General features: G+C 38.1%; 1 protein-coding gene and 1 long non-coding RNA gene across 2 annotated transcripts; one reads left to right on the top strand and one right to left on the bottom strand.

Moving 5' to 3' along the window:
- Positions 1 to 4,809: 4,809 nt before the first annotated feature.
- Positions 4,810 to 40,643, top strand: LOC137295907 (serine/threonine-protein kinase PAK 2-like). The gene is made up of 7 exons (XM_067827484.1): positions 4,810 to 4,932; positions 30,802 to 31,011; positions 31,622 to 31,871; positions 33,379 to 33,535; positions 35,385 to 35,448; positions 36,947 to 37,426; positions 38,540 to 40,643. The coding sequence occupies exons 2-7, from the start codon at positions 30,830 to 30,832 to the stop codon at positions 38,856 to 38,858; spliced, it is 1,452 nt and encodes a 483-aa protein (XP_067683585.1). The 5' UTR covers positions 4,810 to 4,932; positions 30,802 to 30,829; the 3' UTR covers positions 38,859 to 40,643.
- An 11,157-nt stretch (positions 40,644 to 51,800) lies between these two features.
- LOC137296716 (uncharacterized) lies at positions 51,801 to 54,813 on the bottom strand. The gene is made up of 4 exons (XR_010957661.1): positions 54,704 to 54,813; positions 53,610 to 53,697; positions 52,630 to 52,700; positions 51,801 to 51,924 (listed from the first exon to the last, which is right to left on the bottom strand). It is a non-coding gene; the product is annotated as an uncharacterized lncRNA (long non-coding RNA).
- Between the last annotated feature and the right edge of the window lie 3,253 nt (positions 54,814 to 58,066).

Below are 58,066 nucleotides of genomic sequence, written 5' to 3'. Positions count from 1 at the left end.
TGATTAACAGCACGTTTGGATACGATGACTTCAACTTAATCAGCAAGCCTGACCACCCGATACCGTTTGATACCACTGACGACAAACATGGGTTACTGAAGACCAATTCTAACATGATCTTCACAGGCTAAAAGATGTGCTATTTGTACATCAAATGGGTCATTTAAATAAGGATGGACTTGAGGCAGTATGGGTCAAAATCAGTTTTAATCGAAGCATCTTATGTCTAATAAAGAACAGTTTTGCCCTGTACTTTCATAGTAAAGTAAATACGCCTGCGCTCAAGGTGTATATCGTTATGATATTCAATGCAAAGGCTAACTGACGTGTCTGACTAGTTAATTGCTGCTCTCAAAGTCAGTGACGTCGGTTACCAAGTTTAATTCAAAGGGAGCAGACCGGAATGGCGTGATGACGTCATTACAATGTGACGTCAATACTGTCATACAGCGTAATACATAGAGGATACCAAACGACCTTCCGTGTAATAAACAAGTAATGACTGGTATCAAACTAGCGAAAGTGACTAAATCTTTCAAGAGTTTAATAAAATTGGTATTTCACGGTAGCGACTTTAGTATTCTGTTTATTACTCTCAACATTAATTGAAACAAATTGCGGAGAAATTGCCTGCAGTGTGACTCTCAGCTTTCCGCGAGTCACGAAAGATCTAGTACCAATGCGACAGCGGCATAAGTGAAGTCATACGTCTAGTGGTATTAACCTAGTATAATATTACCGTAAAGATATTACACTGCTGTATCGCCCACGGGCGAGTAATAAAAAATGTACTGCCAAAGGTATATTGAAGCTGTTACATTTAAGATGTGATATAAATTTAGTAGGTATGTACTCCTCGTGCTGTGTTTTATAACAGATCCAAATCATAACAAAATGGTGACTGAGTTGTATTTGACGTCACGTTTAACAACATTCCCCCTACATCGAATCGAAGAGTGAGGGAGTTGTATTAAAGTCTCTTTAACAGCATTCCAGATACATCGAGGAGAAGATCAGGTGAAGCAGATTTAACAGGTATGATGCTGTCAGAGCAAGAAACAACTATGTCGAAGTGGGATTCGAACCCATAATGGTAGTTTCCTGAGATCCCTAAGGGACGCAACTCTGCAGAGACGCCATAGCTCTACGATGTTGTTGTTGCTGTCTAACGCCGTACTTAGCAAAACCCCACATACATGTTATAGCCCAACTTGCTCTGTACACAATCGAACAAGGCAATCCAGCAGTGATCTGGCATGAGCATCTACGCTATTGGGTCGCGTCGATGGACGTATGATCTACTGTGTTCCAATATATCACTGACAAGAAAACAAACAATGCGAGATGCTCCAACCAAGCGTAATGAGTCAGCTGAGCGTATTCATGTAGCATGAAGCGAATCGAATATTCTCCCCGATTGCGTTGTAAGTATCTTCTACCAGTGAGGTCGTGCTTACAGCTGGTTTTCACCAGTCCGTGCTTGTCGTAAGAGCCGACTAATGAGATCTGGGTTCTCAGATTCGCCATACAACTGCGACAGTTCTGATGAGGGAAGTAAATTAGACCGTTTGAAGTGTTAATAAAATAACACCTTGTGCCTTCGAATTCACGCCTGGGTAATTTTTTCCTCAGGAATAGATAGTTTATACTCTAACTTGACTCGGCGTTGTTTGTTACTCATTCGTGAAAACCTTGATAGAGTGACCTGTTTTGTGCCACTCCTAAATGTAGTTACGTGCAGTAACGATAATGCATTGACTTCGTAAGATGAGACTAGAAAATATATTGCTCGGATAGTATTACTCCAGTCTAGGTTCTAACACATGTACACACAGGTTAGTTATACTGACATGAGCACACATGCCATTTATGCCACATATACACACATGCTGTTTATGCCACATATACACACATGCTGTTTATGCCACATATACACACATGCTGTTTATGCCACATATACACGCAGGCTACTTATACCACATACACAGACAGGCTATTTATACCACATGTACACACAGGCTACTTATACCACATGTACACACAGACTACTTATACCACATGTACACACAGACTACTTATACCACATGCACACACAGACTACTTATACCACATGTACACACAGACTACTTATACCACATGTACACACAGGCTACTTATACCACATGTACACACAGGCTACTTATACCACATGTACACACAGACTACTTATACCACATGTACACACAGACTACTTATACCACATGTACACACAGACTACTTATACCACATGTACACACTGGCTACTTATACCACATGTACACACTGGCTACTTATACCACATGTACACACAGACTACTTATACCACATGTACACGCAGGCTACTTATACCACATGTACACACAGGCTACTTATACCACATGTACACACTGGCTACTTATACCACATGTACACACAGACTACTTATACCACATGTACACGCAGGCTACTTATACCACATGTACACACTGGCTAGTTATACCACATGTACACACAGACTACTTATACCACATGTACACACAGACTACTTATACCACATGTACACACTGGCTACTTATACCACATGTACACACTGGCTACTTATACCACATGTACACACAGACTACTTATACCACATGTACACACAGACTACTTATACCACATGTACACACTGGCTACTTATACCACATGTACACACTGGCTACTTATACCACATGTACACGCAGGCTACTTATACCACATGTACACACTGGCTACTTATACCACATGTACACACAGACTACTTATACCACATATCGCTAATTATAGTTATGGGGAGTACGGTCACTACCAACGTTGAATGAGTGTTATCTGATCCAGGACGTCAGGTTTTTGTTTCTTTAACATTGCGCTCGGGAATATTCAATCTATATGGATGTAGTCCGTATTAACCTAGACCAGGCAATCCAGTGATCAGCATTATGAATATCGTTCTACGCAATTCGGATAGGACATTCTTCCGCCATGTTGTAATTGTTGAATAAATCCAACTAGAAGACTACAACATCGACGTATGTTTGTTGTATGCGATGATACCGTCCAGTTCTCGATTACATTCATTCAGCCTTGCGTACCCCCTTCTCTCTTGTTGTGTGTCCATTTTTGTAGACTGTTTTACTTAACACCTCACTAGCTTTAGCACTAGCTTAACTATTCGACCCTGGCAAGTCCGACGCTGGCCCAAAGTTTGCAAAATCGAGATTCCTAATAGTAGAGGTCCGCTGTAAGGCAGGGTCTTGCCTTCAGTGTTAGAGTGAGTTAGTAAGTGGATTTAGTTTTACACCGCTTTTGGCTATGTCACGACAGGGGACACCAGTAATGGGCTTAACACATTGCACTCATGTAGGTAATCGAACCTGGGGTCTTCGACGTGAGGCTTTTACCTCAGGGCTACCCACCTGCCCTCTATGGCTGGACCTCCTTCAGGGCTAGCAGTATTGGTGTTGTTTCATCGGGGAAAATCTACAACTGTATATAGTGTCCCCGGTTTCATACACCGACAGCGAATCTCAACGAAGGTGTCACAAAGTTGACACCTGTGACTCACAGAAGAATGGTTCTTCACTTGTGTGTTATCACACAGTGTATGGAGGTAATAATTTTGAAAAGGAAAAAAGAAAGTTTTGTCAGCTTCCGCATAACAAAACAAATGGTGCTGCTATTTCGGAATTAACACGTCCGAGAATGTTACCCTCTCGCTTACATACAGTACAAGAAACAAGATCGGATTTTTACTGAAAAGATTGCCCCCTCCTAAATTTGGTGTCCAAAATAAGTGACCCCCTGCGTGTACAAACTCAATTACCAACTAGATTACTGACTAGTGTATTGTACTTTCCACCAGACACCGTGTTAATACCTCCAAATAAACGGTATCGCCTCTGAGATGTTTGGAATTAGATCTACAGCAACAACGTTTCGCTATCTTTACTATACTTCCCATCAAAGGTTTGAGCTCATTATAATGTGCGTGCGTGCGTGCGTGCGTGCGTGCGTGCGTGCGTGCGTGCCTGCCTGCCTGCCTGCCTGCCTGCCTGCCTGCCTGACTGACTGACTGACTGACTGACTGACTGACTGCCTGTCTGACTGCCTGCCTGCTTGCCTACCTGCCCGCGTGTGTGGTTATATCAAAGAATGATTTCTCCATGACCTTGGGGGAACCAACTGCAAACTTTATGCAGATGAATTGTACGTGGAGCATGCGTCAAATTGCTGAAAAGCGTATGCAGATACCGTGCATGTGAAAAACTGCATTTTAGCGTAATGTCTTGGCAGGAATTGGCCACTGTTTTTTGTTGTTGTTATTGTTGTTTGTTTGTTATATATTTTTAAAATAATATACTGAACTCATTACAACAATATTTTCAACCTTTCAAGTATTTGTTTTACAATGCATCACTTCACGTGTAAACGGTATCTTTAAACGGTATGGAATATTTTGCAAACGTTAATTTAGAGCAGTTGCCTGAACTAAGTAACTATATTTACACTAATGAGTCTAAGTTTTTGATAGGATGCATATTTTCTAAAAGTTTAATTGACCCTTTTGACTTTAATCTATGTCCCTTTTGACTTTCCCTTAGCCCTTTTGACGTTTCTTTGGTCCTTTCGAGTTTTCCAGTTTTGGTCCTTTTGTCCTTTGACCCTTTTTGACCCGTTCCCCAAGCAACAAATGCTCGTTGGTTTGGTTAAAAGATCAAACGGATGAATTATTACCCAAATTATAAACATTTTAAACGGTACATCGTTACCGCTATATGGTATTACCTCCCTTGTGTTTGCGTCGTTCAACCAGTGTTACGTGTGAGTTCTAGATAACTGAGTCGAGAGGGGTTGTATTATTTCCTGTTGAAGACGGATAGTACCGAAATACTTATGTTGTCTTAGAGAATACATTCCGTAAGTACTTAATGATTTCACGCCAGATATCATTGCAATTTCACGTATTTACAACTTTTGCAGTGGTTTATTTGTGTTGAGAAACGCCCTCCAATCGCAGGAACATCCACTGTCCAACAGGTGCCCGTCCGACGGACGGAAGTGCAAGTTGTGTTGCAGTACGATAGTTATCATAAGGCTAAATAACTAGGTAGAATTTTTAAAAGCTTATCTGGAATAAATTTCTAATTTACCAGTGACCATGTAAAAATTGAAATTTGGAAATGCTGTCAAATGTTAATGAACATCGTGCATAATTAAAGAAAAGGGGTCTTATTCTTAACACGGAAGTTAAGGTTTTGTGTAGTAGAATCTACTGATGGTTTATAACAGAATCATTATGTGTAATGTTTCTCAATTGGGATGTTTTAATTTTCTCGATTTGTAATTTTGTAGTGGAAAATCTAGCATATTTAATTTCAGGTGTTTGTAATAAAAGTTAAAATGTTCTTCCCCATATGACATAGCATTCATTTGCCTATCAGGCATAACGGCCACCACATGTGTTAACAGAATAATTCTACCTTATAGTGAGTGTTCAGATGTAACGATTCTAAATATATGTAGCATTATACAAAATGTAGATCTTTATAACCTGTCTGTGACTTAAGTCACTGGTCTAAAGCTGAGTTTGAGTGAAATTCTTTGAAGTCTATAAATTATAAATTTGGCTCCTTACATGCAGTTAATCTAACATTTCTCATAATCATAATGGCATTGAATAGTTTTTTGTGCAAGATGACTAAGATATAATTTGTAAAGCCGGCTTTATTACATCAATTTAAGTAAATTTACAAGAACAGGTGAGTGAGTAAGTTTAGTTTTATGCTGCACTCAGCAATATTCCAGCTATATGACGGCGGTCTGTAAATAATCGAGTCTTGACCAGACAATCCAGTGATCAACAGCACTTTTGGATATGATGATTGCAACTAAATCAGCAATCATTGAGTGGCTTCACATTAATTTCAGACTCTCTGTGAGCATGCGCAGCGTGTAAAAAATATCTACTGGCCATTTCCGCTTTGGTCGTACGTTTACCGATAGTGTAGACACGCTAAAGAAAATGAAATATCAAACCAAATACATAGTTTTATGTCTATTACAACTTATTTTTATGCCTGTATGTACAAAAGACCGGGAGTAGAGAAATATATAGCTTGATTTATGTCAGTAGGTTCTTGTATAAACACATCTCGCCACCACCGTTCTTCCCGCACATCCCCTTCTCACAACTATCAAAACACACATTTCTGATGCAGCTGCAACCAAAATAGCACATCAATACATGAAAAGCATATGTAAATTGATATATTTAGTCAGCTATGAACAGTTGTCACTCGTAAATAATTATGATTTAATCACTTTGTTTTGAGTGTATTTACACTATCGGTATGTGTACGTCCAAAGCGGAATTGACCAGTAGATATTTTTACATGCTCTGCGCATGCGCACAGCAAGTCTGAAATAAATGTGAAACCAACAAATGAAAATGTACTGTCAAAGGTATATTGACGTTCGTACATTTAAGATGTGATATAAATTTAGTAGGTATGTACTCCTCATGCAGTGTTTTATAATAGATTCAAATCATAACAAAATGGCGAGTGAATTGTATTTGACATAACGTATAACAACATTCTCCCTATATCGAATAGAAGAGTGAGAGAGTTGTATTAAAGTCTCTTTAAGAGCAACATGAGCATCGATCTGCGCAATTGGGAACTGATGACATATACACCTGGAAATTAATCAAGCAACACCCCAATTTTTTCTATTGGAGCAACTTTGAAGTGTTCTGACAATCAAAATATGCCGGGTTGATATAGTTTGACACTTTTTTATTCAACAGACGATCTCTGACAAACAACTTAAAGGGAAAAAGTATCAAGACTTTGCTTTATTGCAACGAAATCCAAATTCTTAAAACTGTCTTAAATTCATGAAAAAATGGACACAATTTACTATTCATCCACAGACGTTGTTGTCAGGTGTATTAACACAAATGTCACATGGAAAGAAAGAACAGTCATCTGAGAGTCTGCACACCGACTTTCATCAATATCTAGTGTGTCCTCCCTGCGCACGCACCACCGATTCCAGACGCCTCCTCATTCCTTGGATGAGTCTCCGGATCTGATTCTGGGGGATCCTGTTCCACTCCTCATGCAGGGCAGCCGTCAATTCGTTGAGCTTATGGACTGGTGGGTCTCTCTGCCTCACACGACGGCCAATAAAGTCCCACAAATGTTCAATGGGGTTGAGGTCAGGGCTCATGGCAGGCCATGGAATTCTGTCAATTGCATTTTGCCGCAAAAAATCATTTACAGCATGCGCCCTGTGAGGTCTAGCATTGTCGTCCATAAATATGGGTCTCGTTGCCAGAGGATGGTTCTCAAAATGAGGTACCACAGCCCTGTCAAGAACCTCCTGTTGGTAACGAACACCGTTAAGGTTGCCACGGATGGTAATGATATCCAACTTGCAGTTCATGGAAATGCACCCCCATACCATAACGGAACCTCCCCCAAAGGCCACAGTCTCCTGGATGTTCCGTGGAGCCATTGCTGTGTTCCTCTGCCTCCAGACCCGAGTACGACCGTCCACCATGTGCAGCAAGAACCGGCTCTCATCTGAGAAATGGACCTTCCTCCAAGAGGCAATGTTCCAGTGCAAACGGTCATTACACCAGGCCAGTCGGGCTGCCTTATGGGCTGGAGACAGTCTGGGTCGCTTGATTGGCCTCCTTGCCCGGTATCCTGCAGCTTTCAGACGATTCCGAACAGTCCTGTTCGAGATGGGTCTCCCTGGAAGTCACTCCTGTCTCAACCGAGAGCTCGAGTCGAAGGACCTGCGCCGTACAAGTCTCAGTAAAGCTCTGTCCTCCCGGACTGTGGTCTTCCTGGGTCTTCCTGGTCTAGGCAGGTCTTTAACTTCATTAGTGGCCCGGTATTTTTTCAAAAGTTTTGAAATTATGGAATGATGTCGTCCGATTTGAGTCCCGATTTGTCTTAGAGACATACCAGCATTCCTCATGCCGATTATTTGCCAACGAGTGGCCTCTGATAATTTCCTACGTGCCATGACATTGAAATGAATGAAAAACCGAATGCAATCGACAACCTGCGCTTGTAAACACCCCAGGGAAAAAGTGCATTTTTCGAAAGTTGAGGTTAAAGCAATGCACGTGCGCTGTGCAAGCTTCACGCGCGTCATATCAACCCATGAAAAGCTCATGCTGTATGTCAATACATCAAAATTGAATAATCAATCATCAAAATTACTTCGTTAAACTTTGTTAAGTTTTTATGTGTCTTTGAATTTGGTGTTGCTTAATTAATTTCCATATGTATATGTCAACCAAGTCAGCGAGTCTGACCACCCGATCCTGTTAGTCGCCTCTTACGACAAGCATAGTCGCTACAAGAACAGGACGCCAGATAATTTTTCAACATCAGGAGTATGTGCTCCTTATTTTGTCAATACAGGAGTACTGGAAAAACAGTACATATAAAGTACTGAATAGAATTTAATGGCACATCAGTTATCTTGTGTTTTGTTTCAAACAATGCAAAACAACACAAAAACAACATTGCTACTCTTGTGTGTACAGGTGAATAAATATTAAAACAATACTTTCTTCAGATAAATATGTCTGTAAATGATCCTAAGACAGTTCACCATTGCTGTGATGCGTATCTGCTATATTTTCTAAATTATTTCCTTCCGTATTGTGCATATTATCTGAACATACACCCATACAGCCCTTGTCTGGAGCCCTGCAAGAACGTGTATACTTTCAATTTATTTCACAAGTATAGAAAATGACATTTATTAAAATTTCAGATGAAGTCTGCTTTCCACAATCTGGTGCACATTCCTACGGCTGCACATTTTCTGGTCCTGTAATTTGTGAAATTATTGTAGACCATGGTAACTGTTCACATCCAAAAATTATCTGAAGTAGGTACAAATATATGACAGATGTTCATGATGTCAACTGTGGAAGATCATGCTTGTTGCAAGAGATGGCTAACAGGATCAATTGCCAGGCTTGTTTGACACATGTCAGTGTATCCAAGTTACATAAGTCAGTGCTCATGCTGTTGATCACTGGATTGTCTGGTCCAGATCTTATTATTTAGAAACCATAAGGCTGGAATATTGCGGTGTGTGGTGTTCCCAAACAAACAAACAGATGAGATCATAGGCTATTAGGAAACCAGTTTCTGTAATGTTTGCTCTTCCACCTATAAGTATAACATGTCCATCTGTGAATAATCAGACAGGACCAGACAGTCCAATGGTTGATATCATGAGAAATGAGTCAGGATGGCATGCACTGAGTTTGACCACACAGTTCATTTAGTCACTGAAATGGGTAGAAGCAGGTCACTGGAAAATTTCATCCTAAGGTAGGACCTCAATCTCACTCTGATTACTTACCATGCTATTCCAACTCAAGTTGTTAAAAATGAAGTGACCATTTCATATATGCCACCATGTTCAGTTTTAAGAAGATTTTCAGTATGCTTGTCCATCACATACTTCAACACAACATGTCTGCCTCATTAGTGTTGTGGACAGAATGTCTGCCATAAGACTTAGAGTTATACCTCAAGGGTTTCATGCTTTGCTGTGCCCAAGCCAAACGTGTTAATGTTAAATGCCTGGTGCCCGACATTAAAGGCACTATATCACACCACACATCTAACAGTAAACATGGTAAGTAATGCATTTCTCTCAATAATACAAACATTGTAATATTGAATAAACAATTTCAACTCCTCAGACTTATGTCCCTTGGAGCGCTCTTTTTGAATAACCTATATACAACTTGTGACTGAAACCAGTTTGGCAAACACTGACAACGAGCACTTGTTTACGGACCATATGTGGCAAGTGTTATCTTGAGGTTTCATTTATTGATTTCAGGCAAGTCGTAAGCGATAGTAAGTCTGTTTTTGCATCAAAAGGAAGCTAAAATGAGTGCCCATGTTCCGTTATGTGTAATATAGAGCGAAATATGTTGAAAATGTGTGACAACATGCCAGTAAGATTGGTTATCAGTGGTGGTGTCCCGATTATCAAAAATCAATCAAAAGAAAGATTATAAATATTTATTTATTGCAAAGTTTGTTGTTTCAATGCAACACACTTGAATGAAGTAAACTAGTCCTTAAAAATGATGAATATTCATGAACAAACATGTACTGAACTTGTTTACATAGCAAGTTTGCTATCCTCTTACAACTGCTTTTGTGTCATTTGCTGAAAACAACGTTTTGGCCCCTGTTTTGGATACTGGCATTATTTATATTTCTTGGATTTTGTGTACATAATAAATAGACACCTGTGAACAGTTTTCTGCCAGAACTGACTAGTTAATGTTATGTAGGATATATTCCAGTTTGTGTATCCCACCTAAATAAACAAGAAGCTAATACCAAGTGAAAACACTGTCTTGAAAATATTGGAATGTAGTGACCATGAATAATGAACTGAATTCATGAAAGGATGCCATTCGATTCACTAAATATATGAGTGAATTGTAACAGGATAACCAATTTGGTTAAACCGCGGAATAGTGTCTCTGATATATATTACAAGCACTTGTGATGACTAGTACAAGCCCCCATGCTCATACATCATTGCCATGTGAATACAAATAATCTTAAATGGGACATTAAACCTGATTTCACCCCACCTTAGGACAGTTGACCGCTAAATACAGGTAGTTGTTGACTCAAATCAGTCAGCATAGTAATCCCTGTATGAGGCTTGATGTAACCGCGACAGGCTGGCCTTGGGGGTAGTGTCATGTAGAAGATACTTCTTTGACTGACTACTGCTACCCCTAACTTGTTGACAGTTTTATAAATACTTTTCATCGAACACATCATGCTTGTCATATTATTATGTTTATGATGGCCGTCATTCATTATGCTAATTGTATTGATTTTTATGATCATTCAGAGATGTTTTAAAAAAATGCAAATTGAGATAGTTTTGCCTTTTGTACTGTTAATCTTATGTTTATGGCATGACTTTTGAAAATAACTTTTCATCACTTTAAACGTGTTAATGGTACAGACTTCATGGGTATCAGTCATTCCAGTCAAGGCTCAATTTCAACTTTTGGTTTGTGTAAGATGTCACATTTTGCAAGGAAATTATTTGTCTTGCTACATATCTGCTATTCTTGAAAAAAAAACAGGCTAGCTTCTGTGTCTAATCCTGGTTTAGCTTTTATAACTTCTAATAAGACCAGGTACCTAATTAACATAATGTTCATGGTTTGGAAGAGATTTTTGGCCTGTGCCCTCCACCTTGTATTGGTTGAGTACATGTCTGGCTGTGGACAACATATACTGGTCACCAGGTGTGTAGGTAAGAGGATGGTTTGCATTATCCAGACAGGTGTGTCATGGTGTTCTCCTTCGCTACAGGGCTCAATGAGATTTCCAGTGTAACGTTAACTGCCTGTTGATTTGGGTATTTAGATCAAGCTGGTGTACTAGGTGATGTGGCTGTTGTAGGTATTGTAGGGAAGAGTTTCAGTATAGCTTCAGCTACATGATGGTGACAGCCCTGTGATACATTGGTCTTGTAAAAAGAAGTCTGTGTGTGATGTGTTGGTGCCCAAAAGGCAGTCAGTGTAATGTATTGGTCCCCAAAGTGCAGTCACTGTGATGTATTGGTCCCCAAAGAGCAGTCACTGTGATGTATTGGTCTCCAAAAGGGCAGTCTGTGTGATGTATTGGTCCCCAAAGGGCAATCATTGAGATGTATTGGTCTCCCAAGGGCAGTCAGTGTGATGTATTGGTCCCCAAAGTGCAGTCAGTGTGATGTATTGGTCCCCAAAGTGCAGTCACTGTGATGTATTGGTCCCCAAAGAGCAGTCACTGTGATGTATTGGTCTCCAAAAGGGCAGTCTGTGTGATGTATTGGTCCCCAAAGGGCAATCACTGAGATGTATTGGTCTCCCAAGGGCAGTCAGTGTGATGTATTGGACCCCAAAGAGCACTCTTAATTTTTCAAGCAATTGGGTATTTACTCCCATGTCCATTTAAATATGAGTAGCTGCATTTTTTTGAGGAGTAACTAGCATTTTGTGTACTCCCACTAGTTAAGAGTGAGTGAGTGAGTGAGTTGAGTTAGTAGTAACTTTTACGCCGCTTTTTAGCAATATTCCAGCAGTATCACCGGTGGGGTGGGGGGGTGGGGACGCCAGCAGATGGGCTTCACACATTGTACCCATGTGGGGAATCGAACCCGAGCCTTTGGCGTGACGAGCGAACGCAGTAACCACTAGGCTACCCCACCGCCCCCCCACCTAGTTAAGAGAATTGAGTAGTACTACGCCGAGTTTCTTATTCTTACTGGGTACTTAACTCCTCAAAATATATACATAATAATGCATTTCAATAGATTAAAAGTCTTTAGTAATTGTCACATTGCCAATCATTTGGCATCCATTTCTAAATACTCAACATGGAAGTCATGCAACTATTAGAGTAAACCCTGACAGTGTATATAGGCATCGCCTACCGTTAGCTTATAGCGGTAGTAGAGTTTGGGCGCCACAATGAATCATACGCAAGCCAATTTAGTTAATTGAGTAAAGTATGCAAGTTGTTATACTAACTTATGGACCTATTGGGTTTTAAGTGGTTCTTATGCATTTTTTGTACTCCCTGATGTGTAATTAATTAAGTAAATGTGATTTTTATTGAGTGAAATACCCAAATACGTGCCTTATCTGGAGCTCTGGAATGATGGGAGATGTATTGGTCTGCAAAATGACAGTTGGTGTGCTCTCGAGTGTATTTTTCACTGTTGGCTTGTGTAATTGTCATTCAGGTAATGCTCATTTAAACGTAATTTCCAGAATAAGTACAGGTTCAACATGCAACATGGAACAATTATGAATTATTTGGAAATATGTTTATTGTCGAATAACACTGCTTAACATCACCAGTTCAATCATACGTGCGATGTTCTGTCCATCTGGTGACCATATACACATCAATATTCGGTAATCCTGCACATAGCCCATCCTATGTCTACATCAAATTTGACTGTGTCCTTTCTTCTCCCAGTCTTTCTCTCCTTCACCACCCCCTTTCTCTTCCCATCCCCCCTCTCCTTGGCAGACAAGTTTATCTCCTATCTACAGCTTCCTGATCATTGAAGGAGTGATGCTGCAGTGGAAACCAGACTGGATTTGTATTTCAGTAATATTGTCAATCACTCTCTGACAAAACATGATGAAATGTGTGGAATTGTTCTGGCAGGGATTAGTTGCATGTCTTTAATAGAAGGATGGATTAGGATCAAAGGTAAGGATTTGATTGCTTGTGTTGCCAACACTACCTAATGACTGAATGCAGTGTAAATATTCAAACCAAATGTTTGTTTCTATTAAGTGAACATAAGTGAAATATTCAGCTGAATCATAGGATCACGCAGAATGTAATTATCACAGTTATGGTTGTGATGACTTCACCTTTGTAACGGTAATTTCCTGTGATGTGTACTACATAATTTAAGCTTTATATATTTGCGGAGATCATATGATATTTTTGTATGTGAGACACACTGAGCTGTACTTGAATCACAAAGAATACATCTTGTTTTATGCATCCACTGACTCAGCATGACTAACTACAAGAAACTTTTTGTTCCTCTTGTTCTCAAAAATCCATGTTCAGCCTGTTTTCTTTGTGATTATGAAAGATTTATTATCTATCAGGAATATTTATTTCCCTTCCAATGGGGATACATGGTAGTTTATCAAAATCATGTTAACCAATCAGATCGCATCAATCTGAATGGATTTTAGATAATTTTCACATAACCTTTTAAGTGTTTCAGTTTTGTTTAATGGGTTTGTTTCCTTAACAGATTTACATACATCCCTATTGGAAATCTTCTTAAAGGGTTGTAATAGTTGATGTGTCATGTACACTTGATGTGAGTCTTGTGACCCACTATGATATTAAGTGTAAAGGAGCCTTTACTTAAACCACCGCAACATTTACAAACTATGTAAGTGCTGACTGTGCGACTTGAGGGGGAGTACTGACCAAATATGAAAAAGCCTCGCCCATTTTAATTTCAATCTCATCTGCATATTTTGATGTAATGGACCCCTTATCTGGAGCTCTGGATTTAGGATAAGACAGAGATTTAATATCTGTTCAGGAAAATATTGTGTGTTTGTTGATATGTTTGTAATGACAATGTAAGTGATACTGTTTGTCAGTGCATCCTTGTTGCGACCAGAACAACGTATGGCTATCTGAAAGAAACATTATCCTGACTGTGCTGAGTCAAAAAGACAATTTGATACCATGTAAAATGTCTTTTCAGATTGTGAAGCTGTTGGTTTCTAAGCCTTGTTCATAAAGTAGACTTGAGGAAATACATTCATCATTTTGATCATGACTATGACGTCATAATGGTTGTGTCGTGGTGTGGCTGTTTCCTCCACATCTTTCCTGTTTTCTCACATGGAATGCCTGACTAGTCAAACACCAATATGTATTACCCAAATCCCCCAAACTAACAGTGGTTAAATTGTGGACTTCAAAATTGTCAAGTGATTTTACTACACTTTTACCAAAATTCCTGCAATGTCACAGAAGTGGATAACAGAAATGGGGTTCACAGAAATGGGTGTACCCATGTGCCTCTGCCCTTCCTGTATTAGAATCTGGGACTCTGGGACATTTATTTTGATCGTGATTCATGTTATCATGTTTTTATGCATGTTATACTTCTAAGTGGATCCATACATCGTTCTGCCTGTCTGTTGCCAGGTGAGTGTCCCAGATTTTCTGCAACATGTTGTCATGGTAATGTTACAGCATTGATGTGTTACCATGGTTACATTAATTTTCCCCTCTCAAAAAATAAAATCCAGATGTTTTTGTTGGCTAAAAATGTAAACTTACAAAAAAATAACTTTTAGCTTGTTTTTTTACCCATATTCACATCATAAACTGCCAAAAGTAAAATACTTTGACTATCTTGAAGGAATATTACTTTGATTGGAAATTTTATTTTTATTTTTTTCCCTGCCTGCTTTTAGGTTTTCAGAGGACAAAATCTGTGAAACAAGAAATAAAATTGGTCTGGCCTTATTGTTATTATGAAAAAGAGTCTGACTTAAGCTTTATCATGTTGAATGTATGACTTAGGCCTTATCATGTTGAGTGTTTATAATATTTCCTTGTAAGATTCTGTTACTGTCCAGGAGCTCCATAGCGTAGCATCCTTAGTATCATGCTCATGTAACACAATAACAACTCCAGAGATTTTCCTCAAGGAAATCCGTTCAGTGCGGGAAAGAAAGGATTAAATTATGACCTGACAAGTCATGATACCCTGATGTAGATGGACTTACTAAGTTATTGCACATGGAAGGATGGGGTAACCAAGGACTTAAAGTGTTGGTTTGTCATGTTGAGGACCAGAGTTCAATTCTTGCTATGAATAAGTGTGTGATTGTTGGTGGTTGGTGTTCCGTGGCCTGATATTGCAGGCTTATAACTACAAGTGTACAAGAAGCATGAACAATATCAGCTTACTGTCAGCACTACTCCATTATCCTGTAAATCATTGACGCTTTTAACTCAGACAAGTAGTGAGTTCTGATGGACACCTTGTTACTTCAGTGTACGATTCTGGAAATATAGCTGATTATTCTAACAATTAAAAATATAGTTTTCCAATTTCAGCAGGAAAATGTGTTTTTTTAAATTGTAACTTTTACTTCTTACCATATTTTTTGGTAGGCATGTTGAGCTGCCAGAAGTCCCGGAACCAAATTTGAAAAAAATGCCAACTCACATTGTCTGTATCGAAAATGAATACATTATCATAGTTTGATTTGCTCTAAATACATGTCTGACCTACTGAAATACATCTATCAGGAAACTAAGTCGACTGTCCACGTCACTGATCTGTACATTTGAGAATTCAGCGCCCACTGCTATATAAGGTCACTAGCTGTTGTTCAGCCATACTACGTTGAGTAACACAAGTCTCCTATCCAGGAAGTTTGCTTGTTTCTACCCAATAAAGGCTAACAAACATAGTAAAAGGTTGAACTTCACTCAAAAATGAACCACTGTTATATCTGTTGAGTGGATTATCATTTTTATGAGTTTGGTCCCAGATACTGATACAGGTTTTGATGTATGGCCTGATCAACATTGAGGAAGTAATGAATAGTCGTTAAAAGTGCTAAGATATAGTTGTGATTTCATTAAATGCCACATTTTGTTGTGTAGAGCGATGTTCCTTTTCCACACAAGAATTTGATCATGGGTTCAGATTGAGATTCATTCATATTGTGAATCTGGTTTTGTCAGCTTAATACCTCTGTGCTTACCCTTCACGGAAGTGCTAAAGGTTTGTAGTCAGTATCATAGACATGTGTGTACCTTTATCATGGCCACTCTCTCATTGTGACTGCAATAGTGACTGTCTGTGGTTATGTGACAGCCAACTCGCTCACTGATTCAGGCAGTATTTTTATTTCCTGTGTTCCTCATTGCCTGACCGACCCTAATCTTATTGCCAATCCCCCAAAACAACCTTTTTATTTTCATTCCAACACTGCTGACTCGAACCTAGAACATACCGCCTCATCATATTAAATGTTACAACGCAAAAAAAATCAAGTTATGCCCAGTGTCAAGAGACTGGCCATGATGTCTGCTACTGACATAGGGCATGAAAACAAAAATGTCATTATTTAATATTGCATTAATAGTTGTTATCTATGATATTGAGGGTAAGTTTATCATTTAAAACACTTGTTTTATTATCTTGTATTCAGTTGCTGCTACAAGTCCAGAGAATGCGAGAAGTTGTAATAAGATTTACAATACATGAGAATCAAGGACACTATTCAGATCATGTTGTCTTTTATTTATTTAGTTGAATTTTTTAATTTGAATTTTGAATTGTTGTTTGAAGTGGCATAATTATGGATGAGGCTCAAACTCAGTTCATTTTGACTTCACAAAAATGTGTGAAGATATTCAATAAACCGATTATTTAAGAGGCATGGTCGCCTTTTATGGCAAGCATTGGTTGCTGAAGGCCTATTCTACCCCGGGGCCGTCACGGGTCCTGAAATCAGACATCACTTGTACATGAACTCAACTGCAGTGAGTAATGACACCATGTGCAGCATCATGGTTGCTGTGATTTCACCTGTATCACTGTCATGAGGTTGTCACACATGACAGACACATACTTATCATAAATTAGCAGTAAAAACATTAGGAGGAGAAATAGTTTGAGTTCACTGTGCACCAGAAATGGTCAGATCCAAAGTATGTTTGGGATCACACTTTTGCAGTACACACTCAGGTAAGGATATGTCTTGTTGTTCTCGTCATTATCATTATTTATTATTCCACAGTATTTTGTACCAAACATAGCTCCCAACCAAAGCTCAGAATTGCTTAAAAAATTCACCAAGGGGCCCACAGTGCTGAAGTTGATTGCGGATGAATCTCAAACCTAAAGCTCTATTCTCAGTAGCAAAGGACAGATAATTTCAAATTAATTTCAAAACTTCAAATTTTGACAGCAAATATCTCTATTACTAATAGCTCAAAATTTCTTGAACAAATACCCAATTGAATTCCCAACAATTTTGCCTAGATGGGTCATTTTATTTCACTTTTTGGCAATGTTTTTCAACAGTTTTTTGCCCCCCAAAAGTGCAGAGCTTGAAAGATCAACTCCACAGCTTCCAAACTTTCGATGGCTCATGTCCAGTAACCATTGTCCATTTTGGCAGGATCTTCCTTTGATGGCCTCCGTATTGAATGCTACTTCTCTTTTAAAACTTTCCAAGACTTCATGATTTTTTTCGAAAGCTAACATACCATTGAGGTACTGAACAACAGTACTTTTCAGATATGTGCCACAAATATGGGTTCATGGTTGTGGTATTTTTTTCAATTTCTATCTCTCAAATACACTTGAAACACCAGTAATTCTGTTTGCCGCTGCATATGGACTGTGAATGCTGATTTATACCTTTGTCATCAAAATATTTTGCTTACCATAGGTACAATCACCAACAGTTCCCTACTGAGTACAGTAAAGATTCACAGCGTGTATTTAGGTAGTTTGCAGATAGGTTTTTATTCTATGGTGCATTTTAAAAGTATCGCCATTTGTCGATTGTGATTGGATATATATCTAGTTAGCACCTGTTTATCGTTATCCAAACCGTATGCAACCGTTTATATCTAATTTTTTTTCCCCTACCTTTATTCCTGGAAAAAGTACATTTGTTGATTGAACTTGATTCTTTGTGTTTGCATGGCCAGGGTTTCGTTTTCACTCTAGGACGATGATAATACCCATCCAAGATTCAAACCCAGACTGTCAGAGTTAGACCACGTCAGTCTCCATAAGGAACAGGGATGGCAATTTCTGTGAATCTGCAGAAATCTGTGGATTTAAATGCAAATCAGTCAATCTTGGACCCTGTTGGTGACTTGTGGCCCCCATACCCCTAGCTGATTTTTTGCTGAAATCACTTTCACCTGTTACCATTCCTGAAAGAAACTTGACTGAGTAAAAATGTCCTCTTCCTTCATCTACCTACCTTCTAGTATGTCAATCAAAGAAATCATGTGAGCTAGACAGTGTACACAAGGTTCACCTCTGATAAGGTTCAACACCTTAACCCGCAGCTTTAAAGAAAAAGTATTGTCCATGAACTATTTTATGAAATTTCAACTTGTCCATTTTCAAAACCCAGTTGTCTAGTCCCAAAGGAATAAAATATTTTGAAAATCCAAAGAAAATTCCCAATGCCTATAACTAAGAGCATGTGATTAAATACAAAAATATTTCCTGAAGCCAATATATCCTGTGCCTTGTAATTTGGTAATATAGGGAGGTACGGTTTGAATCCCATGATACCTTGCAATGTAAAATATGAATTTTATGAGCCTTGTTAAGATTTAAACATTTTATTAAGGAGGAGAGTTTTATGGATGTCAATTGTCATCTCCTTTATCATGGGGAACATAATGTGTGCAGCATTTAATTACATTTGGGATATGACATGACAAGATATTTATAAGTTAGTTTTCTGGTAATCATCTAGTGATGTAAGTTATTCACACCCAATCTCAATTCCTAAGCATATCTCTATGTGATAAAACCTGAACATTCATGAGCCAATGCAAGAGGTTTGTGAAGTAGTCGTTCTGCGGAGCATCCTGCTGTTGGTCAGGTCACTGTAATGAATGTCATGGAGGGGAAGTGCTGTATCATCTGTACATGTGTAGCCCACCACGGATATCCTCACCATTGTCACGCCAGTTATTTGGGTGGGTACAGGGGACATGCCTCAGTGCCAATGATGGTATTCACTCACCATCAAGGCAGCAGATGCTGAGGTTTGTTATATAATGAGTTATAAATCAAATTTATTATTAAAGTTAAAAATGTGTGTACATTCTGATTGTTCAAAATAAGCCTGTGTCAGTAAATATTTTTGTTTCACAAACCAATCTGTTAACATATTCTTAAAGCAAATCAGGTGATCGCGAAACTACTTTGCTCTTTAATCCGTTTGTGTGTTTTTTTTAAAGTAAGGCTTACAAGTTGATATTTTTCTTTACTTCTTAACATCATGGCTGGCCAAAGTACAGAGAAATGATTTGGTCTTTGCTTACATGTTCAGATATATTTCTAAATCTATTTTCAACTCATAATTTCAACACATGACAGAGCAGATTATCATTTCTGTGTATCATCATGGTAAGTTGCATTCATATTAACATGATATCCTCTGTTGATATATACCAGAATTTTTCAAATCTCAACAGTGATCAACATCAGAATGATTAGTGTTTATTCAAGTTGTGATCCTGGGGATTTGCAGTTTTCACATTATTGAATCTAATATTATCAATGCACATTCACACCATTTTGATGTTTCTTGAAAAATGTCATCCAATAAAAAATACCTTCATTTCTAGGAAAAAGAACATTTGGTGCAGGACACTATTTCATTTGCTCGTCCACTTGCTGTAACTTTGCTGATTTTTAAATTCATGAATGAGAGTGTCTGCCTGTGACTGTTCTAGTTTACCTCCTTGCCTTGTTTTGCTTGTCACAATTAAGACCTGGGTTTGATTCCCCACATGGGTACAATGCATGAAGCCCATTTCTGGTGTCCCGTGCTGTGATGTTGCTGAAATATTGCTAAAAGTGGCGTAAAATAAACTCACTCGCGTCCTGCTTTGTGTGAGTGAAAAATATAATTGCATCTTAAATGCTTGACACTACCCCTGTAATATTGATTTTCCCACATGTGGACAGATAGCTTAACCCATAATGATGTAAGCTAGTCATAAGATTATTTATTAAGGAGCCCATAAGCTGACTCAGATGGTTGTTGTATCATAAATTGATGCAGAAACCATCTATTTTCAGTCCATGTTCCATGTCAGATACTTCAACTAGGTTCCACACAGCATTAGTTCATGGCCAGTGTAGTGTAAGAGTCCAATGAAAGTACATGTATAACAGATTGTAATGGTACTTGGTTTGTGACACTGCACACTGCTCTCATCAACTGTATAAGAAGCAGTGGAGTAGCCCTCTGGTTAAAGTGTTCGCTTGGCATACCGAAGACCCAGGGTTCAATTTTCCTTATGGGTACAGTGCATGAGGCCCATTTCTGATGTCCCACGCTGGGATATTGCTAAAAGTGGTGTCAAACCAAGCTCCCTCACTCACCGCTATATACATACAAGCGAAAGAAGCATGTGGATGAGTTATAATGTACATTGATGTACAACAATAGTGCTGCTGATGTTGACTTGTAACCATCCTTACAGAAACCTACACTTCCAGTCTGGAGGATTATGTATATTATCTGTTCTGTCAGTATGGCAGAGACAATGCAGTGCTGGCACTGAAAGATGCAAGACTTGATTCAGTGATTTCTTTCAGTGAATTGCAGTGTGTTTTGTTCATCCTGTCTGTTTTAGATGCCGTTGTTGTTACATCCTATTAGAGTGTCCATCCAGAGTTAATGAGTGAGTGAGCTTGGTCTTACCAAACTAAAACATTACACAAAATGATCCTGATTCATTGTCATCAACCCTCAGGTGTTCATTGTCATCAACCCTCAGGTGTTCATTCTCATCAACCTTCAGGTGTTCATTCTCATCAAACCAGAAGTTTATTGTTGTCAATCTTGGTGTTCATGGCCATCAACAAAGATGTTCACTGTCATCAACCCTCAGGTGTTCATTGTCGTCAACCCTCAGGTGTTCATTGTCGTCAACCCTCTGGTGTTCATTGTCATCAACCCTCAGATGTTCATTGTCATCAACCCAGAGGTTTATTGTTGTCAATCTTGGTGTTCATGGCCATCAACAAAGATGTTCATTGTTGTCAACCCTCAGGTGTTCATTGTCATCAACCCAGAGGTGTTCATTATCATCAACCCAGAGGTTTATTGTTGTCAATCTTGGTGTTCATGGCCATCAACAAAGATGTTCATTGTTATCAACCCTCAAGTGTTCATTGTTGTCAACCAAGATGTTCATTGTCATCAAACTTGCGCTTGAATGTTGTCAACCAAGATTGTTGTGAATGCCTACCTTCTGGCCTGGGTATATGTGCACAAAGTGATCTTAATGCTACAGTGATTCTAATGTTCACCCTTTTGAATTACAGGGTTACGACAGATCACTTTGGTCATCCTTGGATTCACACATGTCACACTGAACATTTAGCATCATATCTGGCACAGCAGTGCTTCAGCCGTTCAGGATGTATCTATTTACAGGCCATTATCAGTAGCATGAGTCACATGTAGTGAGAATCCGGCTGAAGGGACAGAGGGTTACAACACAGAGGAAGTCACTTGAGAATTAGTCTCTCTATTCTCTCACTCTCTCCATAAATTTTCAGGACGTCCATTGTTTGAACATGTTGAAGTTTTGAGTTTGTTTCCCAAACTATTATGTTAGAAGTAGAATTTTATACATTTATCATGAAGTTGATCCTGTTTTTGGGTGTGTTATTCACTGAAATACATCAGTGATTGATTAAGTTTAGCACTAATATAGCTATAATAGTCAAGAATAATCAAGCATGTGATGACAAGGATGGGGTTATTCTTGTCGTAAGAGGCAACTAGTGATCAGGAAGTCATGCTCGCTGACTTGCTTGACATATATCCCAGTTGTGTAGATCAGTACTCATGCTGTTGATCACTGGATTGTCTGGTCCAGACTCCATTATTTGCTGACCGCAACCATGTACCTGGAATATTGCTGAGTGTGGCATAAAACTGAACTCACTCACTAGTTGGATTCTGATTGCAAAATCCAAGGAAGTAAACTGTTCTCATCAGTGACAACATCTTCAGGTGGCTACAGTACAAGGTCTTGATGCACAAAATGTCTGTAGCACTCCGACATTCGTAAGCCTTTGGGAAACTATAGAGTTAAAACAGGTTGTAACGTTAAGAATGCTTTATGGATCAGAACCCTGGAAGCCAAATGCCAGACAGGTTGCAGGAATACCGTGGGAACCATTATCTACTTGAAATGCCCAGTTATCAACTCTTGTCAGTTTCTCAGAAGTCTTGTTATGTCACCGGGCAGAACATGCTAAAGTATTTCCTATTTCTTCAATGGATAGGACATCTTGTATTGATGAGGAGTGGTGTCTGAAATCTTGTTTGTGCATTTCTTCTCAGTTGGTATCAAGACGCATTTGTTGTTCATATGTGAGATTCTGTGTCATTCATCTTGGGAAATGTGAAACTATTAGTTTTCTGTGAATCAGTGACGGTTTTGTTTCAGTGATAACTAACTGTTCCGTAAATCAGGCTTCATACTTGATGTGGTTTTTGATAGTCTTCTTTATAGTGGTTTGTAGTAAACGCAGTCGTAAGTAAATCTGGTAGCCAGCAAGCAAATATAGTCACTTGTGACAGGTACACAAGAAAAGCAATGTCTGTTGTAGAAAAGGTTTTAAGTCAGAGAATAAAGCTCAAGACGAAGGCATTTCCTATTAGCAACATTGCGAGAGACTACATGACATACAACTAGTCCAAGTTATACAGTTGATCATTGTTGTATTCAAACAGTGAATATCTTTCATTATTGTTAAGTGGTCTAATCCATTTACAACCAGCTCAGTGAACTATCATGGAATAATAATTAATAATGAATCTTTGTATGAATTAATATAGCTTTTGTCTTACTGAAAGTGTGTCTAAAACTTGAGTCCTTATTACCTCAGGCAAGATTTATCCCGAGACATCTGTGAAATAGTGCAGTCAAAACTTATATCTTTTTCAATAATATGTCTGTTAGATGAGGTTTGTAACTTTTGACTGGAGTCTTTCTTGCTATTACAGATCATAGAGAAACTAATATTTTATATTTTTATTTTCATGATGTTTGAATCCTAATATATCGCTTGTAGTGTTAATAATAAATAAGTATTTTTCGCATGAATTATTATTCCATGATAGAACATCAAAAAACAAGTACCTGCATATCTATCTATGTTTTTACAAAACTAATATCATAAAATTACACTGTGTACAATATGTAAGGTGCATAAGGGATAATATATGTTACTTGATTATGTATATTTACCGACAGTGACTTGGCTACCAACAGCGTACCTCTTTGCCAGATGATCTCCAGTTACTAATTTCAACTGTCCTTACATGAACCTTATGGAATGTTTTTAAGTAATATAAGATGTAAGATTAACAAGAACGTTACTTTTCGTACTATGCTGAACTGCAATAAAAACCACAATACTTGTTTTTGTCACATTTGTACATAGAAGACAAAAACATGAACACTTACTTGTATGAACTTGTATGAGATTTAATTTTTTCAAACTTGCGTGTTTATTGATGATCAGTATGTATGTTTCATTGTTCATCTATTTGGATGTCTGTAAGCACTTGACATTTTCAGATCAGTAATGGTCTTATGAAATGAGCTCATTATTCAAGTAGTCATTGACTTAGCTGTGGGCTGTTGTTCATGATATCGATCACTAGATTGTCCAATCCAGATTTCAATATTTACTGACCTCTATCATTAGCTGGAATGTGCGAAGAAAACAAATAAATCACCTCACTTCCTAAGATGATATAACTGCCTACTTCAAGGTACACGTTAGGTGATAGATCCTACAAGTTTAATGCAGTTCTAGGGAGTTACATCCCAAAACTGTAACAGGATCACCTTGGTCCTGTGGTCAAAATGTCAGACTTGAGCCTTTTTGTTGTTTAGAATTGTTTAGAATTGTTTGCACTGTATCTGTGCTCATGTGTATCACCTAAGCGAAATATGTCAATGTTCTGTGTTAGTTTCACCTTGACCGGTGAACTGACTCTTCAAGCTGGTTGCAAATAGTGTGCAAAGCAGTGCTCACTCGTATAACTGTAGTATTGTAGGTCTCGAGAGAGGAGTGTGAAAAACACATCCCTTTATCTTGTTAAATTTATCTTCATTGTGACAACCTCATGTTTCCACATCCTGGTTCAGTGACACAATGAACAGAGATGCATGGTCAGTTAATATGCAAGGTTCCACACAGATCTGAAAAGGCCTGTTATTTGGACATTTTCATCTAAAAAGGCCCTGAATTCATTTTTGCCTTGAAAAATCCAAGGGAATCCAAGGCCCCCAAAAAGGCCTGATATTAATATGATTTAGTGAAATTTGTCAAGTTATGATTTGACGGGAAACTAATGCATAATACAGATACCTTGCAGTGTGAGTCAACTAATCTCCAAGAAGCAAAACTTTCCAAGTTTCGATGTTGGTAAGAGTTATGTCCACTTCATCTTTCATCTTACATGTGACCAGAGCTGGGTGTGGTTAAATATTTTTGTGTTATACAAGCATGATATAACTGATATGTGTTAGGGCTCGTATGTGTTTCTACCATTCCTTGAAATTGTTGTTTGGGCCTTGTAAAGCCCCAAAGTAACATACGTCTGGTGGCTGATAATCTGTACGAAACATGTTTTTTGTTGTTAGCACAAATGAAACAATCTAGTTGACCACATGTAAAACACAGGTATATAACACAAATGAAACACAGGTGAAACACACCAATAAAACACAGGTAAAACATAAGTAAAACACTTGGGTAAAACACACAAGATCAACTTAGCTAATCAATAGATTGCATTGGAACACAAAGTTTTAGATTTGCAACTGCAAAATGCAGCATTGTACTAGTATTTGAGATAAATGCAAGGCAGCAATACATGACATGGCCAATGTTAGTGTACTCACAATTTTATTGAATTAGGGAATGTCTTGAAACAGGGTTGTCTGGGGCTCAAATAAAGATTACAATATTAGCTGTCAGGGCTATTTTGGTATATATTCAGCTTGCGCTTCACAAGTAGATATATAAGAGAAGTTTCGTCACAAACTGCTTCAAGTTACCCTCTCATCACTGCTGTTAGATACAGCCACCCTGTTAAAAACATCCAGCTGTAAACTTTTCCTGAAACTTCTTAACTCAAGCCCAAGAGCCACTTCATTGCTCAACACCTGGAACCCCGTGCTGATTGCATGGCTTGCTGTGGCGATACTAATTAGGGCAATTCATGCTTGATATCCCGGGCAGGTTTCGGGGTTACAGGAAACTGTCTCGTCATACGAGCAAGTCCTGATTGTTTAATTGTTGAAAGGATATATTTTGAAAGAAATCAGGTGTGAATACATATCATATTTGCAACGACATACATAATTTTATTGCACTTTCTGTTGTGGACCTTTTGTACATTTTCTGAAAGGTCACATGTACCAAAAGAATCAAACATACTTAAACCACTGATATCATTGTTCATGATATATAAAATGGATTGGTGATAGTGAAAAAACAAATAAACAAAATTATATGCGTATAATCACAAATCAGAAGTGAAATATTTTGTTCTTGGGTTTACCTCCCTCGAAATGAAGCAGCCGCAATACCGAACCCAGTGGTTGTGCACTTAGGTGTAACGACGCCTTGTCATTGGCCACTGGTTCATTTGCCAATACGATTAGCTGGCTCTTTGTTTATGGCTTATAAGTCTGATAGGTGTTAATTTCAAATAGCAAATGGTCAGTAATTGAAGTTGTGAATTGCAATTGTCATTAGCAGACAGGAAGACAGACATAAAGGTGTCAATAAACCAGACATTGAGTTTTTCTCTGTCACAGAGTCTGCTTACCACAATCAGCATGTTTTTTACGTAACAAGTAGATCATTTACTTGTTTATGTACACAACCAAGATTAGACTAGACCACATACTCCAGGCAGGCATATTGTTTCAAGCTCCGCGAACTTACTCACTGCGCAGCGCAGCGCAACTGTTGAAAGCACTTTTTGTCCCAGCGCTGGGGGAAAATCAGTGAATCGTATGAACTCCGATTTTGCAGGTCTTTTTTTGTCACGTTTTGTTTTTTCAGCTTTATAGGTTGAATTCGCATTTCTGATTATTTGTTTTGGTAAGTGCATACCAAAAGGTTTCAGAATCTGCATAGTTGTTTTACGCTGCATGTGACCTTTAACATATGTATGTATTCTTTGTATGTAAGATGTGAAACATACTTAAACAAATTGTCCCTCTCATATCATTGTGTGAGGTTAGATTGTACAAAACATCTATGTCAGTGGTAAAGAAAAGAAGAATGGACATACATGTTTAATAATCTTCTATGAAAGAAGTTTTTAGCTGATACATTGCTAGTGTATACTGAATATTTTAAGGAAAGTACTAATATGCTAATCTGTGACTTACACGAAGCAGATTCACAGTTTGTCACTTTGGTTTAACACAGAAAACATGCATTATCATATGAACATATACATATTGTATAATACTATTCCTTGCACATATATAAGATAAAGAGCCATGGGATGGGGCGTCACCAAAGTTCCCGAATAGAATGTTTTGTATCTCAACTCTTCAATATAGAGGCTGATTTGTTATCTATGACCAATTGTGTCATAAGATACTGTCACAGGAGAAATGACAGGTGAAGAGGAGCATGTTTGGTAACTAGACAGCTTGAATACAGATTGATTATATGCTGTATCGTTGACCAATCAATAAGCTGGATTTCAGCTTTATCATCTCTGGCTGTCATGAAAAAGTATGTGCATTGTGGACAACACAATCGTAATGATGCACTAATTGTACAGACAAGACTGTTAAGCACTTTGGCAAGTTTATTTTTCCTCAGAGATCAAAAACACATCTTAATTTTTATTGATAAGTAAAACAAAGTGATAGATATTAGAAATAATAACAATAAGAAGGGTATTTGTGATGCGCTGAATTCCACACCAGTGAGGGGATGCTCAAAGCACTACAATCTGATTATTATGACCCCGGATAACCCCGGAAAATTACAGAGAGGGGCTTGACTCCATAAAACAGGTTGTCCATTGATATAACAGCGCATTAGTTTGTTTTACACTTGTCACGTGACAAACCTTTCGACAAGGGCGTAACTGGACATGCACATGTTGTCTGAATGATTATTCGTGTGTGTATCAATTCCATAACTGATATATTATCCTGCTTTTATTGACAATAGATCAACAGAAACTTAGTTCATTGATACATGGGATAATTTCACTGGATCAGATAATTACAGAGATCAAATACATGTGTTTTTACACAATGCTTACGTACATTGCATTGGAAAACAGCTTGAACAAAAGTGCTTCAGTTACCTTTGTATGGTTGATGTGTAATATCTTGTAATATTACTTGTGTCTATGTCCAAGAATGTTTTGCATTACCAACTGTGTTTTGCAACAAACGTAGTAAAAGATTTCAGTGTTGCAATAACGCTGATGCATATATAATATACATTTATATATCATGAGTCGATGCAAGAGTTATCACTTTATATTTATTCGTAATTGTTATCACAGTGAGTCCCTCACTGAGTGAGAGGTGCTTCCTGCTGATGAACGTGTGGCTCTCGCTGAATAAGAGGTGCTTTTTATTCCCGCTCATACGTGGCTCTCGCTGTGAGAAGCCAATTAATTTGCCTCTCGGCCTTAATGAGTTAAATGATGGAGTCAGCCACACTGTACTCGATATATCACTGGTTCTTCGGCCATTTGCTGTCACTAATAAAACATAATCAGTTATTTGAGAGATTTTGTTCAAATTCAAACCTAACAAACTATTGAGTAGTAAGAGAAGCTAAAGTGGACATTAAGATGTGCCTTATATACTCCATCGTAGCATGCCAAATGTCATTTTCTTCTATGTGATTGGACGACACTTGAAGGTCAAGGTCACTTGGTGATGTAAAATGTAAAATGTAAAACCCGTACTCAATAACTTGAATATTACTGATTGGAGACACTGATGAAACTTGGTACGCATTATCTCCAAGGAGACTTAGGCAACATCCATTCAAATCATAAAATGTTTCTAATTTTGTAATGGTTTAATTAATTCATGAAAACAATCGGGTAATCTGAATACAGACTTCCTAGCTCACTGCCTGTCATATGTCAGGATTGTGCCGAATATCAGAACTGTTTGTAAGATTGAAGGTCATTAATGCATGAAGGGCTTTTTAGTTTTATTTCATTCAGGAAATATTGCTAGCATGGCATGTAGACTTCTTATTTGTAACACAACCATTATGGAACAGATAATGTCATTTAGTCATAGGTAATTAGTCTGGAAATACCTATTTTATCTGAATATTATGACAGTAAGTAGACACACAGCACTTGCTCTTTAGAGGTAATACTGCATTGACCATGTTTTTTTTCCAAAAACAAAGGATGCATTTAAGCCTGAATATTATCTCATTAAAGTAATGAGAGTTGTTGGCCATTTAAAAGCGCTGCAATGAACATAATCCTCCTTCGTTCGGACAGTCCCTGGATGGGTGACTGATTTTGCTTGACTTCTGACAGTTTCTAGGATGCATATGCCCTCACCTCAGCAAGTGAGTTTGTTTACCCAGCAGAAAATGGGTACCCAGTTGGATAAGCCATGTGACTATGACCTTTTAGTGCCTAACAGGCTTCATTTATCCAAGGTAATTATAATCAGATTCTGATTAAGTGCTGCAAGCAATCTCTTGGTGTTTGGGGATTGTGCGCTATAGAAGATGAGTTATGATTGTTGTCATAGATCTCTTTAATTTCGGATGTTTCATGGGGTGTGGTTGCTTGTGTTTTCAGTGTTTCATAATCCTTAACAGCTTATCATAACGATCATGCTGAAAAGAATTTATGTTATATGACATATGTTTACTTCCTCTTCATCCTTGAAGAACAACACGTGTAGTCGAATGAGTGTTTTTCCTTACAGGCTGTGGTGGTTGTAAATAGGATTAAACTTCCTTGTTTTGCTCAGTCAATGATCTTGGTTTATCATTTGAACATATTGGACTACAACACTAAGCATGCATTGTGAAACTAACAAATGATGTCCCTGAACTTCCAGTCAGGTATGTCAGTCTGTTTTTAATCCATGAGATCCAACCATTTGGTCAGTTTGTTAATAGGGTATCTAGTCATCAGTGTCCATGATGATGTTTCTTCGGATGAGCTAGTTCATTATGCATGGCATCATTTCATGCTTAAGATGTTGATGATTTATTTTCTGGTTGGTTGGTTGGTTTGTTGGTTCATAGGGTGGTCGGTTATTTAACACCGCAGCATTTTGTATAAAATCAAGTTTGGACCAGACAATCCATTTGTCAACAGCATGGGCATAGATCTGCTCAACTTGGATGCAATCATTCAGATGCATGTGCCCTGACCACCTGATCCCTTCAGTCAACTCTTACGACAAGCATGGGTTAATGAAGACTGGCTCTAACCGGTGAATTTATAATGAGTGAGTGAGTGAGTTTAGTTTTATGCCACTTTTAGCAATATTCCAACAATATCATGACGGGTGACACCAGAACTCTGCTTCACATAATGCACCGGTGTAGAGAATCAAACTTGGGTCTTCGGAGACATGATGTCATGCCATATTGCATGATGATGACGCACCATAATGTCACCATGTCACACCATGACGTCACACCATAATGTCACCATGTCACACCATGACGTCACACCATAATGTCATCATGTCACACCACTGTGTACAGAGAAGCCTTGTTAGTCTGGATGCTGATAATCCGTATGTCTCGCCTTCCGGACGATTTGAGCTTGTTACCAGTCAATGCCTATATAATTTGCCTCGATAATCCAGAAATTCGGTTTCCAGAACCAGACGCTAAGTAGCTGTAACCAATCAGTAAAATAAACAGTAAACTGCTTCACTGTCTGGATACTGAAAATCATGTTCACAAACTGTAACAGTGGACTGGTGATATACATGCACATGTACATGGTTTTTCAGATTCAGACAATGAGAAAAATGTTTTTATGTGATGTGATGAATGTGATGAAAAAGCTTAAACAAACGTAAACAACCACGAAAGACTTTGCAGTGTCTGTAATTTGTTTATTGTTATGCTTGTTATTGATCATTTTATAAGCTTTACATGCATTAAATGCTTATTTGTTTTATCAAGAGTCGTGTCTTTTTTAGTAATAGTGAAGGGAAGCAACTCTTGCTGACACATGGTTCTTGATTCAGTAGTCCGGATGATTCACAATCTGGACGAATTTGCCGAAAAACACAACCATCCAGATTAACAAGGTTTCACTGTACAAGGGTATATGCAAGTGTGAGATTCTCTTGAAGTCCTTCTCATATTGTCTTTATTTTTCAGGTACACAAAGTTCTCCATAGTCACCAAAATGCCGTTCTTTGCAAAGAAGAAGAAAAACAAAGGCTCCGATAGCGATGCAGAAGGAGCAATGAGCATCGGCACCCCTTTCAACGTTGTCCGCAATTACCATGTGAACTTTGACAGCACAAACGGAGAGTTTGTAGGTCTGCCGCCATCATGGGCTCAGTTGCTGAAGGACTCCAACCTGACGTAATTACTCTTTACACTTACATGGCATTGAGAAACAGGATTGCAAAGAATGTTTGGGTTGTGCTTTGGTTAGCCTACACGTACATAAAGTGATATCTCTATAATGAACGTCTACCCACATGAAATGATAACTGTCTGATGAACCAACACTTGCAGATTAACAAACACCTGAAGAGAACAGAAACATACAGACTAACACTGATAGATGAACGATCACTTACAGGTGAGCAGAATATTAAACACAAATGACAAACACTGAAAAACAAACAAAACCTTACAAAATCAAACACCTAGAAACAACAAAACCTTACAGATGATCACGTACATAGAAATAAACAAACATTTATCGATTACCAAACACCCAGAAACAAACGTGCCTAGAAATGATCAAACGTCTTGAATGAACAAACATTTAGCAACAATCAATCAGTTACATGATCAAACATCTTGAAACGGACAAACAGGTACAGATGATCAAGCATATAGCAACAAATATTTATGGATGATCAAACATCTAGAGACAAATAAACACACATCATCAAACACCTAGAAACCTATTGATATGTATGTGAAGAACCTACACTCACACAATATGTCTTAATGCTCACAGTGCCAAGGAACAGCGAGACAACCCGGAAGCTGTCATCAATTCCTTGAAGACCTACCAGAACTCTGTCAAACGAAAACCATCCAATGCCAAGTTCATGATGGTTGCTACGACGATAAGAGAGTCTGACGAGCCTCTGGAGGGGGCTGATGATGAAGGAAGGAGTTCGAAAGAAGACTCTAATGGCCAGGAGGTTGTATTTGAAAAATCTGAAGATGCGGCGAAAACCGCAGTCAAGGATGAACAGAAGAAAGTATGTGTGACTTTATCTCTGGGATGTTTGAATACAGTGTTCCCTTCTCATGCAGTATCAAACTTTACCCCATGCAATTACATATATATTCATTAAATAATTTATATTTTATTACATTTAAATATTTTGATTAGTCATGTACTTTCTTCTAATTACCAGTGAAGATCAAGGATAGAATTGGTCTTAAGAAACCCACAACTGTTTGAGAAGTGACAATGGGAATGGGTGGTCAGACTCACTGACTTGGCTGAGATGTGTCATCGTATCCCAGTTGTGTAAACAGTCATGCTGTTGATCACTGGATTGTCTGGTCCAGTCTTGATTCTTTACAAATTGCTGCCATATAACTGGAACATTGCAGAGTATGACATTAGCAGTAAACCATCATCAATCAAAGATTTGTTCTTCTGCAATGATATATTTGCACTACATGGAAGGACTGCTCCACAAGGAGCAAACTCTAAAACTTTAATACAGGTTTACAGTCATCCTAATGAGGTTCTTGAGAGGCATTTAGAAGTCAGTATTCTAATATAAGACAAAATGTCATGGATGTCAACTTCTTTATTGTTTACACAATGTTTCTGGGCTCGTCCTAATGCTGGTGTTGTCTTGTCGAACAGAACACTGGCAATACTGCATGAAAATGAAATAATTTCCCTCATAGTGACACACATGACCCAAAACTAAAATCTTTTCTCTTTGATTTTATTTGGATACTGGTTTTGCAGATCCCATTTGCAGTTATAATCTGTTTGGGTAAAAATGAAACTGATAAAGCACAATCTAACTCCAGATGGGTTCATGATAACCATTCATTTCAACTTGGAATGCAATGAAAACAGGACTCGTTCTGGTGAAAAGTTTTGTAAAGCTTGTCTCCAAAATAAAAGACACTATTCCTGCACCAGTGCTACTACTGTTACTTTATCATCATAAAACTCTGAAAATCAAAATAAACTGATGATAGTTTGTGAAGTAACTTTTTCAGTTTGGAGAAAGTTTGAAAGTTATGAAAGTTTTTTCCTGTGTATACATTACATTCTGTGTTGAAATAATTTTTTGTTTACGAACCAATTTTGAGTGAAAATTGTGATTCTATACTTGTAAATAACAGTTAGCTATAACAGGTAACACCCATGGGTAAAAGTGCATGTAGTGCTTCCCATGTAGACACATGCCTCTTGAAATACATAACCTTGATAGAAACAAAGGGCTCCATTGAAATATACTGGACAAAATAAGTTAGGGATATTGGTATTTTTATGGCTGATATTTTATCAGTATGTCAATGAGTACATACATCGTCTAGTATAGAAAAGGACTCTAGTGAGGTGGGAGATTGAGAACCAGAGTATAATGAAGACTTGCTTTACTTGAAGCCTCAGCGTTACAGTGGAGCCTCAGCGTTACAGTAATGGCTGGGAGGAGTAGAAAATATGGTTGACAGGGAATAAGGGTATGTATCTCCCCGTGCTTGCTGATAGTTTGTTTCCATCGGTTGCAGCATCATCATGAAGTGGGGGCTGTAGACCAGGCAGTCAACAAGTTGGGAGATGGCGTCGCCGATGTAACTGTGGAAGAGGAAGAAGTTCCCACACGCCGACCCAAGTCAGACAAAAAGGTGGAAGTGAAGTCAGATGAAGAAATAAATGAGGAATTACGTGAGTAAATTTGTGCCAATATTGAAACAGGCCAGTCATAGTTGATATAAGTTTACAATGTATGAAATAGTGTCTGCCCGGCGACCTGCTGCTTGCTAATTACATGGCAGGCTTACAACTTTATTTTATAGTCAGCCCTGTGCACCAGTACAATTTCCAAGGGTATATATTTGACCATGTCATTGACAATGGGACATATTTAAAAAATTTACGACCATGGTAGCTAGTTCATGATCAATCGAACTAACTTCCACAGACCAACCTACCCATTTATCTATCTTTAACACTAAATGTGACTAGTCTAGATAATTCTTTCAGCTAATGAACAATATCATTCTGTTTTGCTGTTCTGATTCAGATGGCAATGACACTAAATCAATCAACAGTTGCCATCAAGTCATGGTTTTATTAAATTTGCTTTTGCACCTGTTTAAGTTTACCTCACTTCAAGTAATTCATATATTGTTCTGTTTTAACACCATGTCTCAAATTCCTATTTTTAATGCAGGGCTGGTTACATGTTAACAAGGCCAGTCTCATTTCCTGTTATCAGCCCTGAGTGCTCCCTGGCATATTTTGGCATTTTAATACTCTGAAAAAAAAAATGGTCACAAAGTCAAATTTGTTATCTGTAGGCATTATTATAGAGATGAATGGTTCCTCTTCTCTCTACCAGAAACAATGACTCCATAATGGAATAAAATTGGTAAAGTTTGAGTTGTGAGTATGATAAGCTCTGACTTCGTACAATATGTTGTCTTGACAAGAAGTGTTAAGGCTCAGTGTCATCAAAGCAAGACAGTTGGATTTGTCATACTAGCGATGTACTGTTCAGTTTATACTAAAAAAACATTTATACACAATTGACCGAAGGTCTGCCAGATGTCAAGATGAATCTGAATCTGATGTTTTGTTTGCTTCACGATATGTTGAGCAAATCATGCAAGCCAGATCCAGAATTTTTATGTTCCTGTTAATGTGCAATGTGAAATATTCTGTACGTCGCAGTTACTGCTGACCCGTTAAGATCCGGGTTAGAACTGATCTTCAGTATCCCATGCTTGTCATTAGAGTTGACCGAAAGGATCAGGTGGTCAGGACATCCCAGTTGCATCCCAGTTGCGTATATCGATGCCCATTCTGTTGATGTCCAGACTTGATTTTATACAGAATGCCACCATATAGCTGGAATATTGCTGAGTGACTAACATGATCGGATGGTAAGGCTTGTTGAGTTGTTTGACACGTTATCGGTTCCCATTTGTGCACATTTATGCTCATGCTGTTGGTCACTGGATTGTCTGGTGCAGACATCCGTATAGCTGAAATATTGCAGAGTGAGGCGTAAAACTAAACCAACTCACTCGCTATTACTACTGTGATTCGGCAGGTAATAAGGGTTATGTAGTCTCTGAGATCGAATAAGTTTTGAAAATGACACCATGTATTTAGAAAGAACAAGCATACATGGATGACATCTTCTTTAATTCTCGAGCGTGACTTTTTGATACAGGTTCTTGTATTGTTTCCAAGCATGAATGGTACTGGGAGAGAATAGGACAGATGGGTTATCTCCCTTATACCATTCATACTAGAAACTATTGAATTGTCACGCTTCAGGATGAAAGATGTTTGTCAAGTCTGACTTTCAACTTCTAAAAATGCCACTCAAAGAAATCATGTATTTATACTGAAAGGATATCCGTCCCCACTTGTTCAGTTTCTTGGCAGTGTTTTTCCTTATTGTTTCTTGGCAGTTTTGCGTTTTTCCTTGTTGTTATTTTTCATCCCATTCAGTAAGACCAGTTTTTCACCAAGGAAACTTGATATGTTTGTGTGTGTCCTTCAGGAAAGATTGCCAGTGCAGGAGACCCGCAGCAGAAGTTTGAGATCAAGAAGAAATTAGGATCAGGGTAAGACCCACATTATTTTCCTTGTCTTTCCTTGAGCATGGTTGGGTAGCCTAGTGGTTAAAGCAATCGCTCGTCGTGCCAAAGACTGGGGTTCAATTCCCCACATGGATACAGTGTGTGGAGCCCATTTATGGTGTGCCCTGCCATGGGATTGCTGGAATATTGCTAAAAGCGGCGTACAACTAAACTCACTCATCATCTTTCCTGTGTCAAACCTAACACTGATAATCAGGGCCATGATAATCATGGTAATCAGGGCCATGATAATTACAGTAATCAGGGCAATTATATCTCAATTTAACCCTGTGCCCATTCTCTTCCATGGCAAATTACTGATAAGGCCAGACCAATTATATTTCGTGTTTTACAAATTTTTGTCCTCAGAAAACCGAAAGGTAGGAGGGAAAAAATAAAAATAGAATCATCGATCAAAGTAGTATTACTCCTAAATACTCAAAGTATTTTTTTTTCAGTAATTTATGAAGTGTATATGGGTCAAAAAAAAACAATCTGAAAAAATGATTACGCTATTGACCTATAAAAACATTAGGATTTAATTTTTTGAGCAGGGAAAATTCACTTTATTTTTTCTCTTATTCTTGAAAACAAAGTGCAGGCGGATTCGTAAAACAAGAAAAAATATTGGTCTGGCCAAAACAAGAGAAATTCTGTGTTAGGAGCAATGGAGTGCTGATGTCCCACCAGAAAGAATGGCATGGTAGGAAGTAGTGTTGTTCTGATTAATTGAAATAATTGAAGATTGGTTGCTGTAACCTAATGCCACAGCAATCGATTGCTTTTTCTTATAATCGAACACAAACAATTTTGGAACTATTGTTTTAGTCTTTGAAACACTTGACAGTGGAACATATCTTCAAAGCTGTCAGGGCCTGAAAACTTGTTTAATTCTTAGAGGACACACTTCACTAACTGAATATTTATTGAAGACTGCAGGAAGTTATGTTCATGAAATATTTAGTCATCACTTAAAATTAAGTTTTGATTTATTAATTAATTTTTTTGTCCAGTTTTAAATAGAAGACATGAGCGTGAAGGCTTACTTTTATGAGATTTCATTCTATCAAAAATTGCGTTTCTTTTGATGTTCAGTATCTGAATAGTTTTTTTTGTTGACATGTGAGAATATTTTACCATCTCGTCATCTTCTGTGATCAGAGTTAGAGTCTTCATAAACCATGATTGTAACTCAGGGTTAAGTGGTCTGGCTGGCTGACTTGGTTGATGCAGGTCCTTGTATCCCCCAATATTGTAGATTGATGGTGTCACTCACTGGATTTTCAGATCCAGTCTTGACAGACAGACTACTGTCATATAGCTCAAAATTTAGTGTTTATAAAAAATAAAAAGACAAAAAATGGTAAAGTTGTGAACAGTTATAAGGTGTTGTCGATACATCAGACTCATCATTAGACTAGAACTGTGATATGGTTCAGAATAAACCCCACTCACTCACTCACTTTAACATGTTGTTCTTCAGTGCCTCTGGGATGGTGTGTCTTGCCAGAGAGAAGGCCAATGAAGATGTTGTCGTGGCAATTAAAATGATGGACTTGAATAACCAACCCAAGAAGGAGCTCATTATAACTGAGATAGAGGTCATGAAAACCTATCGCCATGACAATATTGTAAACTTCCTGGACTGTTACATGCTAGATTCTGAACTTTGGGTAATCATGGAGTACCTGGACGGTGGCGCCCTGACCGATGTTGTCACAGAAACCATCATGAAAGAGGGCCAGATTGCAGCTGTATGTCACGAGTGCCTTGTAGGGCTTAAGTTTCTTCATGAGAGGAATATTATTCATAGGGATATAAAGAGTGATAATGTATTGCTTGGAATGACTGGCGCTGTCAAGCTGACAGATTTTGGTTTCTGTGCTCAGCTTAGTGGGGAGAAGTCGAAGCGTGACACAATGGTGGGAACACCATATTGGATGGCACCGGAAGTTGTCTCTAGGTAAGTTTCTTGAGGATTTGTGTCTCAAGGATTGAAAAGCTGCATTTGGATATTGTTCAGTTATTAAACATTTTGAATGATGTTTTTGAGGTGAGTATAGATATTGTCTTATTTACATATATTTAATTGACTTAAAGATTCTTTCTGTGTGTTAACAGTGAGTGAAATAGTTTCCCAATTTTGCAAGCCAATTAAAATTACTAGCCCACAAAATAATTCACTAGCCAGAAAATGAATGTAGAAACTAAGCAATTGATTACAAAAAGGTGTAAATACCCTCATTTAACAGGCCATAATCTTGCATGATATAAGAATGCATTATAACTTAACAAGCCGGAGAGTTCCATGTATATAAAAGAATGACCTCATGAAAATAGGCCAGTAGTTATTTCACACACTGTGAGTCTGTGGGAAAGCTCTATGTTTCTCCAACTGTTGGAATTCTAGGGTAGACATGATCCTAGCAACCTGTGCTGTTCATACAAGGTGTATTAATGATGTTGATTTGGCCATCCCAGCTTCACTCATTCTTGATAATCTTCACGATATATGTTAGGATAAATACCCTCAAATTCCTTATCTCCCTTTGGTGGCTCCACCTTCTCACAGTATCCAATCAAATAAGCCATTACAACTGAGCTTGCCAGTGTCAACAAAGATGGTGGCTGCAGACGCAGATTTGGGGAAAATTCATACAAACAAATCTAGAGGTCTGAAACCTTCCAAAAATATATGCAATAACTCCTCTACCATTTCCTGAGTACCTCTGCAACAATTGTGTTGCCATGTTGAATCGTTACATAAGAAGCCTTGCAATTGGCTTGCGATTGGTATACTCAACTTCCCAGTGTAGACACCTGAATGAATAAAGAGCCGTCAAAGGGAGGCAATGCAATAATTGGGGTGACCCGTAGATGCATCCAGGATACTAGTGGAGATTTATGAGAGTGTATACCCTGGAGATTATCAAGGATGATCCTGACAGAGTGGATCTTTGTTCTTGAAGTTAATCACTGGTTTGTCTGCTTCAGACTCTGTTTACTAGAGGTTGCAATCACATAGTTGAAATTTAATCTGAGATTTCTGTTGCATTTTACCATTTGTGTTTTCCAGGAAGCAGTATGGCAACAAGGTAGATATCTGGAGTCTGGGCATCATGATCATTGAGATGCTGGAAGGAGAGCCTCCATACCTCAATGAAACTCCTCTGAAAGCCATCTTCAGGATTGCCACCGTTGGCAAACCTGAGATTAAGAATGAAAACAAACTTTCAGAGGAGCTGCGTTCATTCTTGCATGCCTGTCTGGAAGTTGACGTCGACAAGAGAGCAAATGCCTCAGAACTGCTTGAGCACCCTTTCCTGAAGAAAGCCATGCCGCTTACTACACTAAAACCACTAATCATTGCTGCCAGGCAATCTACTGGTCATTGAGTAGATTCATTCTGATTGGTGTATGTATCTTCATGGGCTTGAGTGCAGGATTCACATGAGTGTAAATTTGGTGTCTTCATCGTTAAGGATAAAATAGCTTGACACATCTCTTGTACATACTTTTTGAATTGAAGGACCTTCTGTGTCTTGCACAATCTTAACTCTTCAGTATCGCTATCCTCAAAATAGTGCTCTTCAATATTCAATTTTTGTACACGTTTGTAAATGTAAACTGGAAAGCTAATGACCTTGGCACTTAAGCAACACCCAAAATAAGGATACCTGCCAGTCCCGTCATATGAATTTGCATAGAGCATTGACAGCATTCTTCCATTATCTAGTACTACCTAAGTACATTACCTTAATACTATCACCGTCATGACTGTCATGACTTATACATTAGCAGTACCAGAATATATATAAAATGTGTTCTCTGTAAGATTAGTGCTGTGCAATACTGACTGTGTTGAGATTTCTTAACCTGGGCCTAGATTTTCAAAGTTCTCTTAGCACTAAGATAGTCATAAATGCCATACATTAGCATTAACTTACAGCTATCGTAGCACTGAGAGAGTTTTCAAAATGAAGGCCCTGTTGTCTTAGTACCACCACAGAATGCTGCAAAACAGAGGAATAAGGCTTATGTACATTATACCTGAGAACTGATAGCAGACCGTGAAGAAGTTTATAAGCATAATGATAATAATAGTCAATTTGTATTTCACTTCTCCATTTTCAGTATTTTGCCCAAAATGCAGGGAGGAAAAGTTCAGTTGAAAGTTTGATGGGTGAGATAGATTTACAGAGTGGTTCCGAAGGTGGAGCAGTTCAGAGAGGTACCAACTTCAAGGGGAATACTGTACCATTTACATGATGCTGAGAAGCATCTATACTCATAGGACCAAGGTTTACATGTTCCTAGACTTACACTAAGTATGCTCAATGGTTTTTCATGTTTAGGTGTACGTGAATACAACATAGGTTGTGGAAATCTTGGAGGCATTAATAGCCTAGAGTGCCTGTGGTTGAAGATTGTGAAGCATGTCAAGCCCATGTTGATGTACACACAGTGTATCAATTTACAAGTAATGCTAGCTACTGTATTTAATCATGATGAGCCCTAACGGAACAATACTGCCATGAGTTCCTGTATTATTCTTCAGTAGGACTGAAACTATTATAAGAACTGTATATATCCTGTGTAATGAATTTCTCAAAGTTATGCAAATTTAGGTTCAGCTGACTCTGGGGTCTGTGTCTCATCACATCCTTTCACATACGGGCAGATGTGAGTGAAATGTGATGAAAGATTGTCCCTTTAAAGCTTTTGACCATGGAAGGAAAGGAAACTTTGACACTGAATCAGGGCAGGAAATATTTAATGTTGATATTTGCTTGTGGTGTTTGTTTTCTGATAAGTCTCAGTTACATAGTGCAAATTATTGCTGTTAACTTGCCATTTGAAAACTACAGCTCCTGAAGGGAAGCTTGGCAGAGCATATGCCACTCAACATGTGAAAGGGACTTCTGATGGTAGCTAAAGTTGCTATTCTATTCAAGACTCAAAAACATTTTATATTGTTAACGAGTTACACTTCATTCTAAAACAAGCATTAACATGTATTGAGTCATCCATTGTTACTTGTGTCATGCATGTGTTAAGTGAAAAGGGTGATTTCGGGGCATAGGTGTGTCCTGTAAATCAAATGCATCTCTCATTTAGATGTCTTTCAAATTTCACACTTTTAGCAGATTGTTTATAAAATAAACAAAACTTATCCTGGCTTTTTCAGCAGTGTTCAGTGTGTGTGTGCAGGTATGTTTGTTGGTATTCTTGGTGGTAAAATATGTTAACTAATAACTTTTTCTGACAGAACTGTTATTTTTAAGACATAATGGTGAGGAATTAAGTTGAATCAAAAGATCTCTAATTTTAATAAGCAGATGACTGTGTCATTCTTAACAGTTACAGTTTGTATTTTAATGAAAGTGATTTTGGCCTTTTCTTTCAGAAATTAGCTGGTTAATTCTTTACATGTGCAGGGCTTGGCCTTTAGTTACGAACTTTGCATGTGTGTAGGGCTTTGAGTTACAAAACTGGAATTTCAGGTGACTCCATTCAATAAATTTTAAGGGCCTTTGCAAATAATGTTGCATTGAAATGGTACAGAGCACTGTCTGTTTAGACAAACAAGTCAGAGCCTAGATTGAATCAGTAATTGTGTGGACAGTGGCCATTATTGATTATTATTTCAGCAGACACCCACTAAGCTTGAGGTGCCATAGTTTGCTGTCATTATTTTAGTGAGTGTTTCAGGATGTTTTCCATTCCCTACATAAAACCCAGTACTGTATTTAAGCTTCTTGTCACACGCATGTATTTGTAAGGGACCACAGGAGGTATGTGAAAAGAAAACATGCTTCACAGAGGGGTAAGGAAGGAGATATTGAGAGGAAAGTGAATTTTATGATTTTAAATCAAATGGACTTGTCATTACGATATTAACAAGCACTGGTAAATGATTCCCAGAGAGTTAGAAGAACGCAAGAATACATAAAAAGCGAAGAACGCAAGAATACATAAGAAACATTTAGCATTTAGGGATGGTCAGTGATTTGTTTAGTTCCTGCATCTGATCCATCATTGACTGGCCATGATTAAGCATGAAACTGCCTCTCACCATCTGTGTAATCAGAACAAACATCTGTTAGCACAACATGTACGGTTCGTTGAAATATATTATGCTATTAAGATATTTGTTGAAACATGTCTTTCATAGAAATAAGAATTTGTATAGCCATGAAAAGTATCTTCTGTCATATATATTGTGATTGTAGTCACCGGTTTGGAGGTAGTCATTGTATGGTAACTGCATGCAGTAGTGGACATGATTTAGTGTCATGTTTCAATTGACTCGTCTCTTCATCTTGCTCATGTAAGTATCCAATGTTAGTCCCCATTACATGGAGTGGACTGCAGCTTCGAAGTCATGAACATGTCTGCAGCTGTGAAGTCACGAACATATTTGCAGCTGTGAAGTCATGGATGTGTTTGTAGCTGTGAAGTCGTGGACATGTCTGCAGCTGTTAAGCTGTGAACATGGTTGGATCTGTGAAGTCGTGAACATGTTTGCATCTGGCATGTAGTAACGTTTTCAACTTGAATGGGACCTTGTTGCCATGTGGTGTGATTGACTGATTTGTTGGTACCATCATAATTATTTGATATTCTGTTAACTGATGTTAAGCTTTAAGAAAGAATATGAATAGTGTCAAGTGAATATGCTTGAATAAACTCATGCAAAAAATTCAGGGAACTTATGTGAAATGAAACATGTCATCCCAAAGATGATTGGAGGTAGTCTTCATTGAACTAATGCACTCTCTGTATTGTATTGCTGATTAAGCATATTTATTGAAATATGTGGCAGTATTCTGTCACATTTGGTTTCCATTGCTTCAGTTGACGGCGTCCTTGTTAATGTGAACAGAGATCATAGTTTTTCAGTTTGGGGATTGTATACAGCAGCACATGGTGCATTATCAGTATGTAACTGAATGCTTGTGTTCCAGTGAAATATAGTATTATAATCACGCCAAGTGTGTCAATCATATTGAATTTGTACATCTGATTGGCTTAACATATCTTTATGTACCTTATCTACACTTTCTTAACAATTTTATCATATAGATGTTATTTCACATGAGTAGGTAAACCTATGCATTGCTCCTGAGTACAATTCCCATATATTAAGCACAAGTAGTTTATCTACCTGTATAGCTATAACAGAATGATAGTGATGCTTTGTAATGGTACATTCAGTAGAATGTAAATCATTTCTAGAAATATGTTTGACAAAGTTTAGCAACATTAATGCATGTAATTCTTAAATAGCTTCTACCTCTGTTACATCATTGCTGTAAATCCTGAATTTATTGGTACTGTTACATCAAGACCAAACTTCAGCAGGCAGCCATCCGTACATATCTGAGTCCGGACCAAACAATTCAGTGATTAACAGCACAAGCATTCAGTGATTATCAGCATGAGTTTCAATCTACATAATTTTGATACGATGACGTGTCAACAAACTAACCTGACCACCCTTTTGTCATATTTTATGACAAGCATGGGATGATGATGGCATCTGATGTAATAGAGGTAGTAGTTAATGAATGCCAACTGATGTATCAGTATTTACTCATATTCAAAGGAATGAAGATAGAAATGTCTGTGAAGTGTGTTAAAGGCAAAAAGTTGTAAGTGTTTTTTCAACTGGTTTTCAGAACAGGAAATGAAAAAATTGTTTGTTTAGCCTGTTTTGTTGGCATAACATATTTATCTGTTGCTTGCAAGTCATCTAGTACAGGTCGGGTATTCATGAAAGGCATAGCTCAGATATTCTGGCAGACAGCCTTTCTTGGCTGAATGAGAAGTCAATTTACCATGACTGACTTACTAAAGCATGTTGAAGTTACATATAGTTGGCATTGCTGGTTCAGTGGGTCTGCTTTCCCCACAGGTGAAGCTGTGTCTTGTAATCCAAGTCTTTTACCCTGAGGAAACTATATGCCTCATTTTATTTCAGCAGAATTTTTATGAGAATTTTTTTTACACCCTGATGTGAAAAGTTAATCGAATTATTCTTTGTGAGACATTGATTTTCATTGAATGAGAGGTAAGTCACTTGACCTTGAAACTGAAGTCTGTAAGGGTAGAGACAGCACTGTATGGGAAATCCATTTGAACTCCTCAGCATGAGGGAGAGTTGGAGCATAGATTGGGATGTCAGAATGTTCTTCTGCACGCCTGTTCAAGAATATCCTTTCATCCATTTTGGCCAACTCATCAGTGATGATGAACACCTTGCCACAGGTTCATGGACACTTTGGGAATCTCTCCAGTCATGCATTTTTGCAAGCTCCAATGTTCTAGCTGTTTTTCCATCACTTTTTGAATGATGCTCCATGCTCCATTGAACTGACACAAATTAAAAGTCAGTTCATATTTGACAAATCACTGTTTCTTTGAGAAAGTTCAGCAATCAAATCGTACATTAAATGTCCAGTCTTGACAATCTGCACAACTTCATCAAATTATCTATAAAGATGTTTTTAATCAGTTTAGCCAGTGTTTGTGTGGATGTTGCAATTTTGAATTATCAGTTATTCTCTTATCAGTTCAAACCAACATTTTCTTTTTGAAAATTTTTTGGATGGCACAGTAGTGTATGTTTTTACATTGGCCAGGCACTGCTGGTTGGCCTGGTTTTAGGTTCAGATCCAGTAGATCACTGGTTACAACCCTTCTCAACATCATACACATCAGCATGATTTCACAAATGATAAAGTGTAACTAAACTACTCAGAAAGAAGTTAGGAACACCCAGGTCCTCATATCACTGTATAGTCATATAATAACGTCAGGGGATGGTGGGTAGCTGAGTGGTTAAAGTTTTGGCTTGTCAAGCCAAAGGTACGAGTTTGATTCCCCACATGGGTACAATGTGTGAAGTCAATTTTTGGTGTCTCCAGCCGTGATTTTGATTTATATTGCTAGAAGCGGCCTAAAAATATTGTCAGGTGTTTGTTTGCTTTTTTTTTACTTCATTTTAGTATTACTTTCGCCACTTTATGCTTCATATCTGATTACAATATGTGAGGCCCATTTCTGGTGTCCCCTGCTGTGATGTTGCTGGAATATTGCTAAAAGCAGCATTAAACTTCACACACACTCAAGCATGACTGGCAAAATCCTTCTCATTCACTCAGCAATATGAGAATCTAAAGACTATTATGTTGTCATGGAGACAGGAGGACAAAGACATATTGAGACTGTATGAAACATTGGACAAAAATGAATTATTTACAGTTAAGAATATATTTTTTTAATAATGTAAGTATGCATTTCTCATTTCATTCCATGTCATAACTGTAACAACCTACTTATGATGCATTCCTGTTAAATTTGTGTTGGAGTCCTGATATACATAATCTTTGTGATTACTTACATGTTAATTCTTGTAATGTTGAGCACTCCAGAATCGAAAAAAATTAATCCAGGAAAATTCAGTAAGGTGATGGCCTTGGGAAAATGAACAATGACTGAATGAAATTCATTATGAAATATTGAAGCCAGGTTGGCAATTCACCAGCAAATATATTCTTGAGGTATTTACTTGTAATGGTGAGTATATTTTTTTGTGTCAGAACAAAACAATATGCATTATTAGTATTGTTACTAAACGAATTCAAGTCTTGTTAATCTGTTCTCGTCTGTTGCACAGCAAATTGTTGGATTAATAAGGATGTCAGACCAAATATATGAGAGAAAGTTATGTTTATTCAATTTGTTACCAACAAATGCATTGGATAAAACCGATTATCAGATAAACGGAAGCCGGATTAACGAGACTTGAGACTCATATATGATTGATATTTGTACCTGTTTCCAAGGAAAGATAACTCTCTTGTTAACACCATCAACATGCATTGGACACGGTGAGATAACTATGCAACATTCCGTGGTACAGACCACAGTGCCTATAATGATGAACTTTGACATGCAGTATGAAGGAGCACTATATTTTGTTAAACTTTTTCAACTTTCACTATGTGCCTTTTCACAGTGTAAGGACAGATAAGCTGCTGGTGTAAATACTGTTGGTTGGTTTATACTGTTTATGATTGGTTTATACTGTTTATGATGGGTTAATATTGTTTACTATTGGTACAATGTACCACACCACTGACTGACATCCAATTACTCTTTATTCAGTGTCACTGCTGCAGTATATTCAATAATGATTATATGTATTCAGCAATGATTTATGATATCACTCTTTAAATATTTTCCTTTTTCATTGTATTGAGCAGCCCATTCGAATAAGTATCCAAAAATTCCATGTTTTTGTCTTCTTTCGGTATCATATCTTCCTGAATATGGCTCTTAACATTCACTAGAAGCTTTCAGGTTCAGGAACCAGTGTTGAGTAAGTCTTTAATTGTCACCCACCTGCTTGCTGCAGCTCTGGGTTCTTCAATCTATTATGAAGTTGTTATTTTTCGAGATATTCTAACAATGAATAAAGTTTAAATGAAACATGTTGAATTCATTTATATTTATTTCCCAAGTGCCTTTTCAAGAAAGCATTCCAATTTGCCATGTTCAACAAAGCAGGAACACGTCCAGGGAAGTTGCTCTGGGTCAGTGCCCATTTAAGGCATAAGGATCCTTATGCATTCAAGCAACTGTCAATCTTACCTGACATGGGTGGGCAACTTTGTGTGTCATCTGAGATACTATCTTTAATTAAACCACAAGGAAAGACATTCTTAAGTTATGGCCATCATTCTTGGTTGTGTTTATTAGCTGAAATGACCTAGATTAATTGTTTCTATTTTATAAACTATAAAATTGTACCTATTTTGATTATCTTCATCATGCCCAATAGATTACACATGTATTACATAAGTATGCTCTCGTGGCGTAAGCTGTTTAATCACCCTCACTATGGTAGCTGTTCAAATAAACTCAGCTCGAGCAAATGTTGGGAATCGCACCCGGGTAAGACCTTCAATCACTGAACTCGGGTAAGAAGATAGCAAACATAGAATAAAATGCTTCACTGAGGAGAGATTAGTGCAGAAATGAGCAATGTGTTTATTTTTCTTTGTCCAAAGTAGGGCTGCACATTATTACCGGTATATCGCAATACGCTTTTCAAATGATACGTATTACAATATTATTTCTGAGAACCAGTATATTTGGTAAGAAACATAACATCATACATTTTTGTGATTATCTTTGTTTTGAATGAAGATTTCACTCACAACAAAATTTTGTCCTTGTTATTCAATGACAAAACGGGACACTGTAATGCTATGAATTGTACAAAAAAAAAGACAAGAAACTAGATTCCTGACTATGCAACTTAATTATGAGGCTGCTGTTAACAGAACCAAAAGGTATATGTTTAAGATCAAATGTAGAAAGTAGGATCGACATAAATAATTAGTGGTAATACTTAAGTTCCCAATATGTCACAATACACATCGCAATACGTGTCTCAATCGCAATATATTGCAATGCAGTTTATTTGCCAATACACAGCCTTAGTCCAAAGCGACTTATTATAAACAGACCAGGCTTTATGCAAATTATTGTGCGATGATGTTTTATTACAAAGGGCATTGTAAATGCCTATTTTGAAATTAAACTTAAACTTGAAATTAGCTTCATTATAAACGAAAGCTGACGTAAAAATGATAACTTTAATTATGAAACTATGAAGGTTGCAGCTACCATGGAGTCTCACTATCACTTTGCAAGGAAACAGGTAGGAGGGGTCATCTCAAAAGCATATCCAGGACAGGTGTCGCAGACAGTGGTTAGGATCAGGCTGGGGCAAAGAGATATCACCCGAGATGAGATAATCCTTTAGGGGAATTCAGATGAGGAAGTAACTGGCATGTCAAATCAATATACAAATAATATTCAGTCCTGTCAATCTTTGGGTCGTTCTGCCACCTATACATTTTGAGACATTTAATGTGAAGCATGATTTAATGTTATCTGTTGGTATCATACTTTTACATATCTCAGCATACATTTTATGAAAGAAAACCACGTAAGATGTTAATCAGTAGATGAGACATATTCAACACACATGACAAATCATAACGTCTTTGAGAGGACCCCCTTGTGCCTGTATTGGCATCTATATTGTCTGAGCTATTTCTAAGTTTTATGCAATTTTCCGAGTAAACATGCTTTTTGGATATCCGATCACACACCCCACTAAACGCCCAGTTAGGCCAATGTGGCTTATTTCGAAATATGTTATTTTCAGTTATATAATTTTTAGGGACGCGGAGTAACAGCCAGAAAACGGTTCTTTTCTATTTCCGACAGTACTTACAGGCTACTTACCTCATCTCCCCCGAAATGGGATTGTTCTGAGCAAATAATGTATTCTTAAATTTACACGGAATGATATCTGTGATGGCTGGTAATTTGGGAACATGTAGGGACATTCTAACTCACCTCGTTGAAGAATAACAGTCAGAACATTTCAAAAATGTAATGTAGTACTTTATTTTTGGTTTACTTTTCAGGAGACATATGACACACTTACCTGTGTTAGTATTGGTACTGGATGATAATATACAGCAGTGAACAAAATGGTGACATTTGAAAGATATTTGGAGGACGTTAAAAACCATTTGCAGAGGTTGTCATGTGTAACACACTTAATATGGAGTATTGTAGTCTATTGTACGCGAAGTTTAGGTTGAAAGAGTTGCTTCCCTTTTGAGTTTGTGTCAATACACGCTTAGGACACGGAGTCCTCCCTTGTAACGAACAGTTAACTGTGTCAGTATTTCAACGACAGTTTGTTAAACAACTTTTATATATTTTTTGAACAAATTCTACAAAAACCTCACTGAGTATTATATGTGTATTAGTTTTCGAGTGAGACTGCAATTCATCGGTCCGCTTTTGAGCCAGACGGACAGTAGATAATCTTTGCATTCATTCTGAAACTGAATCATATCTCTCATACACTAATCATAAATTGCAAAGTGTCACAGATAAGCAGCCAACGCATAAATCTGTTCAGTATTCCAGAGGCAATTCCATATTTCCTGGTATATCTATTTACTACCTTGATATACTACCCATCAAAAGTTTAGTCTCGCTAGTGTAGATTAATGTAGCCATCTACTTCAATCAACTGCTCTAAAGTAGAGTTTGCAAAATATTCCATACTGTTTAAAGGTACTGCGTACACGTAAACTTATGTATTGTGAAACATGCGTCACGTTGAAAAGATGAGTCATGAGTTCAACAAATAATGAAACGCTGTGAAAGTAGGCGAAAGCTTAATAAAATTTTACACAAAAACGCACCTGTTCACATACATGATGTTTGCATATATGTACATAAAGTTTAGTGAATTTTATAAGTGAGTCTTAAGTGAACAGGTAACTATCATGAACTGCACGTGCATTTACCTTTCCGACGCAACACAGCCGCTGTTACAGGTTATTGGCTCCCTCCCTCCGCAAGCCGTCTGCGTTCTGCTGTTTATTTTGTTGACAGTTACATAGACAGATTCTTTCATACCAATGCATAAAATCGGTGATTTACAGTTTGATTAGGTTGTCTGACAAAACATCCACTTGCAAAGTTTGAGATCGATTGGATCTTTGGATGAAGAGACATTTACGAAAAACCGGGTCCACATGCATTTCATGCCAAACTATAGACTATAGTTCGTTTGGCGTAAAGGCGGACCGATGAATTGCAATCCAACTCGAAAACTAATAAAGATATAATACTCACTGAAACGGTGATCATAATGAAAACATCAGAACAACTGTGTGGTTTTTTTCCAGAAAAAAAAATCGCTGACATATTGTCGAAAAGTACCCATGTCATCAGAAAGCCCCAATTAAGCTATAATTTACTTTAGGTCAAGTGTGTTTTATGCAAATGTTCTTTTGTCGAGGGATCAGTGTCAGTGACGTGGATATTTTTAAATCCCTCCAAACTCTCCAAATGTCTCGCGTTTGACTGGGCTTAGTGAAGGAGTGAAACGAATAATACTGAGACTAAGTTTACTTAGACTGGAATATTGCTAAAACCGGCTAAAAACTAAAACCCTTTTACTCACTCAATCATACACACTCTGTCACACGCAAAGCTGTAAAATGTGTACATAACGGGTACTAGAGGGGAGTGTTTTTGAGTGCTAATACACAACAGAATTATAAATCGGCTGTGAGACTGTATGAAGCGCTGATAAAAGATTCGCGGTTCCCTTCTCTTGAATGGTCCAGTCGTGCTCCCAAGAATATATTATGTTTTGATATTGCAATCTCCGTTAAAGATACAAGTGACTGAGGTTAGTTTTATTGAGGCAATATTCCAGCCTTTCCCCCTATTTCATTTATCGACACTCCTTATTCGGACGCAGTTGGTACAAGATGTTCGCCTTATATCTGTAATGCTGTTTCTGAAAAGGGTTCAGTAATCACAAATGGGATTTGTTTTATAGTTTGTTTTATTGAATTTGCAAATACAATCTAGTAAAAAGTAACATTGAATTAAGATATTAAACTACTGAACTACTGGCGCACTAATACTTAAGAACCACAAAAGGAACATGGCTGACCGAGAACGAGGGAAAAGCGAGACTATGAAGTGATTAAGTTATTTTACATTGTCAATAATTAGAAATATATGGAATACTCTCCGCTAATCGAGTTAAATAAAGTCAGTAGTTCATAAAATGTCAGTTTCGAACGCAGTCAACACGTAACTCAAGTGTTTTTAACAGAGGTAAACTTGTACGAGGGTGGATATTTTCACTCGCGCAGTTCATTTATATTGCTTTTTTCGCTGGAGAGTTTGTTCTCCGACGTCCAGACTTACTGACCAAATGCATTTGATGAAATGCACATTTCCATATTGCAATTTATGTTTTGTGTAACAAGTTACTGGACAGAAACTCTATCGTGAAACTGTGAGATCTTTGCTGCATAGAGCACATCAAATTCCTTTCAAAGCATTGAAATATATTACTTTTCTCAAAATCTGAAATATCAACCTTTCGCGCTGAAGTATACAATTAAAAACACAGGAAATTCTCAACGACTGATTCGTTTTGTAACAGTGTTAATTTCCTATGCACGTAAGATCTTAAACTACCATCTATATCAGCTACAGAGATGCGAAAATCATGTTTGGTTTTACAACTGCCCATGCTTGTACTCACAAGGTAACCAAATCAGTTACGAAAGCATGATCTGTGAATCACCGTTGGAATGGTTTAATTATGCCCCTCCACCTCCCACCCCCAACATATCCTACACCGCCCTAAACAAGCATAATTCTTTGCAACGGATTAATAATTACTGCACAACGAGTCATGATAAGTTTGTCTCCACTTCCGAATTTGTTTACTAACCGCATAAACGAAATGAGGCGGTACAAATAACCTTGGTCTCCTTTCTGAACCAATTTGACTCTAAGATAATCTTGTGCAATGCTGGTATTTGACCTATGTGTATTTTCTCTGATCTGTATTTTCTATTTATATTAATATCTAATCTAATCTGTAGGTATTTTGTCAGCTCCGCCCTGTCACTTGATGCGATTCTCAGTGATAAAAAGACGTTATAAGAAAAGGAAAATCAGATGAAAAATTCCCAATCAATGTTACTTTCTTATACATTTTTTTAAGACGACTAAAATTTGTCTGCTAACGTAAACTTTTGATGGACAGAGTTGTTTACCTTTGTCGTTTCGGTTCATCATTGAAGAATGATTACATTCAATGTCAGAAAACCGAACTTACGATTTGTCATGTATCATTCATCGAACTATCAGAGCCTAAATAAGGTCGCGTTGTTTTGTATTCGTTTTAGAAAATTAATAATATGTTGCTATCATGAGGTGCAAACTAAACCTTAGTGCCATATTGACGACATTGTCTTTGAATGGTTTCACAATCAGTCGCAGTAGTTCCACTGTTTTGCTCAAGACAGTACGGGCGGTTTGGTAGCCTAGTGGTTACAGCGTCCGCTAGACACGTTGAAGACCTGGGTTTGGTACAATGCATGAAGTCACCTTCACCGCTGAAATATTGCTAAAAGCGGCTTAAAACCACACTCACCCACTCAGGTAAATATGATGGGTCTGAGTGAGGCATACCATATATCTGATATATGCCTGGGCTGTTACACTCGGCCACACACATGCATGCACCCTGTTATGTAAGTGTAATAGTTTTGACCACTATGTCACACCTCGAATTTCTGTTGGCCATGGTAGGAAGGTGAGATGGAGAGCTCCCCGCGTCAAGGCAGGCACAGTAATACATCATAATGTATCCGTGTCGCAATACATCATCTCAAATAATAAGTATCTAATACTGTAATTTATTATTTTTTTATTCAATAACTGAATGTTTAAAACAAGGAATAACCAATGCCAGAAGTGTCATGAAGTGTTCAGGTGTTGTTTGGCTTGTCTTGCTTCCTACACCCCGTTGGTGGACTATAAAGAAAAGACAAGGACGAAATTTTATATCGCAGTCAACAATATTCCGCAGGAATAAGAATTTGACCTATTTGACCTAAGAGGTCCAAAATACCGCGAAGGAAATTCTGTTAATGAAGCACATATTTGTCCTTTTTCTTAGTTTTGAATTTATTATAGTATGTTTGTGGTATATGTAGTTAGAGGATTAGAATGAGTTTTTCATAAAGGTGTATCTCTGATTTACCGCCTTCTATAAACGTGTTGCATGCATATCCGCAGATAATCTAGTGATCAACATTATGAGCATCGATCTATACACTTGGGAAAGGATGGCATGTTTCAGCCAAGTCCTAGAGCCCGATCCCGCCTCGTATGGCAAACATGGGGTTGCTGCAGGTCAGTGCTAACACGGTCCCTTACTGAAAGGATGGTCGTGTATTTAAAGCAACTTCATGGAAGCTTGGTTGTTTGTTATTATAGCGTCATGTCAAATTTGAGGTGTACTTTGTTTTGCCGGTGTACATTATAAGTATAAGATGAGAGAAAGGTTCAAGTACATCAACAAACATGAAGAATTCACCCTAGGACACACGGAGAACTCACCCAAGACGCACAGAGAACTCACCCGAGACACAGGGAGAACTAACCGTAGACACATGGAGGGCTCACCCTAGGCACATGGAGAACTCACCGTAGATAAATGTTACATGGAGAACTCACCCTAGACACACATGCGGTAGGTAGGTTGACAATACTTTCCATCCGGGCACTTTTTGACGCATTTGAATTGTCTGTGAGACAAAATATAACGTTAACCTATTACCACCAGTAGATCGAGACATGTCACAACAGACCTGAACTGCCATAATATGAAACTTCACATGTCACATTATACATCAAAGGTACGAATACCATTAAGCTGAATACAGCACCGAGTAACAAGTATTAATACTAAATATTGCAACTGTAAGTGAAGATTTGAATATACTGTGTCTTTGAAGTTACCGTTAATTTGATAAATATTTGTTATTTGTCATTAAATCTCCGTTTTGACATTTCGAGTGAGTGAGTGAGTTTAGTTTTACGCTGCACTCAGCAATATTCCAGCTATATGGCATCGATCTGCGCAATTGGGAATCGATGACATATGCCAACCAAGTCACCAAGCCTGACCACCCGATCCCGTTAGTCGCCTCTTACGACCAGCTGAGTCGCTGATATTTCGATTATTCGTGTTGTATGCTTCTCTTGATGGTAATACGGTCGAATGTTCACCTCTTTGTAGTGAGCCAAAGAGCCAGGCCGGGAGGTGAGGGATAAGACTGCTATATAGGCGTACATCAGACCAATGAAATTAAAGTACTTTGCATGAAGGTACGATAATGTTACTTGGATTTTAGCCCTGTCCTCACTCACTCATACACCACCAGGGCCTCCTTGCACAAAGCACTAAGGTGATCGTAAGTCATTAAGGTAAGACTTAGACCCGAGTTCGATTCTCAACATGGATGGAATGTATGATGCCTGTTTCTAGCGTCCCTCGTTCTAGAATCTCATGACAGCACTGACGATTACGTGGTTTATGTTGCGTGCCATGACTAAACCCTGAATTCGATTCCCAACATAAATGTAATATGTGGCGTCTCTCGTCCTGATATCTCATGACAAGCAGGGGACTGGATGTCTGATGTTCTACTTACAAGCCGTCCTGGTTGGCGCAGTAGCCCACGTCACAGTCTTGACAACCCATGAAGGTACACACGCTCTGGCTACAGTTGGGGGGACAATCTGCGGCAATTGAACATTGACAATTAATAGTTGTATGAACGACGGACTGCTCAGCCTTGTAACTAAATAATCTACGTCTTATGAAAATAGTGTTATGTTATAGTTAAAGGTGATTATTGAGGTCACTTCACTTTGGGGAATATACACGATGAGTGATCTCAACATAATCGTAAAGTACATTCCATTAAACCACATCAGTGTATAATTACATTGGACAACACGCTAAACGCTACTGTTTCGGGGAATAGTATGGAATCCGAGAAGGGCCACCACCCTTCGACAAGATCGGCACAATTCCGGTCAACACCAGCAAGATCATTCTTGTCAATTTCTTTACCTTTCGAAAACTTAATAATTGTCATCAGTCTTGGTAGCCAATGAAATACCTTCACTCAAACTTTTGTCTGTCTGACCGTGTTTGTAAATCTTGTATTAAATATGGAAATGCACATACATATATTATTCATACTTGACTAACCTTACTTTTGCGTGTGAGTATAAAATCTCTGTTTTGTGGTTTCCAATGGATCTCACCATGGGGATAGTCTCAACTGACCGCTAACCGGTCAAAATCACCCGGGAAAACCTCCCCCTCCCCAGTTCCAAAAGTGCATCGTAGGATCGTATGACAAGATCCACCGGATAAAAGTCCGGAGTTTAAAAAGTGTTTCAGATATCCATTCATCTATTTGTCAATGTTTCAATATTTTGTGCGGGACTCAAACTTACCTGTTTACCTACCCTATAAGGAACTTTTTCTATAGTATCAGACATCTTATCAGTAGAACTGTCCAGCTGAGTCTTTAAAGTGTAATTGCGCATGTGAATTTTGTCGGGCTTAATCCTAGCACGTGCACATTGCTTAGACCTTCAAATATAGTATTACATAGCACCATCATGGCTAGGGTACGGTGCAGCATCTCCAAACACGTCAACTTTTCATTATTGGATAAAGTGAGTTAAACAAAGAAAGAAACAAAGCAGTAAACAAAAGACATGTACTTACCGTCACCTGCAATGACCGATATGGACAGGACAGTCAGAAACACGACAAGAATTAACCTCGTCATTATCGCTGGAAACTTGTCACAAATGAGTCTTCCCACAAGGTATGCTGCAGTGGAGCAGCAGATCGCCTTTTAAGTAACGGCGTTGTTATACTATGGAAGGCTGAGTAGGACATATGTCTATATTGCATTACAATTTAGTTGCATCACTGAAAAGAAGCTAGATCCATATACCTATATTGTATTGCATTTGAATTGCATCATTCAAAAGAAGTAGAAATTAAATGCATATTTGTTGTATGTATTTCAAAGGTTAATATACTACAAACAAAACGTATGGGAACACCCTAAATTTTGACAATCACAAATAAATTTAAACGTGGTGAAGTCATTTATACAACGAAATGGAATCGCTTACTTTACTGCATGTTCTAACATGTCCTTTAAAGTGCTCATTATGCACGCACAAAAATTCATTTACCTTAAAGAATTAATGACGTCACTACGTTTAAGATTATGTGTGACTATAAAATTTTAGGTTTGTTTGTTTGTATTTTTTGTTTGTAGTATATATGAGGTTATTGTTTTATGATTGCCAGTTTAGTGCCAATTTGATAGTCTTGATTTGATGTGCCTCTAATTGTACAATCTTTAGAGTTGGGTAAGTATCAGTTCTTGAGAAGGCACTCTTGTCAATGACTCCAATTGCGTATGGTCGGTGCTCATGATGTTGATCCCTTGATTGTCTTGTCCAGACTCGATTATTTGCAAACCACACAGCAGATGCATTGCTGAGTGCAACGATAAACAACAAGCCAACACACAGTCTAATGAAGGCGTCTTAGATTAGGGAAAGTGTACACGAAAAATGTTTTCTTCTGATGTGACACAAAATGGAATAATTTCAGAATTGTCTGATATCAGTGTTTGAAAATATAAATTCATTTCTCTATTTTCTGAAAGTAAAGCCCTCAATATAACTATTGAAATGTTACGCCATTATAGTGAGTGAGTGAGTGAGTTTAGCAATATTCAAGTAATATCGCTGCGGGTGGGCCATAATAAGGTCTCAGTTTTCCATGCTAGCCATGCCAGAGTTATACCCCTTAGATTATGACGGAATTGGTCACAGTTTGATTTAGAGTGGCCTCCGGTGTTATCCCAAAAAGATGAACAAGTATGTAGAAACTGGGAAAAAGATACATTATGGTTGAAACGAAAGCCGAAAGATAAACTAGCGTCCTAAAGAAAAGCCATCAAATATTATTCTGATCGAAAACAAACCTTAAGCAAAATATGGTACCATTTATTGTAAAAAGCAATCGTTCAGCAACAGTATTTAATGGATAACAAGAAAAAAAACGACCCAGTTCGTGATCTAATATCACAATGACACTGGGTGCGTTATCCAGTATTTGATAATCAGTGCGGAATCGACTGGGAGCTTTTACAACTTTCTGGGTAGCACATATTGTTCCGTTGCGGGTGTTGGCCACCCACAGCGTGAGGCAGGCCCGAACCCGGTGTCGAACTGAGTAGGTGAGTCTTCTGACGTCTTGATAAGGGTCCCTTTTGCGGAGCAGCTGCCAAAGCGTTCCTCGTCAATGGCTGATTTTGACGTTTCCGAATACAGCCTCCCAGTTATTCCCAAAGGTGCTCACTTGGGTACAGATCTTGAAGAGCTGGAACTTGCGATAGTCAATAAAGTTTACTCTCCGCCAGTTTCGCTACTTCCAGTGTCGCACAAACCTGATTCATCTTAGTCAGGCACGTCAGTGTTGGCACGTCAACGTCATGCCCTCGACAGGTCGATTGTCATGGAGACCATGAATGCTGAGTCGTCTGGTCACTGTCTGCGGACTGGATGTCCAATGCCGTTTGGCTTTTGATGGCATCACAGAAACGTATCGGTTCCTTAAGTGAAACAGCTGTAAATACATGTCCTCCTTTTGGATAGCGACCTTCAGTATGCCGCTGTTTGGCCTGTCTGTAGTACATTGTGTATTGACGGCGGATTTGCAGTATCCCATGGTCCTAGCCACTTGCTCTTGTGTATGTTCCTTCTGTAACATACCGATTTCTCTCTCTCCCTCTGCTCTGGAGTTAAACGGGGCATATTCCTGGTTGTCAATCGATTAATTTGAAGAAAGAGAATAAACCCGGTTAGCCTTCATACCCCCATTTAATACGGATAACTTTGTGCAGTTTTTGTTTTATTCGTGTAAATTCGGCTTTTTGAACTAATGCAGGTGTATATATTTCTCATGTCCAAAAGTCGAGATCCAGAGAATGGCCCTTACAGTATACCATACTTTCAAGATTACACAGTGTTTGCCTGTTCCAGAATGCCAACATAAGTTTAACTTCGTTTCTTTTGTTTTACAGAGATACGGCCTCGTGGTTATCTGCGTCCGAATGTAACCTCTGTATTTTTTGTATTTTTTTCCCGTGTTTTATCCCCCACACCTTTCCTCGCTCTCTGATAATTTACACACAGCCTTTGTCATAATTATAGAGCCCTCGTGAAGTTGTTGGCTCGCTGACCTTTTGTGCTGGCGATTTGTGGGTGCGTATAATGAATAGGACTAAACCCCTTGAAGCGTGTTGGAAATACCAAGTAACAACCAGTCAAGACCGAGTTAAGACCGAGTTAAGATCTGGTCTTCAGAAACCCGTGCTTGTAGTAAGAGGTCACTAACATATACCTTCTGGAAACGGTAAATAGGTTTATACATGTCATCGTATCCCAGTTGCGCAGATCGATACTCATGATGCTGATCACTGGATTGTCCAGACTGGGTTATTTAGACCGCTGACCACAGCTCAGTGTGGCGTAATATAACAAACAAAAGGAGAACGAAACCTGGTATTACTTTACTAGGGCAGTGTAATCCCAAATGTGACAATTATTTCATTCAACCAGTTTCATGCTGGGGTAGCCTTGTGGTTAAAGCGTTCGCACGTCACGTCGAAGCCCCGGGTTCGAGTCCCCATATGGGCACAATGTGTGCAGTCCATTTCTGATGTGCCGTTCCGTACTGGAATATTTCTAAAAGCGTCTCAAGACTACAATCACTCATGGTGCATTCATAACTATAGAAACGCAGTCTTATCATTTAAGCTTTAATCAACAGAGATCAGGAGTGTTACATCCCGTCTGCTTTAAAATATCAGCAGAAATGGGATTCATTCGTTAGTTTCCTGTGGGGAATCGGACGAACAGCTATGACCTTGACCTTCACCTACTTAATCTTGACGCAATCCGATGTCAAAATTTGACACAGGTGCACTTTGTCTGATGAGTATTTTCCACGTATATCTTATCTAATATTTTGGTATTTCGTCAACTCCGCACAGCCATT

The sequence above is a fragment of the Haliotis asinina genome, chromosome 9 (genome assembly GCF_037392515.1).
Source record: "Haliotis asinina isolate JCU_RB_2024 chromosome 9, JCU_Hal_asi_v2, whole genome shotgun sequence".
Classification (NCBI taxonomy): domain Eukaryota; kingdom Metazoa; phylum Mollusca; class Gastropoda; order Lepetellida; family Haliotidae; genus Haliotis; species Haliotis asinina.
The sequence above is the reverse complement of the archived record's forward strand: the minus strand, read 5'-3'. Positions and strand labels throughout refer to the sequence as shown.

What these genes read in the sequence shown, in the direction of transcription:
- LOC137295907 (XM_067827484.1), top strand. Translation starts at nt 30,830, where the DNA reads ATGCCGTTCTTTGCAAAGAAGAAGAAAAACAAAGGCTCCGATAGCGAT. An exon ending in AAGAAGAAATTAGGATCAGG is followed by an intron (nt 35,449 to 36,946) that starts GTAAGACCCACA and finishes GTTGTTCTTCAG; the next exon opens with TGCCTCTGGGATGGTGTGTC. An exon ending in GCACCGGAAGTTGTCTCTAG is followed by an intron (nt 37,427 to 38,539) that starts GTAAGTTTCTTG and finishes TGTGTTTTCCAG; the next exon opens with GAAGCAGTATGGCAACAAGG.